Source organism: Vigna unguiculata, chromosome 7, assembly GCF_037176805.1.
Source record: "Vigna unguiculata cultivar grain cowpea cultivar isolate G323 ecotype 2 chromosome 7, ASM3717680v1, whole genome shotgun sequence".
Classification (NCBI taxonomy): Eukaryota; Viridiplantae; Streptophyta; class Magnoliopsida; order Fabales; family Fabaceae; genus Vigna; species Vigna unguiculata.
In genome coordinates this window covers 16,065,776-16,137,864 of record NC_140798.1, presented here as the reverse complement: position 1 = coordinate 16,137,864, position 72,089 = coordinate 16,065,776, and the positions used below count along the sequence as shown (strand labels likewise).

At 37.6% G+C, this 72,089-nt stretch overlaps 1 pseudogene; it reads left to right on the top strand.

Annotated features, from left to right (window-relative positions):
• Positions 1-50,306: 50,306 nt before the first annotated feature.
• Positions 50,307-50,991, top strand: LOC146884668 (18S ribosomal RNA; annotated as a pseudogene; the record flags this gene model as incomplete).
• Positions 50,992-72,089: the final 21,098 nt, after the last annotated feature.

Below are 72,089 nucleotides of genomic sequence, written 5' to 3'. Positions count from 1 at the left end.
GGGAACGTTCATCAAGATTGAGCGTTTTAAAATGAATCCATGCCCATCTCAAAAGAAGATGACAAGAGTTCGTGGGAGCAATATCACATAATACTTCTTTCACACATTGTCCTGTACTGAATTTGATCCTTTGCTTGATTTGGATGAAAGCTTGGGAGTAACTAGAGTTTCTCCACCAATCTTTGGCTTACAACATTGTTGTCGCTTTCGTAAACGAATGCAACTAAACATGGGTGGCCTTCGATTAAACACCTTGTTTCTCTACTATCCTTTCCATCATCTTTTTCTTTACTTCCTTTTCTTTTTCTTCAATTTCCCTTCCTTCTGCAGTTTATATTTGTTCTTTTTGTATTCTTTCTTTTTCTATTTTCTCCTTCAGCCTATGTTGATCCTTACTGGCTTGTCTTGGAGTCATAAATTTCAACTTCATTTCAAGTCCCTCATGCCTCAAATAAAAGGAACATTCATCAAGATTGAGCGTTTTAAAATAAAGCCATACCCATCTCAAAAGAACATGACAAGAGTTCATGGGAGCATTATCACATAATACTTCTTTCACACTTTGTCCTGTACTGAATTTGATCCTTGCTTGATTCGGATGAAAGCTTGGTGGTAACTAGAGTTTCTCCACCAATCTTTGGCTTACAACATTGTTGTCGCTTTCGTAAACGAATGCAACTAAACATGGATGGCCTTCGATTAAACACCTTGTTTCTCTACTATCCTTTCCATCATCTTTTTCTTTACTTCCTTTTCTTTTTCTTCAATTTCCCTTCCTTCTGCAGTTTATATTTGTTCTTTTTCTATTCTTTCTTTTTCTATTTTCTCCTTCAGCCTATGTTGATCCTTACAGGCTTGTCTTCGTGTCATAAATTTGAACTTCATTTCATGTCCCTCATGTCTCAAATAAAGGGAACGTTCATCAAGATTGAGCGTATTAATATGAATCCATGCCCATCTCCAAAGAAGATGACAAGAGTTCGTGGGAGCAATATCACATAATCGCTCTTTCACACATTGTCCTGTACTGAATTTGATCCTTGCTTGATTTGGATGAAAGCTTTGGAGTAACTAGAGTTTCTCCACCAATCTTTGGCTTACAACATTGTTGTCGCTTTCATAAACGAATGCAACTAAACATTGGTGGCTTTCGATTAAACACCTTGTTTCTCTACTATCCTTTCCATCATCTTTTTCTTTACTTCCTTTTATTTTTCTTCAATTTCCCTTCCTTCTGCAGTTTATATTTGTTCTTTTTCTATTCTTTCTTTTTCTATTTTCTCCTTCAGCCTATGTTGATCCTTACTGGCTTTTCTTGGTGTCATAAATTTCAACTTCATTTCATGTCCCTCATGCCTCAAATAAAGGGAACGTTCATCAAGATTGAGCGTATTAATATGAATCCATGCCCATCTCAAAAGAAGATGACAAGAGTTTGTGGGAGCAATATCACATAATAGCTCTTTCACACATTGTCCTGTACTGAATTTGATCCTTGTTTGATTTGGATGAAAGCTTGGGAGTAACTAGAGTTTCTCCACCAATCTTTGGCTTACAACATTGTTGTCGCTTTCGTAAACGAATGCAACTAAACATGGGTGGCCTTCGATTAAACACCTTGTTTCTGTACTACCTTTTCCATCATCTTTTTCTTTACTTCCTTTTCTTTTTCTACAATTTTCATTCCTTCTGCAGTTTGTATTTGTTCTTTTTCTATTCTTTCTTTTTCTATTTTCTCCTTCAGCCTATGTTGATCCTTACTGGCTTGTCTTGGTGTCATAAATTTCAACTTCATTTCATGTCCCTCATGCCTCAAATAAAGGGAACGTTCATCAAGATTGAGCATTTTAAAATGAATCCATGCCCATCTCAAAAGAAGATGACAAGAGTTCGTGGGAGCAATATCACATAATAGCTCTTTCACACATTGTCCTGTACTGAATTTGATCCTTGTTTGATTTGGATGAAAGCTTGGGAGTAACTAAACTTTTTCCACCAATCTTTGGCTTACAACATTGTTGTCGCTTTCGTAAACGAATGCAACTAAACATGGGTGGCCTTCGATTAAACACCTTGTTTCTGTACTACCTTTTCCATCATCTTTTTCTTTACTTCCTTTTCTTTTTCTACAATTTTCATTCCTTCTGCAGTTTATATTTGTTCTTTTTCTATTCTTTCTTTTTCTATTTTCTCCTTCAGCCTATGTTGATCCTTACTGGCTTGTCTTGGTGTCATAAATTTCAACTTCATTTCATGTCCCTCATGCCTCAAATAAAGGGAACGTTCATCAAGATTGAGCATTTTAAAATGAATCCATGCCCATCTCAAAAGAAGATGACAAGAGTTCGTGGGAGCAATATCACATAATAGCTCTTTCACACATTGTCCTTTACTGAATTTGATCCTTGCTTGATTTGGATGAAAGCTTGGGGGTAACTAGAGTTTCTCCACCAATCTTTGGCTTACAACATTGTTGTCGCTTTCGTAAACGAATGCAACTAAACATGGGTGGCCTTCGATTAAACACCTTGTTTCTCTACTATCCTTTCCATAATCTTTTTCTTTACTTCCTTTTCTTTTTCTTCAATTTCCCTTCCTTCTGCAGTTTATATTTGTTTTTTTTTGTGTTCTTCCTTTTTCTATGTTCTCCTTCAGCATATGTTGATCCTTACTGGCTTGTCTTGGTGTCAAAAATTTCAACTTCATTTCATGTCCCTCATGCCTCAAATAAAGGGAACGTTCAGCAAGATTGAGCGTTTTAAAATGAAGCCATGGACATCTCAAAAGAAGATGACAAGAGTTCGTGGGAGCAATATCACATAATAGCTCTTTCACACATTGTCCTGTACTGAATTTGATCCTTGCTTGATTTGGATGAAAGCATGGGGGTAACTAGAGTTTCTCCACCAATCTTTGGCTTACAACATTGTTGTGGCTTTTGTAAACGAATGCAACTAAACATGGGTGGCCTTCGATTAAACACCTTGTTTCTCTACTATCCTTTCCATCATCTTTTTCTTTACTTCCTTTTCTTTTTCTTCAATTTCCCTTCCTTCTGCAGTTTATATTTGTTTTTTTTGTGTTCTTTCTTTTTCTATTTTCTCCTTCAGCCTATGTTGATCCTTACTGGCTTGTCTTGGTGTCATAAATTTCAACTTCATTTGATGTCCCTCATCCCTCAAATAAAGGGAACGTTCATCAAGATTGAGCGTTTTAAATTGAAGCCATGGACATCTCAAAAGAAGATGACAAGAGTTTGTGGGAGCAATATCACATAATAGCTCTTTCACACATTGTCCTGTACTGAATTTGATCCTTGTTTGATTTGGATGAAAGCTTGGGAGTAACTAGAGTTTCTCCACCAATCTTTGGCTTACAACATTGTTGTCGCTTTCGTAAACGAATGCAACTAAACATGGGTGGCCTTCGATTAAACACCTTGTTTCTCTACTATCCTTTCCATCATCTTTTTCTTTACTTCCTTTTCTTTTTCTTCAATTTCCCTTCCTTCTGCAGTTTATATTTGTTCTTTTTGTATTCTTTCTTTTTCTATTTTCTCCTTCAGCCTATGTTGATCCTTACTGGCTTGTCTTGGAGTCATAAATTTCAACTTCATTTCAAGTCCCTCATGCCTCAAATAAAAGGAACATTCATCAAGATTGAGCGTTTTAAAATAAAACCATACCCATCTCAAAAGAACATGACAAGAGTTCATGGGAGCATTATCACATAATACTTCTTTCACACTTTGTCCTGTACTGAATTTGATCCTTGCTTGATTCAGATGAAAGCTTGGTGGTAACTAGAGTTTCTCCCCCAATCTTTGGCTTACAACATTGTTGTCGCTTTCGTAAACGAATGCAACTAAATATGGGTTGCCTTCGATTAAACACCTTCTTTCTCTACTACCTTTTCCATCATCTTTTTCTTTACTTCCTTTTCTTTGTCTTCAATTTCCCTTCCTTCTGCAGTTTATATTTGTTCTTTTTCTATTCTTTCTTTTTCTATTTTCTCCTTAAGCCTATGTTGATCCTTACTGGCTTGTCATGGTGTCATAAATTTCAACTTCATTTCATGTCCCTCATGCCTCAAATAAAGGGAACGTTCAGCAAGATTGAGCGTTTTAAAATGAAGCCATGGACATCTCAAAAGAAGATGACAAGAGTTCGTGGGAGCAATATCACATAATAGCTCTTTCACACATTGTCCTGTACTGAATTTGATCCTTGCTTGATTTGGATGAAAGCTTGGGAGTAACTAGAGTTTCTCCACCAATCTTTGGCTTACAACATTGTTGTCGCTTTCGTAAACGAATGCAACTAAATATGGGTTGCCTTCGATTAAACACCTTCTTTCTCTACTACCTTTTCCATCATCTTTTTCTTTACTTCCTTTTCTTTGTCTTCAATTTCCCTTCCTCCTGCAGTTTATATTTGTTCTTTTTCTATTCTTTCTTTTTCTATTTTCTGCTTAAGCCTATGTTGATCCTTACTGGCTTGTCATGGTGTCATAAATTTCAACTTCATTTCATGTCCCTCTTGCCTCAAATAAAGGGAACGTTCATCAAGATTGAGCGTTTTAAAATGAAGTCATGCCCATCTCAAAAGAACATGACAAGAGTTCATGGGAGCACTATCACTTAATACTTCTTTCACACATTGTCCTGTACTGAATTTGATCCTTGCTTAATTCGGATGAAAGCTTGGTGGTGACTAGAGTTTCTCCACCAGTCTTTGGCTTACAACATTGTTTTCGCTTTCGTAAACGAATGCAACTAAACATGGGTTGCCTTTGATTAAACACCTTCTTTCTCTACTACCTTTTCCATCATCTTTTTCTTTACTTCCTTTTCTTTTTCAACAATTTTTATTCCTTCTGCAGTTTATATTTGTTCTTTTTCTATTCTTTCTTTTTCTATTTCCTCCTTAAGCCTATGTTGATCCTTACTGTCTTTTCTTGGTGTCATAAATTTCAACTTCATTTCATGTCCCTCATGCCTCAAATAAAGGGAACGTTAAGCAAGATTGAGCGTTTTAAAATGAAGCCATGGACATCTCAAAAGAAGATGACAAGAGTTCGTGGGAGCGATATCACTTAATACTTCTTTCACACATTGTCCTGTACTGAATTTCATCCTTGCTTAATTCGGATGAAAGCTTGGTGGTGACTAGAGTTTCTCCACCAGTCTTTGGCTTACAACATTGTTTTCGCTTTCCTAAACGAATGCAACTAAACATGGGTGGCCTTCTATTAGACACCTTGTTTCTCTACTACCTTTTCCATCATCTTTTTCTTTACTTCCTTTTCTTTTTCTACAATTTTCATTCCTTCTGCAGTTTATATTTGTTCTTTTTCTATTCTTTCTTTTTCTATTTTCTCCTTCAGCCTATGTTGATCCTTACTGGCATTACTTAGAGTCATAAATTTCAACTTCATTTCATGTCCCTCATGCCTCAAATAAATGGAACGTTTATCAAGATTGAGCGTTTTAAAATGAATCCATGCCCATCTCAAAAGAAGATGACAAGAGTTCGTGGGAGCAATATCACATAATACCTCTTTCACACATTGTCCTGTACTGAATTTGATCCTTTGCTTGATTTGGATGAAAGCTTGAGGGTAACTAGAGTTTCTCCACCAATCTTTGGCTTACAACATTGTTGTCGCTTTCGTAAACGAATGCAACTAAACATGGGTGGCCTTCTATTAGACACCTTGTTTCTCTACTACCTTTTCCATCATCTTTTTCTTTACTTCCTTTTCTTTTTCTACAATTTTCATTCCTTCTGCAGTTTATATTTGTTCTTTTTCTATTCTTTCTTTTTCTATTTTCTCCTTCAGCCTATCTTGATCCTTACTGGCTTTTCTTGGTGTCATAAATTTCAACTTCATTTCATGTCCCTCATGCCTCAAATAAAGGGAACGTTCATCAAGATTGAGCGTTTTAATATGAATCCATGCCCATTTCAAAAGAAGATGACAAGAGTTCGTGGGAGCAATATCACATACTACCTCTTTCACACATTGTCCTTTACTGAATTTGATCCTTGCTTGATTTGGATGAAAGCTTGGGGGTAACTAGAGTTTCTCCAGCAATGTTTGGCTTACAACATTGTTGTCGCTTTCGTAAACGAATACAACTAAACATGGGTGGCCTTCGATTAAACACCTTGTTTCTCTACTATCCTTTCCATCATCTTTTTCATTACTTCCTTTTCTTTTTCTTCAATTTCCCTTCCTTCTGCAGTTTATATTTGTTCTTTTTCTATTCTTTCTTTTTCTATTTTCTCCTTCAGCCTATGTTGATCCTTACTGGCTTTTCTTGGTGTCATAAATTTCAACTTCATTTCATGTCCCTCATGCCTCAAATAAAGGGAACGTTCATCAAGATTGAGCGTTTTACTATGAATCCATGCCCATCTCAAAAGAAGAAGATAAGAGTTCGTGGGAGCAATATCACATAATACCTCTTTCACACATTGTCCTGTACTGAATTTGATCCTTGCTTGATTTGGATGAAAGCTTGGGGGTAACTAGAGTTTCTCCACCAATCTTTGGCTTACAACATTGTTGTCGCTTTTGTAAACGAATGCAACTAAACATGGGTGGCTTTCGATTAAACACCTTGTTTCTCTACTATCCTTTCCATCATTTTTTTCTTTACTTCCTTTTCTTTTTCTTCAATTTCCCTTCCTTCTACAGTTTATATTTGTTCTTTTTCTATTCTTTCTTTTTCTATTTTCTCCTTCAGCCTATGTTGATCCTTACTGGCTTGTCTTGGTGTCATAAATTTCAACTTCATTTCATGTCCCTCATGCCTCAAATAAAGGGAACGTTCATCAAGATTGAGCGTTTTAATATGAATCCATGCCCATCTCAAAAGAAGATGACAAGAGTTCGTGGGAGCAATATCACATAATACCTCTTTCACACATTGTCCTGTACTGAATTTGATCCTTGCTTGATTTGGATGAAAGCATGGGGGTAACTAGAGTTTCTCCACCAATCTTTGGCTTACAACATTGTTGTCGCTTTTGTAAACGAATGCAACTAAACATGGGTGGCCTTCGATTAAACACCTTGTTTCTCTACTATCCTTTCCATCATCTTTTTCTTTACTTCCTTTTCTTTTTCTTCAATTTCCCTTCCTTCTGCAGTTTATATTTGTTCTTTTTCTATTCTTTCTTTTTCTATTTTCTCCTTCAGCCTATGTTGATCCTTACTGGCTTGTTTTGGTGTCATAAATTTCAACTTCATTTCATGTCCCTCATGCCTCAAATAAAGGGAACGTTCATCAAGATTGAGCACTTTAAAATGAATCTATGCCCATGTCAAAAGAAGATGACAAGAGTTCGTGGGAGCAATATCGCATAATACCTCTTTCACACATTGTCCTGTACTGAATTTGATCCTTGCTTAATTCGGATGAAAGCTTGGTGGTGACTAGAGTTTCTCCACCAGTCTTTCGCTTACAACATTGTTTTCGCTTTCGTAAACGAATGCAACTAAACATGGGTGGCCATCTATTAGACACCTTGTTACTCTACTATCTTTTCCATCATCTTTTTCTTTACTTCCTTTTCTTTTTCTACAATTTTCATTCCTTCTGCAGTTTATATTTGTTCTTTTTCTATTCTTTCTTTTTCTATTTTCTCCTTCAGCCTATGTTGATCCTTACTGGCTTGTCATGGTGTCATAAATTTCAACTTCATTTCATGTCCCTCTTGCCTCAAATAAAGGGAACGTTCATCAAGATTGAGCGTTTTAAGATGAAGTCATGCCCATCTCAAAAGAACATGACAAGAGTTCATGGGAGCACTATCACTTAATACTTCTTTCACACATTGTCCTGTACTGAATTTGATCCTTGCTTAATTCGGATGAAAGCTTGGTGGTGACTAGAGTTTCTCCACCAGTCTTTGGCTTACAACATTGTTTTCGCTTTCGTAAACGAATGCAACTAAACATGGGTTGCCTTCGATTAAACACCTTCTTTCTCTACTACCTTTTCCATCATCTTTTTCTTTACTTCCTTTTCTTTTTCAACAATTTTTATTCCTTCTGCAGTTTATATTTGTTCTTTTTCTATTCTTTCTTTTTCTATTTCCTCCTTAAGCCTATGTTGATCCTTACTGTCTTTTCTTGGTGTCATAAATTTCAACTTCATTTCATGTCCCTCATGCCTCAAATAAAGGGAACGTTCAGCAAGATTGAGCGTTTTAAAATGAAGCCATGGACATCTCAAAAGAAGATGACAAGAGTTCGTGGGAGCGATATCACTTAATACTTCTTTCACACATTGTCCTGTACTGAATTTCATCCTTGCTTAATTCGGATGAAAGCTTGGTGGTGACTAGAGTTTCTCCACCAGTCTTTGGCTTACAACATTGTTTTCGCTTTCCTAAACGAATGCAACTAAACATGGGTGGCCTTCTATTAGACACCTTGTTTCTCTACTACCTTTTCCATCATCTTTTTCTTTACTTCCTTTTCTTTTTCTACAATTTTCATTCCTTCTGCAGTTTATATTTGTTCTTTTTCTATTCTTTCTTTTTCTATTTTCTCCTTCAGCCTATGTTGATCCTTACTGGCTTTACTTAGAGTCATAAATTTCAACTTCATTTCATGTCCCTCATGCCTCAAATAAATGGAACGTTTATCAAGATTGAGCGTTTTAAAATGAATCCATGCCCATCTCAAAAGAAGATGACAAGAGTTCGTGGGAGCAATATCACATAATACCTCTTTCACACATTGTCCTGTACTGAATTTGATCCTTTGCTTGATTTGGATGAAAGCTTGAGGGTAACTAGAGTTTCTCCACCAATCTTTGGCTTACAACATTGTTGTCGCTTTCGTAAACGAATGCAACTAAACATGGGTGGCCTTCTATTAGACACCTTGTTTCTGTACTACCTTTTCCATCATCTTTTTCTTTACTTCCTTTTCTTTTTCTACAATTTTCATTCCTTCTGCAGTTTATATTTGTTCTTTTTCTATTCTTTCTTTTTCTATTTTCTCCTTCAGCCTATCTTGATCCTTACTGGCTTTTCTTGGTGTCATAAATTTCAACTTCATTTCATGTCCCTCATGCCTCAAATAAAGGGAACGTTCATCAAGATTGAGCGTTTTAATATGAATCCATGCCCATTTCAAAAGAAGATGACAAGAGTTCGTGGGAGCAATATCACATACTACCTCTTTCACACATTGTCCTTTACTGAATTTGATCCTTGCTTGATTTGGATGAAAGCTTGGGGGTAACTAGAGTTTCTCCAGCAATGTTTGGCTTACAACATTGTTGTCGCTTTCGTAAACGAATGCAACTAAACATGGGTGGACTTCGATTAAACACCTTGTTTCTCTACTATCCTTTCCATCATCTTTTTCTTTACTTCCTTTTCTTTTTCTTCAATTTCCCTTCCTTCTGCAGTTTATATTTGTTCTTTTTCTATTCTTTCTTTTTCTATTTTCTCCTTCAGCCTATGTTGATCCTTACTGGCTTTACTTAGAGTCATAAATTTCAACTTCATTTCATGTCCCTCATGCCTCAAATAAATGGAACGTTTATCAAGATTGAGCGTTTTAAAATGAATCCATGCCCATCTCAAAAGAAGATGACAAGAGTTCGTGGGAGCAATATCACATAATACCTCTTTCACACATTGTCCTGTACTGAATTTGATCCTTTGCTTGATTTGGATGAAAGCTTGGTGGTGACTAGAGTTTCTCCACCAGTCTTTGGCTTACAACATTGTTTTCACTTTCCTAAACGAATGCAACTAAACATGGGTGGCCTTCTATTAGACACCTTGTTTCTCTACTACCTTTTCCATCATCTTTTTCTTTACTTCCTTTTCTTTTTCTACAATTTTCATTCCTTCTGCAGTTTATATTTGTTCTTTTTCTATTCTTTCTTTTTCTATTTTCTCCTTCAGCCTATGTTGATCCTTACTGGCTTTACTTAGAGTCATAAATTTCAACTTCATTTCATGTCCCTCATGCCTCAAATAAATGGAACGTTTATCAAGATTGAGCGTTTTAAAATGAATCCATGCCCATCTCAAAAGAAGATGACAAGAGTTCGTGGGAGCAATATCACATAATACCTCTTTCACACATTGTCCTGTACTGAATTTGATCCTTTGCTTGATTTGGATGAAAGCTTGAGGGTAACTAGAGTTTCTCCACCAATCTTTGGCTTACAACATTGTTGTCGCTTTCGTAAACGAATGCAACTAAACATGGGTGGCCTTCTATTAGACACCTTGTTTCTGTACTACCTTTTCCATCATCTTTTTCTTTACTTCCTTTTCTTTTTCTACAATTTTCATTCCTTCTGCAGTTTATATTTGTTCTTTTTCTATTCTTTCTTTTTCTATTTTCTCCTTCAGCCTATCTTGATCCTTACTGGCTTTTCTTGGTGTCATAAATTTCAACTTCATTTCATGTCCCTCATGCCTCAAATAAAGGGAACGTTCATCAAGATTGAGCGTTTTAATATGAATCCATGCCCATTTCAAAAGAAGATGACAAGAGTTCGTGGGAGCGATATCACTTAATACTTCTTTCACACATTGTCCTGTACTGAATTTCATCCTTGCTTAATTCGGATGAAAGCTTGGTGGTGACTAGAGTTTCTCCACCAGTCTTTGGCTTACAACATTGTTTTCGCTTTCCTAAACGAATGCAACTAAACATGGGTGGCCTTCTATTAGACACCTTGTTTCTCTACTACCTTTTCCATCATCTTTTTCTTTACTTCCTTTTCTTTTTCTACAATTTTCATTCCTTCTGCAGTTTATATTTGTTCTTTTTCTATTCTTTCTTTTTCTATTTTCTCCTTCAGCCTATGTTGATCCTTACTGGCTTTACTTAGAGTCATAAATTTCAACTTCATTTCATGTCCCTCATGCCTCAAATAAATGGAACGTTTATCAAGATTGAGCGTTTTAAAATGAATCCATGCCCATCTCAAAAGAAGATGACAAGAGTTCGTGGGAGCAATATCACATAATACCTCTTTCACACATTGTCCTGTACTGAATTTGATCCTTTGCTTGATTTGGATGAAAGCTTGAGGGTAACTAGAGTTTCTCCACCAATCTTTGGCTTACAACATTGTTGTCGCTTTCGTAAACGAATGCAACTAAACACGGGTGGCCTTCTATTAGACACCTTGTTTCTGTACTACCTTTTCCATCATCTTTTTCTTTACTTCCTTTTCTTTTTCTACAATTTTCATTCCTTCTGCAGTTTATATTTGTTCTTTTTCTATTCTTTCTTTTTCTATTTTCTCCTTCAGCCTATCTTGATCCTTACTGGCTTTTCTTGGTGTCATAAATTTCAACTTCATTTCATGTCCCTCATGCCTCAAATAAAGGGAACGTTCATCAAGATTGAGCGTTTTAATATGAATCCATGCCCATTTCAAAAGAAGATGACAAGAGTTCGTGGGAGCGATATCACTTAATACTTCTTTCACACATTGTCCTGTACTGAATTTCATCCTTGCTTAATTCGGATGAAAGCTTGGTGGTGACTAGAGTTTCTCCACCAGTCTTTGGCTTACAACATTGTTTTCGCTTTCCTAAACGAATGCAACTAAACATGGGTGGCCTTCTATTAGACACCTTGTTTCTCTACTACCTTTTCCATCATCTTTTTCTTTACTTCCTTTTCTTTTTCTACAATTTTCATTCCTTCTGCAGTTTATATTTGTTCTTTTTCTATTCTTTCTTTTTCTATTTTCTCCTTCAGCCTATGTTGATCCTTACTGGCTTTACTTAGAGTCATAAATTTCAACTTCATTTCATGTCCCTCATGCCTCAAATAAATGGAACGTTTATCAAGATTGAGCGTTTTAAAATGAATCCATGCCCATCTCAAAAGAAGATGACAAGAGTTCGTGGGAGCAATATCACATAATACCTCTTTCACACATTGTCCTGTACTGAATTTGATCCTTTGCTTGATTTGGATGAAAGCTTGAGGGTAACTAGAGTTTCTCCACCAATCTTTGGCTTACAACATTGTTGTCGCTTTCGTAAACGAATGCAACTAAACATGGGTGGCCTTCTATTAGACACCTTGTTTCTGTACTACCTTTTCCATCATCTTTTTCTTTACTTTCTTTTCTTTTTCTACAATTTTCATTCCTTCTGCAGTTTATATTTGTTCTTTTTCTATTCTTTCTTTTTCTATTTTCTCCTTCAGCCTATCTTGATCCTTACTGGCTTTTCTTGGTGTCATAAATTTCAACTTCATTTTATGTCCCTCATGCCTCAAATAAAGGGAACGTTCATCAAGATTGAGCGTTTTAATATGAATCCATGCCCATTTCAAAAGAAGATGACAAGAGTTCGTGGGAGCGATATCACTTAATACTTCTTTCACACATTGTCCTGTACTGAATTTGATCCTTGCTTGATTTGGATGAAAGCTTGGGGGTAAGTAGAGTTTCTCCACCAATCTTTGGCTTACAACATTGTTGTCGCTTTTGTAAACGAATGCAACTAAACATGGGTGGCTTTCGATTAAACACCTTGTTTCTCTACTATCCTTTCCATCATCTTTTTCTTTACTTCCTTTTCTTTTTCTTCAATTTCCCTTCCTGCTACAGTTTATATTTGTTCTTTTTCTATTCTTTCTTTTTCTATTTTCTCCTTCAGCCTATGTTGATCCTTACTGGCTTGTCTTGGTGTCATAAATTTCAACTTCATTTCATGTCCCTCATGCCTCAAATAAAGGGAACGTTCATCAAGATTGAGCGTTTTAATATGAATCCATGCCCATCTCAAAAGAAGATGACAAGAGTTCGTGGGAGCAATATCACATAATACTTCTTTCACACATTGTCCTGTACTGAATTTCATCCTTGCTTAATTCGGATGAAAGCTTGGTGGTGACTAGAGTTTCTCCACCAGTCTTTGGCTTACAACATTGTTTTCGCTTTCCTAAACGAATGCAACTAAACATGGGTGGCCTTCTATTAGACACCTTGTTTCTCTACTACCTTTTCCATCATCTTTTTCTTTACTTCCTTTTCTTTTTCTACAATTTTCATTCCTTCTGCAGTTTATATTTGTTCTTTTTCTATTCTTTCTTTTTCTATTTTCTCCTTCAGCCTATGTTGATCCTTACTGGCTTTACTTAGAGTCATAAATTTCAACTTCATTTCATGTCCCTCATGCCTCAAATAAATGGAACGTTTATCAAGATTGAGCGTTTTAAAATGAATCCATGCCCATCTCAAAAGAAGATGACAAGAGTTCGTGGGAGCAATATCACATAATACCTCTTTCACACATTGTCCTGTACTGAATTTGATCCTTTGCTTGATTTGGATGAAAGCTTGAGGGTAACTAGAGTTTCTCCACCAATCTTTGGCTTACAACATTGTTGTCGCTTTCGTAAACGAATGCAACTAAACATGGGTGGCCTTCTATTAGACACCTTGTTTCTGTACTGCCTTTTCCATCATCTTTTTCTTTACTTCCTTTTCTTTTTCTACAATTTTCATTCCTTCTGCAGTTTATATTTGTTCTTTTTCTATTCTTTCTTTTTCTATTTTCTCCTTCAGCCTATCTTGATCCTTACTGGCTTTTCTTGGTGTCATAAATTTCAACTTCATTTCATGTCCCTCATGCGTCAAATAAAGGGAACGTTCATCAAGATTGAGCGTTTTAATATGAATCCATGCCCATTTCAAAAGAAGATGACAAGAGTTCGTGGGAGCAATATCACATACTACCTCTTTCACACATTGTCCTTTACTGAATTTGATCCTTGCTTGATTTGGATGAAAGCTTGGGGGTAACTAGAGTTTCTCCAGCAATGTTTGGCTTACAACATTGTTGTCGCTTTCGTAAACGAATGCAACTAAACATGGGTGGCCTTCGATTAAACACCTTGTTTCTCTACTATCCTTTCCATCATCTTTTTCTTTACTTCCTTTTCTTTTTCTTCAATTTCCCTTCCTTCTGCAGTTTATATTTGTTCTTTTTCTATTCTTTCTTTTTCTATTTTCTCCTTCAGCCTATGTTGATCCTTACTGGCTTTTCTTGGTGTCATAAATTTCAACTTCATTTCATGTCCCTCATGCCTCAAATAAAGGGAACGTTCATCAAGATTGAGCGTTTTACTATGAATCCATGCCCATCTCAAAAGAAGAAGACAAGAGTTCGTGGGAGCAATATCAGATAATACCTCTTTCACACATTGTCCTGTACTGAATTTGATCCTTGCTTGATTTGGATGAAAGCTTGGGGGTAACTAGAGTTTCTCCAGCAATGTTTGGCTTACAACATTGTTGTCGCTTTCGTAAACGAATGCAACTAAACATGGGTGGCCTTCGATTAAACACCTTGTTTCTCTACTATCCTTTCCATCATCTTTTTCTTTACTTCCTTTTCTTTTTCTTCAATTTTCATTCCTTCAGCAGTTTATATTTGTTCTTTTTCTATTCTTTCTTTTTCTATTTTCTCCTTCAGCCTATGTTGATCCTTATTGGCTTTACTTAGAGTCATAAATTTCAACTTCATTTCATGTCCCTCATGCCTCAAATAAATGGAACGTTTATCAAGATTGAGCGTTTTAAAATGAATCCATGCCCATCTCAAAAGAAGATGACAAGAGTTCGTGGGAGCAATATCACATAATACCTCTTTCACACATTGTCCTGTACTGAATTTGATCCTTTGCTTGATTTGGATGAAAGCTTGAGGGTAACTAGAGTTTCTCCACCAATCTTTGGCTTACAACATTGTTGTCGCTTTCGTAAACGAATGCAACTAAACATGGGTGGCCTTCTATTAGACACCTTGTTTCTCTACTACCTTTTCCATCATCTTTTTCTTTACTTCCTTTCCTTTTTCTACAATTTTCATTCCTTCTGCAGTTTATATTTGTTCTTTTTCTATTCTTTCTTTTTCTATTTTCTCCTTCAGCCTATCTTGATCCTTACTGGCTCTTCTTGGTGTCATAAATTTCAACTTCATTTCATGTCCCTCATGCCTCAAATAAAGGGAACGTTCATCAAGATTGAGCGTTTTAATATGAATCCATGCCCATTTCAAAAGAAGATGACAAGAGTTCGTGGGAGCAATATCACATACTACCTCTTTCACACATTGTCCTTTACTGAATTTGATCCTCGCTTGATTTGGATGAAAGCTTGGGGGTAACTAGTGTTTCTCCAGCAATGTTTGGCTTACAACATTGTTGTCGCTTTCGTAAACGAATGCAACTAAACATGGGTGGCCTTCTATTAGACACCTTGTTTCTCTACTACCTTTTCCATCATCTTTTTCTTTACTTCCTTTTCTTTTTCTACAATTTCCCTTCCTTCTACAGTTTATATTTGTTCTTTTTCTATTCTTTCTTTTTCTATTTTCTCCTTCAGCCTATGTTGATCCTTACTGGCTTGTCTTGGTGTCATAAATTTCAACTTCATTTCATGTCCCTCATGCCTCAAATAAAGGGAACGTTCATCAAGATTGAGCGTTTTAATATGAATCCATGCCCATCTCAAAAGAAGATGACAAGAGTTCGTGGGAGCAATATCACATAATACCTCTTTCACACATTGTCCTGTACTGAATTTGATCCTTGCTTGATTTGGATGAAAGCATGGGGGTAACTAGAGTTTCTCCACCAATCTTTGGCTTACAACATTGTTGTCGCTTTTGTAAACGAATGCAACTAAACATGGGTGGCCTTCGATTAAACACCTTGTTTCTCTACTATCCTTTCCATCATCTTTTTCTTTACTTCCTTTTCTTTTTCTTCAATTTCCCTTCCTTCTGCAGTTTATATTTGTTCTTTTTCTATTCTTTCTTTTTCTATTTTCTCCTTCAGCCTATGTTGATCCTTACTGGCTTGTTTTGGTGTCATAAATTTCAACTTCATTTCATGTCCCTCATGCCTCAAATAAAGGGAACGTTCATCAAGATTGAGCGTTTTAATATGAATCCATGCCCATCTCAAAAGAAGATGACAAGATTTCGTGGGAGCAATATCACATAATACTTCTTTCACACATTGTCCTGTACTGAATTTGATCCTTTGCTTGATTTCGATGAAAGCTTGAGGGTAACTAGAGTTTCTCCACCAATCTTTGGCTTACAACATTGTTGTCGCTTTCGTGAACGAATGCAACTAAACATGGGTGGCCTTCGATTAAACTCCTTGTTTCTCTACTATCCTTTCCATCATCTTTTTCTTTACTTCCTTTTCTTTTTCTTCAATTTCCCTTCCTTCTGCAGTTTATATTTGTTCTTTTTTTATTCTTTCTTTTTCTATTTTCTCCTTCAGCCTATGTTGATCCTTACTGGCTTGTCTTGGTGTCATAAATTCCAACTTCATTTCATGTCCCTCATGCCTCAAATAAAGGGAACATTCATGAAGATTGAGCGTTTTAAAATGAAGCCATGGACATCTCAAAAGAAGATGACAAGAGTTCGTGGGAGCAATATCACATAATAGCTCTTTCACACATTGTCTTGTACTGAATTTGATCCTTGCTTGATTTGGATAAAAGCTTGGGAGTAACTAGAGTTTCTCCACCAATCTTTGGCTTACAACATTGTTGTCGCTTTCGTAAACGAATGCAACTAAACATGGGTGGCCTTCTATTAGACACCTTGTTTCTCTACTACCTTTTCCATCATCTTTTTCTTTACTTCCTTTTCTTTGTCTTCAATTTCCCTTCCTTCTACAGTTTATATTTGTTCTTTTTCTATTCTTTCTTTTTTCTATTTTCTCCTTAAGCCTATGTTGATCCTTACTGGCTTGTCTTGCTGTCATAAATTTCAACTTCATTTCATGTCCCTCATGCCTCAAATAAAGGGAACGTTCATGAAGATTGAGCGTTTTAAAATGAAGCCATGGACATCTCAAAAGAAGATGACAAGAGTTCGTGGGAGCAATATCACATAATAGCTCTTTCACACATTGTCTTGTACTGAATTTGATCCTTGCTTGATTTGGATGAAAGCTTGGGAGTAACTAGAGTTTCTCCACCAATCTTTGGCTTACAACATTGTTGTCGCTTTCGTAAACGAATGCAACTAAACATGGGTGGCTTTCGATTAAACACCTTGTTTCTCTACTATCCTTTCCATCATCTTTTTCTTTACTTCCTTTTCTTTGTCTTCAATTTCCCTTCCTTCTACAGTTTATATTTGTTCTTTTTCTATTCTTTCTTTTTCTATTTTCTCCTTCAGCCTATCTTGATCCTTACTGGCTTTTCTTGGTGTCATAAATTTCAACTTCATTTCATGTCCCTCATGCCTCTAATAAAGGGAACGTTCATCAAGATTGAGCGTTTTAATATGAATCCATGCCCATCTCAAAAGAAGATGACAAGAGTTCGTGGGAGCAATATCACATAATACCTCTTTCGCACATTGTCCTTTACTGAATTTGATCCTTGCTTAATTTGGATGAAAGCTTGGGGGTAACTAGAGTTTCTCCAGCAATCTTTGGCTTACAAAATTGTTGTCGCTTTCGTAAACGAATCCAACTAAACATGGGTGGCCTTCGATTAAACACCTTGTTTCTCTACTATCCTTTCCATCATCTTTTTCTTTACTTCCTTTTCTTTTTCTTCATTTTCCCTTCCTTCTGCAGTTTATATTTGTTCTTTTTCTATTCTTTCTTTTTCTATTTTCTCCTTCAGCCTATGTTGATCCTTACTGGCTTGTCTTGGTGTCATAAATTTCAACTTCATTTCATGTCCCTCATGCCTCAAATAAAGGGAACGTTCATCAAGATTGAGCGTTTTAATATGAATCCATGCCCATCTCAAAAGAAGATGACAAGAGTTCGTGGGAGCAATATCACATAATAGCTCTTTCACACATTGTCCTGTACTGAATTTGATCCTTGCTTGATTTGGATGAAAGCTTGGGGGTAACTAGAGTTTCTCCAGCAATCTTTGGCTTACAACATTGTTGTCGCTTTCGTAAACGAATGCAACTAAACATGGGTGGCCTTCGATTAAACACTTTGTTTCACTACTACCTTTTCCATCATCTTTTTCTTTACTTCCTTTTCTTTGTCTTCAATTTCCCTTCCTTCTACAGTTTATATTTGTTCTTTTTCTATTCTTTCTTTTTCTATTTTCTCCTTAAGCCTATGTTGATCCTTACTGGCTTGTCTTGCTGTCATAAATTTCAACTTCATTTCATGTCCCTCATGCCTCAAATAAAGGGAACGTTCATGAAGATTGAGCGTTATAAAATGAAGCCATGGACATCTCAAAAGAAGATGACAAGAGTTCGTGGGAGCAATATCACATAATAGCTCTTTCACACATTGTCTTGTACTGAATTTGATCCTTGCTTGATTTGGATGAAAGCTTGGGAGTAACTAGAGTTTCTCCACCAATCTTTGGCTTACAACATTGTTGTCGCTTTCGTAAACGAATGCAACTAAACATGGGTGGCTTTCGATTAAACACCTTGTTTCTCTACTATCCTTTCCATCATCTTTTTCTTTACTTCCTTTTCTTTTTCTTCAATTTCCCTTCCTTCTACAGTTTATATTTGTTCTTTTTCTATTCTTTCTTTTTCTATTTTCTCCTTGAGCCTATCTTGATCCTTACTGGCTTTACTTAGAGTCATAAATTTCAACTTCATTTCATGTCCCTCATGCCTCAAATAAAGGGAACGTTCATCAAGATTGAGCGTTTTAATATGAATCCATGCCCATCTCAAAAGAAGATGACAAGAGTTCGTGGGAGCAATATCACATAATACCTCTTTCGCACATTGTCCTGTACTGAATTTGATCCTTGCTTGATTTGGATGAAAGCTTGGGGGTAACTAGAGTTTCTCCAGCAATCTTTGGCTTACAAAATTGTTGTCGCTTTCGTAAACGAATCCAACTAAACATGGGTGGCCTTCGATTAAACACCTTGTTTCACTACTACCTTTTCCATCATCTTTTTCTTTACTTCCTGATATCGCTGTCGTTAGGCGATCAAATTACCATTACTTAGCAACTTCAGTATTGCCAGTTTGTAGTGAAGAAAATAGTTAGGGTTAAGATAACCCTGAGTCGTCTCACAACGAATACGGAATTGATCTCAAATATTTGATTCTCAAAAATGCAATTTAAAACTAGCAACTATAAAAATAGGGGGTTTTGATATGCAAAGAAAATGACACGGAAGATTGTAAACACAGTAATAGTAAATAGGTCAATTCCACTGCTTTTTCTAAATCAGATTCTTCATTGGTTATCTAGAGATTATTGTTAAATTAATTATTGTTGTTGATTTACAAATAAATCAATGTAAAGACTCAATTCATTTGTTGGCATCCTCACTTTTAATCAAAGTACAGTCTCAATTAAAAGTGAGAATTGTTAGATTATCCATAGTAAATTCAATCAAAGTACAGTCTCAATTAATTTTACTATGCCTAATCATGTCTATTCCTTTGTTCCTTTACCAAATAGAAAACTTAATTAATCAAAGTAAAGTCTTGACTAATTTTAGTTAAAGTAATTACCTCTAATCAAATTAAAGTCTCAATTATTGACAAAAACTTATTTAATCAAATGAAAGTTTCTAAACAAAATCAAAGTAAAGTCTCAATTTAATTTAAAAACCTTTTAACTCATATGATTAGCATGCATGTAGATTTAAAATCATTATTTTCTATTCGATTAAGAAGCAAAGGACATAGATAAACAAAAACCACAACAATAATCAAAATAACAAAACATATAAATTCATCTAACCTCAGAATCCATTTAAGAAATTACAGTGGAATCAACCCTTAAAGCTTAGCCCTCCATGGCTTTGATGGAATACATGATGATATGAAAGAAAGAAAATAAAAGAAGAGAATGAGAGATGTGGTGGAGACTGTATCTGCCAAAACCAAAGAGTTCTAAGTGTCTAAGCTGTCAGCTATAAAATTGTCAGTCGTCCGTCTGCTCCCTTAAGTCTCTTTATATAGGCTTCCACTGGACTTTGGGCTTTATCTGTCAGTTGCTAAAATCTTTTATTTTTATTTAATTAATTAGCAACTTAATTCCTGCCCAATTTACAATTCTGCCCCTCTCATTTAGCCATATTCGCAGTTTTGACCAGAGTTGACTGCTGACTTTGACCAGTTGACCAGAGTTGACTAGTTGACCAATTTGACTGCCCTATCAGATGCTGACACGTGGCAGTGCAGATTCTCTCTCCAGAAATTAGGGTTTCACTCTCACACTCTTCTCCCTCCCTCGTGACGGCGGCTGCTCCGTTTTCCGGCGAACTCTTCTTCTCCGATCTGGTGCAATGATGGTGTTTTGCGGTGGTGATTGAACAAGGAAGAAGAAAATGCGCGTTGTTCGCGCTGGCGGTGTGCTCGCGGAGGTTGTTGCTGTTTTGGAGATGGTTCGACGGTGCGTCTGCCATGGCTGGAATGGAGCTTGCGCGATGGTGGCAGCGGGACTCACGATGGCTAACAGATCTGGTGCGGAGGTCGTGGCTGAACGCTGCTGGTGCAGTGGTGACGGAACTGCGGCGAGAAGCTGCGCGCTGTTCTGGTTCGCGTGCGCTGCGGAAAAGATGGAGATGGTGGTGGCGCCGCGCGAGATGCAGAGATGATGGAGGCTGGTTGCGCGGAGCAGTAGCGGATCTGTTGCAGCGGCGTGGTGGTCGTGGTGGCCGGCGGCGAGATTGGTGGCTAGGGTGGCGGCTGCCATGGTGATGGAAGGAGAGGAGAAAATTAGGGTTAGGGTTTTGGGAGATGAAGATGATGACGTGGCAGAATCTGATTGGTTAATTTGGTGAGGTGGGGATTATGACACGTGGCGGCTTATGGTTGGCTAATCTTAAAAGGTGGGGATTGCCACATGGCATAATCTGGTTGAGTGGAGTTTAAGTGGTAGGAGGGGTGCAACTTAGTGAAAACTGGGGGTGCAGAACAGGTTTTTGTGGTCCACTTTAAAAGGAGTGTGCAAGTAAAAACTGGGGGTGCATTTAGCTCCTAATTTATTCTTTTTCAGAATTTCTTGATTTTGGACTTATTTTGTAACTTTGAATATTTTAAAATCACACTATTAATTGACCAAAAATAAATTCCAGCTGCATTAACAAACGTTAGAATATCCAATAATATTTTATGCAACTAAAATCAATTTTTACGCCACTTTTACCAAACTTACTCAATAAATCCAATAATCACAAATCCTAATTAAATCAATCTTTAAGCACAGAAAATTCAATTAAATCCCCAAATTTAAATATTAAATGAGGACAAAAATTTGAACTCATCACTTCCTTTTTTTTTGTCTTCAATTTCCCTTCCTTCTGCAGTTTATATTTGTTCTTTTTCTATTCTTTCTTTTTCTATTTTCTCCTTAAGCCTATGTTGATCCTCACTGGCTTGTCTTGGTGTCATAAATTTCAACTTCATTTCATGTCCCTGATGCCTCAAATAAAGGGAACGTTCATGAAGATTGAGCCTTTTAAAATGAAGCCATGGACATCTCAAAAGAAGATAACAAGAGTTCGTGGGAGCAATATCACATAATAGCTCTTTCACACATTGTCCTGTACTGAATTTGATCCTTGCTTGATTTGGATGAAAGCTTGGGAGTAACTAGAGTTTCTCCACCAATCTTTGGCTTACAACATTGTTGTCGCTTTCGTAAACGAATGCAACTAAACATGGGTGGCTTTCGATTAAACACCTTGTATCTGTACTATCATTTCCATCATCTTTTTCTTTACTTCCTTTTCTTTTTCTTCAATTTCCCCTCCTTCTGCAGTTTATATTTGTTCTTTTTCTATTCTTTCTTTTTCTATTTTCTCCTTCAGCCTATCTTGATCCTTACTGGCTTTTCTTGGTGTCATAAATTTCAACTTGATTTCATATCCCTCATGCCTCAAATAAAGGGAACGTTCATCAAGATTGAGCATTTTAATATGAATCCATGCCCATCTCAAAAGAAGAAGACAAGAGTTCGTGGGAGCAATATCACAAAATACCTCTTTCACACATTATCCTGTACTGAATTTGATCCTTGCTTGATTTGGATGAAAGCTTGGGGGTAACTAGAGTTTCTCCACCAATCTTTGGGTTACAACATTGTTGTCGCTTTCGTAAATGAATGCAACTAAACATGGGTGGCCTTCGATTAAACACCTTGTTTCTCTACTATCCTTTCCATCATCTTTTTCTTTACTTCCTTTTCTTTTTCTTCAATTTCCCTTCCTTCTGCAGTTTATATTTGTTCTTTTTTTATTCTTTCTTTTTCTATTTTCTCCTTAAGCCTATAATGATCCTTCTTGGCTTGTCTTGGTGTCATAAATTTCAACTTCATTTCATGTCCCTCATGCCTCAAACAAAGGGATCGTTCGTCAAGATTGAGTGTTTTAAATTGAAGCCATGCCCATCTCAACAGAAGATGACAAGAGTTCGTGGGAGCAATATCACATAATACTTCTTTCACACATTGTCATGTACTGAATTTGATCCTTGCTTGATTCGGATGAAAGGTTGTTGGTAACTTCAGTTTCGCCACCAATCTTTGGCTTACAACATTGTTGTCGCTTTCGTAAATGAATGCAACTAAACATGGGTGGCCTTCGATTAAACACCTTGTTTCTCTACTATCCTTTCCATCATCTTTTTCTTTACTTCCTTTTCTTTTTCTTCAATTTCCCTTCCTTCTGCAGTTTATATTTGTTCTTTTTTTATTCTTTCTTTTTCTATTTTCTCCTTCAGCCTATGTTGATCCTTACTGGCTTGTCTTGGTGTCATAAATTTCAACTTCATTTCATGTCCCTCATGCCTCAAATAAAGGGAACGTTCATCAAGATTGAGCGTTTTAAAATGAATCCATGCCCATCTCAAAAGAAGATGACAAGAGTTCGTGGGAGCAATATCACATAATACTTCTTTCACACATTGTCCTGTACTGAATTTGATCCTTTGCTTGATTTCGATGAAAGCTTGAGGGTAACTAGAGTTTCTCCACCAATCTTTGGCTTACAACATTGTTGTCGCTTTCGTAAACGAATGCAACTAAACATGGGTGGCCTTCGATTAAACACCTTGTTTCTCTACTATCCTTTCCATCATCTTTTTCTTTACTTCCTTTTCTTTTTCTTCAATTTCCCTTCCTTCTGTTGTTTATATTTGTTTTTTTTGTATTCTTTCTTTTTCTATTTTCTCCTTCAGCCTATGTTAACCTTACTAGCTTGTCTTGGTGTCATAAATTTCAACTTCATTTTATGTCCCTCATGGCTCAAATAAAGGGAACGTTCAACAAGATTGAGCGTTTTAAAATGAAGCCATGGACATCTCAAAAGAAGATGACAAGAGTTCGTGGGAGCAATATCACATAATAGCTTTTTCACATGTTGTCCTGTACTGAATTTGATCCTTGCTTGATTTGGATGAAAGCTTGGGGGTAACTAGAGTTTCTCCACCAATCTTTGGGTTACAACATTGTTGTCGCTTTCGTAAACGAATGCAACTAAACATGGGTGGCCTTCGATTAAACACCTTGTTTCTCTACTATCATTTCCATCATCTTTTTCTTTACTTCCTTTTTTTTTCTTCAATTTCCCTTCCTTCTGCAGTTTATATTTCTTTTTTTTGTATTCTTTCTTTTTGTATTTTCTCCTTCAGCCTATGTTGATCCTTACTGGCTTGTCTTGGTGTCATAAATTTCAACTTCGTTTCATGTCCCTCATGCCTCAAATAAAGGGAACGTTCATCAAGATTGAGCGTTTTAAAATGAGGCCAAGGACATCTCAAAAGAAGATGACAACAGTTCGTGGGAGCAATATCACATAATACCTCTTTCACACATTGTCCTATACAGAATTTGATCCTTTCTTGATTTGGATGAAAGCTTGGGAGTAACTAGAGTTTCTCCACCAATCTTTGGCTTACAACATTCTTGTCGCTTTCGTAAACGAATGCAACTAAACATGGGTGGCCTTCGATTAAACACCTTGTTTCTCTACTATCATTTCCATCATCTTTTTCTTTACTTCCTTTTTTTTTTCAACAATTTCCCTTCCTTCTGCAGTTTATATTTCTTTTTTTTGTATTCTTTCTTTTTCTATTTTCTCCTTCAGCCTATGTTGATCCTTACTGGCTTGTCTTGGTGTCATAAATTTCAACTTCATTTCATGTCCCTGATGCCTCAAATAAAGGGAACGTTCATGAAGATTGAGCCTTTTAAAATGAAGCCATGGACATCTCAAAAGAAGATGACAAGAGTTCGTGGGAGCAATATCACATAATACCTCTTTCACACATTGTCCTGTACAGAATTTGATCCTTTCTTGATTTGGATGAAAGCTTGGGAGTAACTAGAGTTTCTCCACCAATCTTTGGCTTACAACATTGTTGTCGCTTTTGTAAATGAATGCAACTAGACATGGGTGGCCTTCGATTAAACACCTTGTTTCTCTACTATCCTTTCCATCATCTTTTTCTTTACTTCCTTTTCTTTCTCTTCAATTTCCCTTCCTTCTGCAGTTTATATTTGTTCTTTTTCTATCCTTTCTTTTTCTATTTTCTCCTTCAGCCTATGTTGATCCTTACTGGCTTGTCTTGGTGTCATAAATTTCAACTTCATTTCATGTCCCTCATGCCTCAAATAAAGGGAACGTTCATCAAGATTGAGCGTTTTAAAATGAATCCATGCCCATCTCAGAAGAAGATGATAAGAGTTCGTGGGAGCAATATCACATAATAGCTCTTTCACACATTGTCCTGTACTGAATTTGATCCTTGCTTGATTTGGATGAAAGCTTGGGGTAACTAGAGTTTCTCCACCAATCTTTGGCTTACAACATTGTTGACGCTTTCGTAAACGAATGCAACTAAACATGGGTGGCCTTCGATTAAACACCTTGTTTCTCTACTATCCTTTCCATCATCTTTTTCTTTACTTCCTTTTCTTTTTCTTCAATTTCCCTTCCTTCTGCAGTTTATATTTGTTTTTTTTTGTATTCTTTCTTTTTCTATTTTCTCCTTCAGCCTATGTTGATCCTTACTGGCTTGTCTTGGTGTCATAAATTTCAACTTCATTTCATGTCCATCATGCCTCAAATAAAGGGAACGTTCATCAAGATTGAGCATTTTAAAATGAAGTCATGCCCATCTCAAAGGAAGATCACAACAGTTCGTGGGAACAATATCACTTAATACTTCTTTCACACATTGTCCTGTACTGAATTTGATCCTTGCTTAATTCGGATGAAAGCTTGGTGGTGACTAGAGTTTCTCCACCAATCTTTGGCTTACAACATTCTTTTCGCTTTCGTAAACGAATGCAACTAAACATGGGTGGCCTTCTATTAGACACCTTGTTTCTCTACTACCTTTTCCATCATCTTTTTCTTTACTTCCTTTTCTTTTTCTTCAATTTTTATACCTTCTGCAGTTTATATTTGTTCTTTTTCTATTCTTTCTTTTTCTATTTTCTCCTTCAGCCTATGTTGATCCTTACTGGCTTCTCTTGGTGTCATAAATTTGAACTTCATTTCATGTCCTTCATGCCTCAAATAAAAGGAACGTTCATCAAGATTGAGAGTTTTAAAATGAAGCCATGCCCATCTCAAAGGAAGATGACAAGAGTTCGTTGGAGCAATATCACATAATACTTCTTTCACACATTGTCCTGTACTGAATTTGATCCTTGCTTGATTCGGATGAAAGCTTGGTGGTAACTAGAGTTTCTCCACCAATCTTTGGCTTACAACATTGTTGTTCCTTTCGTAAACGAATGCAACTAAACATGGGTGGCGTTCGATTAAACACCTTGTTTTTCTACTTCCTTTTCCATCATCTTTTTCTTTACTTTCTTTTCTTTTTCTTCAATTTCCCTTCCTTCTGCAGTTTATATTTCTTCTTTTCCTATTCTTTCTTTTTCTATTTTCTCCTTTAGCCTATGTTGCACGGCGTAGCTAGGTTGCTTGGTGGGGAGTTTTGGGAAAAATTGAAATTCATGGTTTTTGAGATGTAAGAATTGGAATGGCCTCCAAATATCGCTAAATGAATACCATGGAAGTGTTGGTGCACAAAAGTGTAGTTGGGTAGGTCTTGCAAATGGCGTAGTTTGGCTGTGTGGCACGACATAGGTAGATTGCTTGTTGTGGTTTGGGAAAAAATGAAATTTGTGGTTTTTAAAATGTGAAGGTTGGAATGACCTACAAATGTCCCCAAAGGAGTGCGACAAAAGTCATGGTGCACAAAAGTTTTGAGTTGTGTGGGTTTTGCACATGGCCATGCTTGGCGGTGTGGCACGACATAGCTAGATTGCTTGGTGCGGTGTTTTGTGAAAAAATAAAATACATCGTTTTTGAGATGTGAAGGTTGGAATGGCCTACAAATGTCCCTAACGGAGTACCACAAAAGTCTTGGTGAACAAAAGTTTTGTGGTGGGTGGGTTTCGCAAATGGCCAAGTTTAGCGGTGTGTCACGACGTAGGTAGATGGCTTGGTGGGGAGTTTTGTGAAAAATTGAAATTCATAGTTTTTGAGATGTGAAGGTTGGAATGGCCTCCAAATGTCCCTAAATGAATACCATGAATGTCTTGGTGTAAAAAAGTTTTGAGTTGTGTGGGTTTTGCACATAGCCCTGTTTGGCGGTAGGGCACGACATAGCTAGATTGCTTGGTTTGGTGTTTTGTGAAAAAATGAAATTTCTGGTCTATGAGATGTCAAGGTTGGAATGGCCTCAAAATGATCCTAAATGAATACCATGAAAGTTTTGGTGCACGAAATGTTTGAGTTGGGTGGGTTTTGCACATGGCCAAATTTGTCGGTGTGTCACGACTTAGTCAGATGGCTTGGTGGGGAGTTTTGTGAAAAATTGAAATTCATGGTTTTTGAGATGTGAGGGTTAGAATGGCCTCCAAATGTCCCCAAATGAATACCATGAAAGTCTTGGTGCACAAAATTTTTGAGTTTGGTGGGTTTCGCACATGTCTCAAGTAAGGTTCATTCCTTTGATCCAGTGTCGATGTGAAATAAAATACCTCAGAAGAAGTTTTGAAATTGCTTGATTTTGCCCAGGAGTGCAAAAGGATAAGTGTGTGGGTATGATGAGTGCGTATTTTTGCCCTCATTCAGTATTTAATTCTGGGTATTTAATTGAATTTGTGTGCTTAAAGAGTGATTTAATTGATAATTCTGTTAATTAGACTGTTTGAGCATGTATGATAAAAATGTCTTAAAAGGTGATTTTTAGCTGCATAAATTATTTTTGTATATTTTAAACGTTTGTTGATGCAGCTGAAGTTAAGATTAAGCTCATTATAGGTGGGAAAATAGATTGATTGCAGTTACAAACCACCTTTAAAAGGCTGAAATTAGCAAGTTCTGGAAAATTCACTTTTGTACCCCATACATTACTTACACACTCCTACAAAAACCTGTTCTGCACCCCTAATATATCTATTTGCACCCCTCCTACCACTTAAACCCAACTCACTCAGATCATGCCATGTGGCAATCCTCCAAATATTAAATTAACCAATCAGATAAAGACATGTGTCATGATCTAGCAACTCAAAATTCAGCCAATAACATGTTGCCACATCATCACCTTCAACCTCCCAAACCCTAGCCTCCATCTCCATGCCGTCATCCATGTCACGGACCACCACCGTGAGCCACCACGCCAGAAAGCACGAACCATGACAGCACCACAGCAGCACTCAGCCGCCGTCCTCCCTCCACCCTCGCCGGCAGCTACCGCGAGTTCCTCCGACCACCGCGAGCACCTACAACGCACAGCAGCACCTGCAGTTACCAGCACCGTCAGCCACTGCGCAGCAGCAACGAGCGCGCAACCATGGCCACCGCGACACCATCGTCAATGCACCTGTGAGCCAGAACAGATCCACCGTGACAGTGAACCATCGCTGCAACGCGCAAGCAGCCACGCCGAAAAACGTTGCTGGAGCGAAGCCACCGGGAGCAACCACACTGTATCTGCAACGCACCAGATCTTCACGCAGCACCTTCATCTTCCCCGCACATGACGCCGGCCACCGCAGATCTGCAACTCGCCGGAAAACGCGAAATGATGCAACCAAGGCGATGGACCTGCAGCAACATAAACGTGAGAGCAGCAGCCATGGAAGCTCATAATTCGTGCTGTGGCAGAAACCCTAGAGGAAGAGAGAGAGAGTTTCATTTGGGAGAGAGAAGACTCTGCCACGTGTCATCCTATCATTACACAGTCAAATGGTCAAATCTGGTCAAACATTCAAAAGTTTGTCAAACAGTCAACTCTGGTCAAAGACTGGTCAAAGGAGAGGGATTTATTTGCAAATATTGATATTTTTGGATGTCTTTGCAAAATTAGACTACAGGATTGAAATGGGTTATTTAGAAAATTAATACAAATATTATTTGGTGATAATTTATCAGATATCTTTAAATAATTAATTTATTTAATTATATCATAAATTATTAACCAACTATATTTGTCAAATAGTTTATATCTCTCCAGATATCTTTGAATATTTATCTTTATCTTTATTTTAAAAGATATTTGAGAGGTTTTAGCAACAGAAAAGCCCAGTGCAATTCCTATATAAAGAGACCCAGAAAAGGACAAGCTCGGGACTTCGGAGTTTAGGAACCCTCATGGGGGCCTAATTTCGTTTCCTTTCTCTCTCTATTCTTCTTTTATTTCTATTTTGTATTTCATGGAGTGCTAAACTTCTTGGGTTGATTCCATTGTAATTTCATTATGGATTCTGAGGTTAGAATGAATTAATTTCTTTGTTCTTTTTATTATTGTTGAGGTTTTAATTCATCTATGTTTTTTATCTTTGAATCATGTAAAAAGTAATGATTTTAAATCTATATGCATGTTGATCATATGAGTTCAAGGGTTTTTAAATTTAATTGAGACTTTACTTTGATTTTATTTAGAAACTTTCATATGATTAAATGAGTTTTTACCAATAATTGAGACTTTACTTTGGTTAAAGGTATTTACTCTAACTACAATTAATTGAGACTTTACTTTGATTAGTTAAGCTTTTTATTTGGTGAGAAGATAAAAGAATAGACATGATTAGGCATAGTAAAATTTGATTGAGACTGTACTTTGGTTGAATTTACTGTGGATAATCTAAAAGTTCTCACTTTTGATTGAGACTGTACTTTGGTTAAAAGTGAGAACGCCAACAAATTAATTGAGACTTTACATTGATTAATTTGTAAATCTATAACAATAATTAATTGAGCAATAATCTTTAGATAACCGATGATGAATTTATTTTGAAAAAGCAATGGAATCAATCTATTTTCTTTACTATTGTTCTTATTTCTTTTTATCTTTTAAATTTTATTTCTATCTGTGTTTATCTTAATCCCCATATTTTTATTATTTTATTTGACTAACTCTTTTGTATAGAATTTATAAGAACTAATTTGTTAAAAATCAATTCCGTGTTCGTTGGGAGACGACTTTGGGTTACTTTACCCTTTCTATTTTGTTGACTACTTTCTTAATAATACTGAAGTTGTTATAGATAAGTAGTATTAATTTGATCGCGTCAACGACAGCGTTATCAGGTGGCTTTTACAAATGGCCAACTTTGGCGGTGTGTCACGGCTTAACTAGATGGCTTGGTGGGGAGTTTTGTGAAAAATTGAAATTCATGGTTTTTGAGATGTGAGGGTATGAATTGCCTCCAAATGTCCCCAAATGAATACCATGAAAGTCTTGGTGCACAAAAGTTTTCAGTTTGGTGGGTTTTGCACATGGCCAAGTTTGGCAATGTGTCACAGCTTAGCTAGATGGCTGGTAGGGAGTTTTATGAAAAATTGAAGTTCGTGGTTTTTGAGATGTGGAGGTTGGAAAGGCCTACAAATGTCCCCATATGAATACCATAAATGTATTGGTGCACAAAAGTTTAGAGTTCAGTGGACTTTTCAGATGGCCATGGTTGGCGGTGTGGCACGACATAGTTGGATGGCTTGGTGGGGAGTTTTGTGAAAAAATGACATTCGTGATTTTCCTGATGTTAAGGTTTGAATGGCCTCCAAAAGCCCCCAAATGAATACCATAAAAGTCTTGGTCCACGAAAGTTTTGAGTTATGTGAGTTTTGCACATGGCCAAGTGTGGCGGTGTGTCATGGCTTAGCTAGATGGCTTTGTGGGGAGTTTTGTGAAAAATTAAAATTCATGGTTTTTGAGATGTGAATGTTGGAATGGCCTCCAAATGTCCCCAAATGAATACCGTTAAAGTCTTGGTGCAAAAGTTTTCAGTTGTGTCAGTTTTGCACATGGCCAAGTTTGGCGGTGTTGAACGGTGTAGCTGGATTGCTTGGTGGGGTGTTTTGTGAAAAAAATAAAATTTGTGGTTTTTGAGATGTGAAGGTTGGAATGGCCTACAAATTTACCCAAAGGAGTGCCACAAAAGTTTTGAGTTGTGTGGGTTTTTCACATGGCCAAGTGTGGCAGTGTGTCACGGCTTACCTAGATGGCTTGGTGGGAAGTTTTGTATAAAATTGAAATTCATGCTTTTTGAGATGTGAGGGTTGGAATGGCGTCCAAATGTCCCCAAATAAATAACTTGAAAGTCTTGGTGCACAAAAGTTTTGAGTTGTGTGTGTTTTGCACATGGCCAACTTTGGTGGTGTGGCATGACATAACTAGATTGCTTGGTGGGGTGTTTTTGTGAAAATAATGAAATTTGTGGGTTTTGAGATGTGAAGGTTGGAATGGCCTCCAAATGCCCCCAAATGAATACCATAAAAGTCTTGGTGCACGAAATTTTTGAGTTGGGTGGGTTTTGCACATGGCCAAGTTTGGCGGTGTGTCACAGGTTAGCTAGATGGCTTGGTGGCGAGTTTTGGGAAAATTTGAAATTCATGATTTTTGAGATGTGAGGGTTGGAATTGCCTCCAAATGTCCACAAATGAATATCATGAAAGTCTTGGTGCACAAAACTTTTTATTTGTGTGGGTTTTGCACACAGTCAAGTTTGGCGGTATTACACGGCATAGCTAGATTGCTTGGTGGGGAGTTTTGGGAAAAATTAAAATTCATGGTTTTTGAGATGCGAGGGTTGGAAAGGCCTCCAAATGTCGCTAAATGAATACGATGAAAGTCTTAGTGCACAAAAGTTGAGTTGGGTTGGTCTTGCAAATGGCCAAGTTTGGCGGTGTGGCACGACATAGCTAGATTGCTTGGTAAGGTGTTTTGCGAAAAAATGAAATTTGTGGTTTTTAATATGTGAAGGATGGAATGTCCTAAAAATGTCCCCAAAGGAGTTCCATAAAAGTCTTGCTGCACAAAAGTTTTGAGTTGGGTGGGTTTTGAACTCGGCCAACTTTGGCGGTGTGTCACGGCTTAGCAACATGGCTTCGTGGGGAGTTCTGTAAAAAAATTGAAATTCATGATTTTTGAGATGTGAGGGTTGGAATGGCCTCCAAATGTCCCCAATTGAATACCATGAAAGTCTTGATGCACGAATGTTTTGAGTTGGGCGGGTTTTGCACATGGCCAAGTTTGGCGGTGTGCACGAGTTAGCTAGATGGCTGGGTGGGGAGTTTTGTGAAAATTTGAAATTCACGGTTTTTGATATGTGGGGTTTGGAATGGCCTCCAAATGTCCCCAAATCAATAACATGAGTGTCATGGTGCACAAAAGTTTTGAGCTGTGTGAGTTTTGCACATAGCCAAGTTTTGCGGTGTGGCACGACCTAGCGAGATTGCTTGGTGGGGTGTTTTGTGAAAAAATGAAATTTGTGAGTTCTGAGATGTAAATGTTCGAGTAGCCTCCAAATACCCCCAAATGAATACCATGAAAGTCTTGGTGCACGAACGTTTTGAGTTGGGTGGGTTTTGCACATTGCCAAGTTTGGGGATGTGTCACCGGTTAGCTAGATGGCTTGGTGGGGAGTGTTGTGAAAAATTGAAATTCATGTTTTAGAGAGGTGGGGGTTCGAATGGCCTCCAAATGTGCCCAAATGTATACCGTGATTGTCTTGGTGCACAAAAGTTTTGTGTTGTGTGGGTTTTTCTCATGGCCCTGTTTGGCAGTAGGGCACGACATGACTAGATTGCTTGCTGGGGTGTTTTGTGAAAAAATGAAATTCGTGGTTTTTGAGATGTGAAGGTTGGAATTGCCTTCAAAAGCCCCCAAATGAATACCATGAAAGTCTTGGTGCACGACATATTTGAGTTTGGTGGGTTTTGCACATGGCCAACTTTGCCGGTGTGTCAAAGCTTAGCTAGATGGCTTGGTGGGGAGTTTTTAGAAAAAAATGAAATTCATGGTTTTTGACATGTGAGGATTGGAAAGGCCTCCATATGTCCCCAAATGAATACCATGAAAGTCTTGGTTAACAAAATTTTTGAGTTGGGTGGGTCTTGCAAATGGCCAAGTTTGGCGATGTGGCACGACACAACTAAATTGCTTGGTGGGGTGTTTTGTGTAAAAATGAAATTTGTGGTTTTTGAGATGTGAAGGTTGGAATGCCGTACAAATGTCCCCAAAGAAGTGCCATAAAAGTCATGGTGCACAAAAGTTTTGAGTTGGGTGGGTTTTGAACTTGGTCAAGTTTAGCGGTGTGGCACGACTTAGCTACATGTTGGAGAGGAGTTATGTAAAAACCTTGAAATTCATGGTTTTTGAGATGTGAGGGTTGGAATGGCCTCCAAATGTCCCCAAATGAATACCATGAAAGTCTTGGTGCACTAATGTTTTAAGTTATATGGGTTTTGCACATGACCAAGTTTGGTGGTGTGTCACGGCTTAGCTAGATGACTTCGTGGGGTGTTTTGTGAAAAATTGAAATTCATGGTTTTTTAGATGTGAGGGTTGGAATGGCCTCTAAGTGTCCTTAAATGAATACCTTGAAATTCTTGGTACACAAAAGTTTAGAGTTGTGTGGGTTTCGCACATGGCCAAGTTTGGTGGTGTGGCACGGCATAGCTAGACTGCTTGGTAAGGTGTTTTGTGAAAAAATGCAATTTGTGGTTTTCGAGATGTGGGGGTTGGAATGGCCTACAAATGTCCCCAAAGGAGTGCAATAAAAGTCTTGGTGCAAAAAAGTTTTGAGTTGGATGAGTTTTGAACTTCGCCAAGTTTGGCGGTGTGGCATGGATTAGCTAGATGGCTTGGTGGGAAGTTTTATGAAAAATTGAAATTCATTGTTTTTGAGATGTGAGCGTTGGAATGGATTCTGGATGACCCCAAATGAATAGCATGAAAGTCTTGGTGCACGAAAGTTAAGTTGGGTGGGTTTTGCACACGGCCAAGTTTGGCGATGTGGAACGGCTTAGCTAGATGTCTTGGTGGGGAGTTTTGTGAAAAAATGAAATGAATGGTTTTTGAGATGTGAAGGTTGGAATGGCCTACAAATGTCCACAAATGAATACCATAAAATTCTTGGTGCACAAAAGTTGTGAGTTGGGTTGGTTTTGCACATGGTCAAGTTCGTCGATGTGGCACGACAAAGTTAGATACTTTGGTGGGGAGTTTTGTGAAAAAATGAAATTCATGGTTTATGAGATGTGAAGGTTGGAATGGCCTCCAAATATCCCCAGATGAATACCATAAAATTCATGGTGCACGAAAGTTTGGAGTTCGGTGGATTCTGCACACGGCCAAGTTTGGCGGTGTGGCACGGCATAGCTAGATTGATTAGGGGGGTGTTTTGTGAAAAATTGAAAATTCATTGTTTTTGGGATGTGAAGGTTTGAATGGCCTCCGAATATCCCCAAATGAATACCATGAAAGTCTTGGTGCACAAAAGTTTTGAGTTGTGTGGGTTTTGCACATGGCCAAGTTTGGCGGTGTGGCACTGCAAAGCTAGATTGCTTGGTGGGGTGTTTTGTGAAAAAATTGATATTCGTGGTTTTTAGGATGTGAAGGTTGGAATGGCCTCCAGATGCCCCCAAATGAATACCATGAAAGTGTGGGGGCACAAATGTTTTGAGTTGGGTGGGTTATACATATAGCCGTGTTTGGTGGCGTGTCATGGCTTAGCTAGATGGCTTGTTGGGGAGTTTTGTGAAAAATTGAAATTCATGGTTTTTGAGATCTGAGGGTTGGAATGGCCTCCAAGTGTCCCTAAATGAATACCTTGAAAGTCTTAGTGCACAAAGGTTTTGAGTTGTGTGGGTTTTGCACATGGCCAAGTTGGTTGCTGTGTCACGGCTTAGCTAGATTGCTTGGTGGGGAGTTTTATGAGAAAATGAAATTCGTGGTTTTTGAGATGTGAAGGTTGGACTGGCCTCCAATTGTCCCCAAATGAATACCATAAAATTCTTGGTGCACGAAAGTTTTGAGTTCGGAAGGTGTTGCACACGACCAAGTTTGGTGGTGTGGCACGGCTTAACTAGATGTCTTGGTGGGGAGTTTTGTGAAAAAATGAAATTCATGGTTTTTGAGAAGTGATGGTTAGAATTGCCTACAAATGTCCCCAAACGAATACCATAAAATTCTTGGTGCACGAAAGTTTTGAGTTGAGTGGGTTTTGCACATGGCCAATTTGGTCGGTGTGGCAAGGCTTAGCTAGATGTCTTGGTGGGGAGTTTTGTGAAAAAATGAAATTCATGGTTTTTGAGATGTGAAGGTTGGAATGACCTACAAATGTCCCCAAATGAACACCATAAAATTCTTGGTGCACAAAAGTTTTGAGTTCGGTGGGTTATGCACACGGCCAAGTTTGGCGGTGTGGCACGGCATAGCTTGATGGCTTATTGGGGAGTTTTGGGAAAAAATGAAATTTGTGGTTTTTGAGATATGAAGGTTTGAAGGGCCTACAAATGTCCCCAAATTAGTACTGTAAAAGTGTTGGTGCACAAAAGTCTTGAATTGAATGGATTTTGCACTTAGCCAAGTTTGTCGGTGGATCGCGACTAGATAGCTTGGTGCCAAAATTGGTGAAATTTTTTACCACGGGCAAACTGAATGAAATTTGGTGGGGAGGTTCCTTATATTGTTAAGTAGTGGACTGGAAAAAATAAGGTCAAAATTCGGCCTCTACATGTGCTTTTCCATTTATCTAGATTTTACACAGATCCGGTAAGTAAAAATAAATAAAAAAAAAATAGTTTTCCTTCGTGGTACGTGCGTTAACATGTTTCTCAGGGCACGATTAGCCTTTTCATAGTTGTTGAGCTTTTTTAAACCAAAACATGGTCGTCATTAATCGTTGGTCAGCTTGGCAGCTTGATGAAGGATTATCTTGTTTCCTTTTAGAGTTATGAATATGGTGAAGTTATTTAAGAAAGCGTTTTGAAAATTCCCACTGGACATTAAGATAGCAAGCTATCTAGATGTGAAGGTTCATTTCTCAAGCTCATGAAAGGAAGAAGAGAGTTGGATTCAAGCTTAAACTCACACAACATTAACAACACTTAAAGAACCAAAATGAAAGAAGAAACATTAAAAATGGAGAGCATAGAAGATGAAGCATGGAAGAAGCACGCCACTCATAGGGGGGGATCTAAGCCAACCAAGCCCTAGAGATGAGTGATGGTGCCGCCACTTGCAAGCAAGATAAGGCAAAGGTGAGTTCACTTCTAGGAAGGAGAGCTCACGAAAATTTAAAGGTTGAAACACAATAGTTTAGAAACAAAATGATCAACCCTTTTACAAGACAAGGAGCACCCTTTAAATAGGAGTTCATAGGGGTCCTTTAGCAAATACAAAAACATGAAAAAATATTAACTAGCAAACCCTAAACCTAATGTGAGAGTGAGTCTTGGCCAAGTGAAGGAAGATGATTGGTGGAGGCATTCCCATGAGGATTCTAGGCCAAAAGAGGAAGGAGACCAAGTGACCTTCTAAGGCATAAACCACAAAGGCAAAAGGAGACAAGGTACATGTCTACTTTTGCTTTTGCTTTATGCTTTTTGCTTTCCTCTCTCTTCCACTTCATCCAAGTGCTCCAATCACCAAGTGCCACCTAGCCATGCTCTACTTTCTCTTAATTACCTAAAAAACAAGACAAACAAGGATTAACATGTTGGTTTAAGTTAATCTAATCTTGGTCAAAGGTCAACTTTGGATCAAAGTCAACAAGTCAACCAAAATAAATCAATTAGAAACCAACTTAGGGAATTCAAACTAAAGTAATGCAAAACAAAGATAAAGGTGGATGGATAGAAGACTCCCCTCTAGACATGCTTCTAGTGATCCTTCTTGAGGGAGCTTCTAAGGAGGTGGTCATGCCTTCATCATCCACCCCTTCTTGGAGAGAATTCGTCCACGAATTCTTAAACCCTACATCAAAAGGAGAAAGGTCACAAACATTGAATGAGTTACTCATGTTGTAGCTTGGGGGTAAGTCTAACTCATAAGCATTATTGTTAATTCTCCTAATGACTTGAAAGGGGCCATCCCCTCTAGGGAGGAGCTTAGACTTCCTTTGAGTAGGGAATCTCTCCTTTCTCAAGTGAAGCCAAACCCAATCTCCCTCTTGGAAGATGACTTCCTTTCTTCCCTTATTACCATCCTCTTGTTGTTTCTTAACTCTTCTCTCAATGGTTTCCTTGACTTGTGAATGCAAGTCTTGGATGTACTTGGCTTTGGCCTCACCATCTTGGCAAGTCCATGCCTCATGAGTGGGAAGGGGAAGGAGGTCTAAGGGAGTTAGGGGATTGAACCCATACACAACCTCAAAAGGGGAATGAGAAGTGGTGGAATGCACAACCCTATTGTAGGCAAACTCTATGTGGGGAAGAAGTTCCTCCCACTCTCTAATGTTTTGCACTATCATACATCTTAGCATTTGCCCTAGGGTTCTATTAACCACCTCGGTTTGGCCATCACTTTAGGGATGGCAAGTGGTGGAGAAAAGAAGCTTGGTGCCAAGTTTACCCCACAAGGTTCTCCAAAAATGGCTTAGGAACTTGGAGTCCCTATCACTTACAATGGACCTAGGTAGGCCATGTAGTCTTACCACTTCCTTGAAAAAAAGATTTGCAATATAAGTTGCATCATCAATCTTATGGCAAGGAATGAAATGGGCCATCTTAGAGAACCTATCCACCACTACAAAAGTGGAATCCCTACCTTTTTTGGTCCTTGGGAGGCCTAAGACAAAATCCATAGATATGTCAACCCAAGGCTTGGAAGGGATAGGTAAGGGAGTGTAAAGACCATGGTGTTGGACTCTAGACTTGGCTTTCATGCATGCTATGCAACTTTTGCAATGCCTATCTACATGCTTCCTCATGTGAGGCCAATAGAAGTGTTCTTTCAAGACTTCCAAACTCTTGTTTGGCCCAAAATGCCCCATTAATCCTCCCTTATGTGCCTCTCTAATGAGTGAGGCTCTTAAGGAACCTTGGGGAATGCAAAGTCTCTTACCTTTGAAAAGATATTGATTGAGAAGGTAAAAGTCTTTGTAAGCCCCTTGGTGGCACTCACTATGAATGCAGGAGAAATCAACATCCCTTGGATACAATTCCTTAATATGATCAAAACTAAGAAATTTAGTTTCAAGAATTGAAAGGAGGGAATGCCTTCTTGAAAGTGCATCCGCCACAATGTTAGCCTTTCCTTGCTTATGTTTGATCACATATGGGAATTGCTCTAAGAACTCTACCCACCTAGCATGTCTCTTGTTTAACTTGCCTTGGCTTTTCAAAAATTTGAGTGACTCATGGTCACTATGTATCACAAACTCCATTGAAAGAAGATAGTGTTGCCAAGTTTGCAAAGTTCTCACAAGAGCATAAAGCTCTTTGTCATAGGTGGAGTAATTGATGTGACTCCCCTTGAGTTTCTCACTAAAATAGGCTATGGGGTGCCCTTCTTGGAGAAGCACGGCCCCAATGCCTACATTGGATGCATCACACTCAATTTCAAAAGTTTTGGAGAAGTTAGGGAGGGCTAAGAGTGGTGCACTGATCAATTTTTGTTTTAAAGTTTCAAAAGCCTTTTCTTGATCTTTGCCCCATTTATAGACCACACCTTTCTTGACCAATTCATTGAGAGGGGCAGCTATGGTGCTAAAGTTTGGCACAAACCTCCTATAAAAACTAGCCAACCCATGGAAAGACCTAAGCTCACTTACATTCTTTGGGGGAGGCCAATCCTTGATGGCCATCACTTTTTCTTGGTCTACATGGACCCCATGTTGATTTATTTTGAAACCTAGGAAGATCACATGATCCATCCCAAACACACATTTATCCATGTTAGCATACAAGGATGCCTTCCTTAAGGTCTCTAACACACTCCTTAAATGATGCAAGTGGTCATCTTGAGACATACTATAAATGAGAATGTCATCAAAGTACACCACAACAAACTTCCCTAAGAACTCTCTAAGAACATGGTGCATGAGTCTCATGAATGTACTAGGTGCATTGGTCAAGCCAAAAGGCATGACTAACCACTTATATAATCCAAACTTAGTCTTGAAAGAGGTTTTCCGTTCATCACCTTCTTTGATTCTAATTTGATTGTACCCACTCTTCAAGTCTATTTTGGAAAATATGGTTGCACCATGTAACTCATCAATCAAATCATCTAATCTAGGAATAGGATGCCTATACTTGATGGTTATGTTGTTGATAGCCCTACAATCTATGCACATTCTCCATGTTCCATCCTTTTTGGGGACAAGAATCACTGGCATTGCACAAGGACTCATGCTATGTTGCACCCACCCCTTTTCTAACAACTCATTCACTTGTTTTTGAATTTCCTTAGCCTCCTCGGGACTAGTCCTATAGGCTGGCCTATTAGGCAAAGATGAGCCTTGTATGAAATCAATTTGGTGTTCTATACCTCTTAGGGGTGGGAGACCCTTTGGAGGTTCTTGAAAAACATCTTTGAACTCATCTAAGACTAATGACAAGTCTAAGGGACATCTAGAGTGAGGGTTTTGGAAGGAGGGGGAAGATTCACTAGGATAAGCTAGGAAGATGGGTTTTTGGGCAAGCATTACCTTCTTCACCCCTTTGAGGGTGATCATGCTCTTCTTGGACTCATTGTCATGCCCTTGCGCCTTCTTTTGTGCCTTCTCTTCTTTTCTTTTCTTTATCATTTGCAATTGGTCCTCATTGACTTCTCTTGGTGAAAGAGGTAGTAATGTGATTTTTTTGCCTAGGAAGCTAAATGTAAATTTGTTGGCATGGCCATCATGAAAAGCTTTCATATCAAATTGCCATGGCCTTCCTAATAAAATCTGGGTTGCTTCCATGGGCACTAAGTCACATAATACCTCATCTTTGTAGTTTCCAATGGAGAAGTTAATAAGGAATTGTTTGTCCACTTTAATCTCACCTTCCTCACTAAGCCAAGAAAGCTTATAGGGCTTGGCATGAGGGATGGTTTTCAAGCCAAGCTTCTCCACAACCCTTGTACTAGCCACATTAACACAACTTCCACTATCAATTATGAGGGAACAAGTTTTGTTGTTGATTTGGCACCTTGAGTGAAAAATATTTTCTCTTTGGTTTTCAAATTCTTTAGGCACTTGGCCTAGCATGTGCCTAACCACCAACAAACCTCCTTCATTAGGTTTGATTTCATCCTCACTTGAAGATTGGGAAGAAGTGTGGGAGGAAGAACTTTTAGGGGAGAGGGGAGAAGAATGTCCACTTTCAACCTCTCCTTTAGGGTTCAAGATCATGTTCCTCTTTGTTGGGAATTTTGAAGCAATGTGACCATAGCCCAAACACTTAAAACATTTTATGGAACTAGTTCTTGAACTTTGAGAAGAGTTTGCACTTTCATGGGAGGTTCTAGACGAATTAGTCCTAGGTGGGTGGTCTTTGGAAGGTGGTTTCTCATCCTTTCTTTCTTTTCCTTTCCAAGTTCTAGAGTAGTATTCATTGTATGAAGTATTCCTCTTGGCCTCTTGTTTCTTTTTCAATTGACTTTCAACTTTTAAGGCCAAGTGTAAAATTTTGTCAAGAGTGGAATACTCATATAACTCAACTACATCTTGAACTTCTCTTCTAAGACCACTCACAAATCTAGCTACCTTTTCTTCTTCACTTTCAAATTGGAGTCCTACTTTGAGAAGCATGGACTCCATCATTTTAAAATATTCATTCACACACATAGACCCTTGTTGAAGCCTTTGGAGCTTCAAAAGAGTCTCCCTCCTATAGTAGGAAGGAACAAATCTAGCGCGCATCAAAGTTTTAATGTCCATCCAAGAGGCCGCAGGTGGCTCTTGGTTAATATTGTCCATACACAATTGATGCCACCATGTCATGGCATAATCTTCAAATTCTAAAACTACTAAATCTACTTGTTCTTGATCACTAACTAAATGAATATTGAAGATTTTGTCCACTTTTTGCTCCCACTCTATGTAGAGGTTTGGATCATTCTCCCCCTTGAACTTTGGAATCTTGATTGGTGGAGGTTGTCTTTGTGGGAGTTGATTGCGCCTTCCACCACCATCATAGCCGTGTCTTCTTCTTCTTCCACCATGGCTAGAGTCCTCGGAAGAGGACCTCCTTCTTCTCCTCTCATCTTCCCTAAGCTCAAGTCTTTGGATGTGCTCTTGTAGGAAGATCTCACTTTGCCTCCTATCCGCCCTCAATTGGTCAAAAGTTTCTCTCCTACTCACTTCCATCTTACATAAGATGTTGGCAAGGGTCATTTGTTCACTTTCTTGGGCCATAGGAGTCACCATGGGAGGGGAATAAGGTGAGACCGACTCCTCCTCTTCTTCTACCTCCAAGATTGGATCCATATTCATGTTCCTACACCAAATACTCACCAAAAACCGAGACAAGGAAGAGGTTTGCTAACAAAAAATTCCAAACCCAAGACCAAGTGTGGTCTTCTCAAGCACCCAAGTGTTTTTGATCACACTCCCAAAGCACACAAGCAAGGCTAGCACTCAAAAACCTTCCAAACAAGTGAAAACACCTTTAAAGAGATGAAAACCTTTTCAAAGCTCAAACAAGTGGCTCGGCCACAACACTCTAGGAAGACAAGGAAAAGAAAACCACTAAGACAAAACAAGGATTACCTAAAGACAAGCAAGCAAAGCTAAAAAAAAACAAGAAAGTTTAACTTCTAAGGAAACTTGTTTTTAAAGACAAAACTTGAACAAGACTAAAACAATGAAAAACACTTTTAAGGACTCTATGGAAAGCATTTGAACAAGCCAAGATTATACCTCAAATTATGCATACACCATGAAAGATCATAACCAAGTCAAAGCATGGAACTAATTTGCCAATATCACCTAAAATCCAAGTATAAATTTTGGTAGCATAACACCTAGTAAAAATGGCCAAATGGATTCACCAAGCATTGTAAAAGCTCTCGGCCAAACTATTTTTGGTCTTGAAAACACTTTTTCTTTTCAAAACTAGGTACTTAAAATGATGAGAAGGATGTTTTAGGGTGTCTTGAACACTTAGTTCCTTAAAATTAGGTCAAAATCAATTTCAAGGAGCATACAACAACACAAGGCATAGATCTCAAGCAATAGTTCAAAAACTTAGAAACAAAAACAAGAAAACTCAAAGAAGCATATGACAAGAGACTCAAGCAAAAGTTAGACACATTTAAAGACTCAACATGACATACACAAAGACACAAACATGTAGCTATCATGCATTTAAACTCATGGATTTGAGGCTCAAAGACTAAGCATCCAAAGACATGTTATCCAACCACATTTAGGAGCTTAAAGAGGTGCAAAAACCGTAGCCAAACTGCCACAACAAAACCTGAAAACGCTGATTCATGTATTCTTGGCAGATCTGACCTTTGCTCAATAATTTGATCATAACTTTCTCCACAGAACTCCAAATGCGTTGTTTCTTTTTTTTCTGGAAACTAGACTCAAAGAGCTTTCTTTTGACACCAAAAACGTAATTTTTGGACCGCTGAGCTGGTGCAGTTTAATGTTTTAAAATAGTCAAGTTTTCTGCCAGCACTGTTTTTGTGTGTCATGGAAGGGGATTTGAACCATACCAAGATAACTACAACAAGACAAGGTTAGCACATGAAAAACACCACATTCAAGATAACCTAGACTCTAGATACCAAATGATGAAGGATTATCTTGTTTCCTTTTAAAGTTATGAATATGGTGAAGTTATTTAAGAAAGCTTTTTGAAAATTCCCACTGGACATTAAGATAGCAAGCTATCTAGATGTGAAGGTTCATTTCTCAAGCTCATGAAAGGAAGAAGAGAGTTGGATTCAAGCTTAAACTCACACAACATTAACAACACTTAAAGAACCAAAATGAAAGAAGAAACATTAAAAATGGAAAGCATAGAAGATGAAGCATGGAAGAAGCACGCCACTCATAGGGGGGGATCTAAGCCAACCAAGCCCTAGAGATAAGTGATGGTGCCGCCACTTGCAAGCAAGATAAGGCAAAGGTGAGTTCACTTCTAGGAAGGAGAGCTCACGAAAATTTAAAGGTTGAAACACAATAGTTTAGAAACAAAATGATCAACCCTTTTACAAGACAAGGAGCACCCTTTAAATAGGAGTTCATAGGGGTCCTTTAGCAAATACAAAAACATGAAAAAAGATTAACTAGCAAACCCTAAACCTAATGTGAGAGTGAGTCTTGGCCAAGTGAAGGAAGATGATTGGTGGAGGCATTCCCATGAGGATTCTAGGCCAAAAGAGGAAGGAGACCAAGTGACCTTCTAAGGCATAAACCACAAAGGCAAAAGGAGACAAGGTACATGTCTACTTTTGCTTTTGCTTTATGCTTTTTGCTTTCCTCTCTCTTCCACTTCATCCAAGTGCTCCAATCACCAAGTGCCACCTAGCCATGCTCTACTTTCTCTTAATTACCTATAAAACAAGACAAACAAGGATTAGCATGTTGGTTTAAGTTAATCTAATCTTGGTCAAAGGTCAACTTTGGATCAAAGTCAACAAGTCAACCAAAATAAATCAATTAGAAACCAACTTAGAGAATTCAAACTAAAGTAATTCAAAACAAAGATAAAGGTGATGGAATAGAAGACTCCCCTCTAGACATGCTTCTAGTGATCCTTCTTGAGGGAGCTTCTAAGGAGGTGGTCACGCCTTCATCACAGCTAGCCCCTCGGATATTGTGGAAAATTATTTTCATGCCTAGCGATGCCTGACTTTGCGTCACTTGATGTTTCCATTTGCTTGCTTGCCGATGCTAGGTGGGGGTTGGACTGTCTTATGGTGTGGTGTCTTGTGAACGTGAGGGTGTGTGAGTTGTAATCAAGATGTACCTGCTGGCTGGCTCCATGCCTAGCGTATCAAACGGTCAAGCATGCATCTCTTCCATTTTCACCCGTTGCCTAGGGTGATATTGGTTGATTAGTCCCTGTGTTGCCTACCCAATAAATGGTACTTTTGTGGCTACTTCGAATTCTATCTTTCCATCACGAAGAGGTGTTGGAGGATCCTAATGTCACGCACGTGTTCCATCTAATCAAACATCTCAGTGATGCACGTCTTGGGGCTAATTATTTTGGATGCGGTGCATTATATGAACTAGGGTTTGGTTTACTGACCTAGTCAACATAATTCGATTGTTTCCCTTGATTGAGACATTATCCTTGAACTTGTTGTGAAAAATATTGTTCTTCCACAACCCGTCATCTTGAGTGTGGTGAAAGGTAAATAAGACATGCTTTGGCATGTCATCCACGTACACGATTCTGGGAAGTGTAAGAAAGTGATGTTCACAACCCGTGGGAAATGGAATGTGGCAAATCATGGCGAGCTCTTCGTGGATCTACGAAGAAGACGACCTTTTGGCCTGTTGGAAACGAGGGAGGCGACGTTAAACTACGAAGAGGATGGAATTTTGGGTTGTTGGAAATGAGGGACTCTTGGGTTGTTGGAAACGAGGGCGGCGATGCAGAACTCTGAATACGACCAACTCTTGGGTTGTTGGAAACGAGGGACGCGACGTTGAACTGCGAAGAAGGTGGACTTTTGGGTTGTTGGAAACCAGGGAGGCAATGATGTTGAACTGCCAAAAAGGTGACCTTTTAACTGTTGGAAAAACGAGGGACACTAAGCTGAACTGTGAAGAAGGCAACTTGGGGGGATGATGTTGGAAACGAGGGAGACCTAGCTAAACTGCGAAGAAAGCAACTTGGGGGGATGACGTTGGAAAAGAGTGAACTTAGCCGAATTGCGCAGAAAGTAACTTGGGGGGATGACGTTGGAAAGAGTGAAGCTTACCCAAACTCCGAAAAAGGCAACTTGGTGGGATGATGTTGGAAACGAGGGAGACTTAGCTGAATTGCGAAGAAGGCAACTTGGGGTGATGACGTTGGAGAATAGTGAACTTAGCCGAACAACGAGGAAGCCAACTTGGGGGGATGACGTTGTAAAAGAGTGAAGCTTAGCCGAACTGTGAAGAAGGCACCTTAGGGCGATGAAGTTGGAAAAGAGCGAAGGTTAACCGAACTGTGAAAAATGCAACTTGGTGGGATGACGTTGGAAAAGAGGGATCTTTTGCATGTCACATTTGATATATTGTTTTTCCTTCGTGGGTGGTGTGGAAGTTGGGTCTGATCACCTGTGTCAAATGCGAGGTTGGAAAGAAGGGGATGCCAAGTTTGGCGGTGTGGCACAACTTAGCTAGATTGCTTGGTGGAGAGTTTAGTGAAAAAATGAAATTTGTGGTTTTTGGGATGTGAAGGTTGGAATGGCCTCCAAATGCCCCCAAATGAATACCATGAAAGTCTTGGTGCACAAAAGTTTTAAATTTGGTAGGTTTTGCACTTGGCCAAGTTTTGCAATGTGGCACGGCTTAGCTAAATGGCTTGGTGGGGTGCTTTGTCAAAATTTTAAATTTGTATTTTTTTAGATGTGGAGGTTGGAATGGCCTCCAAAGGCCCCCAAATGAATACCATTAAAGTCTTGATGCACAAAATTTTTTAGTTTGGTGGGTTTTGCACATGGTCAAGTTTGGCGATGTGGCACGACTTAGCTATATGGCTTGGTGGGGTGTTTTTGTGAAAATTTTAAATTCTTTATTTTTTAGATGTGAAGGTTGGAATGGCCTCCAAACGCCCCCAAATGAATACCATGAAAGTCGTGTGCACAAAAAGTTTATAGTTTGATGGGTTTTTCTCATGGCCAAGTTTGGCGGTGTGGTACGACTTGGTTTGATGGCTTGGTGGGGGTATTTTGTGAAAAAATGAAATCCGTGGTTTTTGAGATGTGAAGGTTGGAATGACCTCCAAATGCCCCCAAATGAATACCATGAAAGTCTTAGTGCACAAAATTTTTGAGTTCGGTGGGTTTTGCACATGGCCAAGTTTGGCGGTGTGGCACGGGTTAGCTAGATGGCTTAGTGGGAGTTTTGCGAAAAAAATGAAATTCCTGGTTTTTGACATGTGAAGGTTGTAAAGGCCTACAAATGTCCCCAAATGAGTACTGTAAAAGTGTACCGCGACAAGATAGCTTGGTGTCAAAATTGGTCAAATTTAAGACCATGGCCAAACTGAATGAAATTTGGTGGGGAGGTTCCTTACATTGTTAAGTAGTGGACTGGAAAATATGAAGTCTAAATTCGGACTCTACATGTTCTTTTCCATTTTTCCTGATTTTACACATACTCGATAAGTAAAAAAAATAAAAAGAAATAGCTTCCCTCCGAGAAAAAATATGAAATTTGGTGAACAAGGAGATACTATTTTTCTAAGAATTACTGAAAAAAATCACATCAAAATTCGAAGTGTAGCTTAAGATATGGACTTATGTCTGCTCAATAAAAGTGTATCTATAAGGCATATTGAGCTCTTATAGGGGGAGTGCTTCTTGAGCCGGCTAGCTCCACTCTGGTTGGTTTTAAAGGGAGCTGGATGAGGCCTCCCCCCTCACATGGTACGTGCGTTAACATGTTTCTCATGGCACGATTAGCCTCTTCATAGTTGTTGAGCTTTTTTAAACCAACACACGATCGTCACTGATCGTTGGTCAACTTGGCAACTAGTCCCTCAAATATTATGGAAAATTATTTTCATGCCTAGCGATGCCTGACTTTGCGTCACTTGATGTTTCCATTTGCTTGCTTTCCCATGGTAGGTGGGGGGTGGACCGTCTTGTGGTGTGGTGTCCTGCGAATGTGAGGGTGTGAGTTGTGATCGAGATGTACCTGTTGGCTGGCTCCATGCCTTGCGTATCGAACGGTCAAGCATGCATCTCTTCCATTTTCACCCGTTGCCTTGGGTTATATTGGTTGATTAGTCCATGTGTTGCCTACCCACTAAACGGTACTTTGTGGCTGCTTCGAATTCTATCTTTCCACCACGAAGAGGTGTTGAAGGATCTTAATGTCACGCACGTGTTCCATCTAATGAAATATCTCAGTGATGCACGTGTTAGGGCTAGTTCTTTTGGATGCGGTGCATTATGTGAACTCGGGTTTAGTTTAGTGACCCAATCAACATAATTCGGTTGTGTCCCTTGATTGAGATGTTGTCCTTGAACTTATTGTGAACAATATCGTTCTTCCACAACCCGTCGTCTTTAGTGCGGTGGAAGGCAAATAAGACATGCTTTGGCATGTCATGCATGTACCTGATTTCGAGAAGTGTGAGAAAGTGTTGTTCACAACCCGTGGGAAATGGAATGTGGCCAATCGTGACGAGCTCTTCGTGGATCTGCGAAGAAGACGACCTTTTGGCCTGTTGGAAACGAAGGAGGCGACGTTGAACTGCGAAGAGGATGGACTTTTGGGTTGTTGGAAATGAGGGAGGCGATGTAGAACTCCAAATACGATCGACTCTTGGGTTGTTGGAAACGATGGAGGCGACGTTGAACTGTGCAAAGAAGACGAACTCTTGGGTTGTTGGAAACGAGGGAGGCGATGATGTCGAACTGCGAAGAAGGCGACCTCTTGGTTGTTGGACACGAGGGAGACTGAGCTGAACTGCGAAAAAGGCAACTTGGGGGGATGACGTTGGAAAAGACTGAACTTAGCCGTACTGCAAAGATGTCAACTTGGGGAAGAAGTTGGAAAAGAGGGAGGCTTAGTGATGAGTTCAAATTTTTGCCCTCATTTAATATTTGAATTTAGGGATTTAATTGAATTTTCTGTGCTTAAAGATTGATTTAATTAGGATTTGTGATTATTGGATTTATTGAGTAAGTTTGGTAAAAGAGGCGGAAAAATTGATTTAGTTGCATAAAATATTATTGGATATTCTAACGTTTGTTAATGCAGTTGAAATTTATTTTTGGTCATTAATAGTGTGGATTTGAAATATTCAAAGTTACAAAATAAGTCAAAAATCAGGAAATTCTGGAAAAGAATAAATCAGGAGCTAAACGCACCCCTAGATTTTATTTGCACACTCCTTCTAAAGTGGACCACCAAAAACCCGATCTGCACCCCCAATTTTCACTAAGTTGCACCCCTCCCACCACCACAGTTCCACCATCTTCCAACCTTGGGCCACCATGGAAGCTTGTTTCGCGCACCACCATCACCATTTTCCATCTCCGCATACCACCTGAACCAAGCACGAGCCACCATCAACACCACCGCATCTCTTCGTTCACGCTGCAAACACCACCACCGCATCTGAACCTCGCCGCCATGAGCCACCACGCCAATCACCAGAACAACGTCTTTGCACCTATCCGCACATGCAGCCTCCAAACTGAAACGCAAACCATTATTTCTCGCAGTAGCGTCATGAAAACACCATTGTAGTAGCGAGACTCGTCCACTGCAACAGTAATGAGCGCGCAACCATGGCCACCGCAGACCCGAACAAGCGCCACCATGGAACCTTCTCCGTGAAACGAGAAGAAGACGGAACAGCACCAGGTTCTGCACTACACCTCGCCAGAAAACGGCAACAACCGCGCCGTCACGCACAGCCAAGGGAGGGAGAAGAGTGTGAGAGTGAAACCCTAATTCTGGAGAGAGAAAGCACTCTGCCACATGTCATGCTGCTATTCGACAATCAAACAAGTCAACTGGTCAACACTGGTCAACACTGGTCAACTGGTCAAAGTCAGCAGTCAACTCTGGTCAAAACAGCAAAAATAGTTAAATAAGAGGGGCAGAATTGGAAATTGGACAGGAATTAAGTTGCTAATTAATTAAATAAAAATAAAAGATTTTAGCAACTGACAGATAAAGCCCAAAGTCTAGTTGAAGCCTATATAAAGAGACTTAAGGGAGCAGAAACGACGTACATGAGACACTTAGAACTCTCTAGTTTTGGCAGACGCCGTCATCCATCACATCTCTCATTCTCTCTTTTCTTTTTATATTTCTTTCCTTCATATTATCATTTATTCCATCAAAGCCATGGAGGCTAAGCTTTTAGGGTTGATTCCACTGTAATTCCTTAATTGGATTTTGAGCTTAGATGAATTTATGTGTTTGTTATTTTGATTATTGTTGTGGTTTTTGTTTATCTATGTCCTTTGCTTCTTAATCGAATAGAAAATAATGATTTTAAATCTATATGCATGCTAATCATATGAGTCAAAAGGTTTTTAAATTAAATTGAGACTTTACTTTGATTTTATTTAGAAACTTTCATTTGATTAAATAAGTTTTTGCCAATAATTGAGACTTTACTTTGATTAGAGGTAATTAGTTTAACTAAAATTAGTCAAGACTTTACTTTGATTAATTAAGTTTTCTATTTGGTGAAGAAATGAAGGAATAGACATGATTAGGCATAGTAAAATTAATTGAGACTGTACTTTGATTGAATTTACTATGGACAATCTAACAATTCTCACTTTTAATTAAGACTTTACTTTGATTAAAAGTGAGAATGCCAACAAATGAATTGAGTCTTTACATTGATTGATTTGGAAATCAACAACAATAATTAATTTAACAATAATCTCTAGATAACCAATGAAGAATCTTATTTAGGAAAAGCAGTGGAATTTACCTATTTACTATTACTGTGTTTACAATCTTCCGTGTCATTTTCTTTGCATATCAAAACCCCCTATTCTTATAGTTGCTAGTTTTAATTGCATTTTTAAGAATCAAATATTTGAGATCAATTTCGTACTCGTTGTAAGACGACTCAGGGTCATCTTAACCCTAACTATTTTGTTCACTACTAATTTGGCAATACCGAAGTTGCTAAAGTTAAGTTGTGGTAATTTGATCGCCCAACGACAGCGATATCAAATCCAATAGTGCAACTATTAATGACCAAAAATAAATTCCACACTAATAATGACCAAAAATAATGTAACTTTGAATATTTCAAATCCACACTATTAATGACCAAAAATAAATTTCAGCTGCATTAACAAACGTTAGAATATCCAATAATATTTTATGTAACTAAAATCAATTTTTACGCCACTTTTACCAAACTTACTCAATAGATACAATAATCACAAATCCTAATTAAATCAATCTTTAAGCACATAAAATTCAATTAAATCCCCAAATTTAAATATTAAATGAGGGCACAAATTTGAACTCATCACTTAGCCAAACTGCGAAGAAGGCAACTTAGAGGAAAGTTGGAAACAAGGGAGACTTAGCCGAATGCGAAGAAGGCAGGCTTTTGGGAATTCAAAACGCATGAAGCGAATACTAAACTCCAAATACGACCGACTTTTAGGTTGTTGGCTTCCTGGGAAGCGATGTGAAACTCCAAATACGACCGACTCTTGGGTTGTTGGAAACTAGGGAGGCGACGTAGAACTCCAAATATGACGGACTTTTGGGTTATTGGAAACGAGGGAGGCGATGCAGAACTCCAAATACGATCGACTCTTGGGTTGTTCAAAACGAGGGAGGCGACGTTGAACTACGAAGAAGACAGACTCTTTGGTTGTTGGAAACAAGGAGGCAATGATGTCGAACTGCAAAGAAGGTGACCTTTTGGTTGTTGGAAACGAGTGAGACTGAGCTGAACTACGAAGAAGGGAACTTGGGGGGATGATGTTGGAAACGAGCGAGACTTAGCTGAACTACGAAGAAGGCAACTTGGGGGATGACGTTGGAAAAGAGTGAACTTAGCCGAACTACAAAGAAGGCAACTTGGGGGGATGACGTTGGAAAAGAGTGAAGCTTACCCAAACTGGGAAGAATGCAACTCTAGGGGATGAAGTTGGAAAAGAGAGAAGCTTAGCCGAACTATGAAGAAGGCAACTTGGGGGGATGACATTAGAAAATAGGGATATTCTGCAAGTCACGTTTGATATATTGCTTTTCCCCTGTGGATGGTGTGGAAGTGGGGTCTGATCACTTGTGTCAAGTGCGTGGTCGGAAAGAAGGGGAGGCCATTGAATTTGTATGACGAATGACACCTTTCCCTTCATGCTTTTTGGAATTGTGCAACATTTGTTATTCACAACTTGTGGTGTGGTTTGTGCTTGATTGTCAGCTATGAATGCTACCTGGTTAATCCTACCAGTAGTCATATGCTTGTCTCAAAGATTAAGCCATGCATGTGTAAGTATGAACTAATTCAGATTGTGAAACTACAAATGGCTCATTAAATCATTTATAGTTTGTTTGATGGTATCTACTACTCGGATAACCATAGTAATTCTAGAGCTAATACGTGCAACAAACCCTGACTTTTGGAAGGGATGCATTTATTGGATAAAAGGTCGACGTAGGCTCTGCCTGTTGCTTTGATGACTCATGATAACTCATTGGATCGCACGACCTTTGTGTCGACGACACATCATTCAAATTTCTGCCCTATCAACTTTCGATGGTAGGATAGTGGCCTACCATGGTGGTGATGGGTGACAGAGAATTAGGGTTCGATTCCGAAGAGGGATCCTGAGAAACGGCTACCACATCCAAGGAAGGTAGTAGGTGCACAAATTACCCAATCTTGACACGGGGAGGTAGTGACAATAAATAACAATATCGGGCTCATTGAGTCTGGTAATTGGAATGAGTACAATCTAAATCCCTTAACGAGGATCCATTGGAGGGCAAGTCTGGTGCCAGCAGCCGTGGTAATTCCCGCTCCAATAGTGTATATTTAAGTTGTTGGAGTTACAAAGCTCGTAGTTTGATGGCTTCTTCTTGTCTCCATTTAAGCTTGCATGAAGAATGGAGGCTCCATGGATGGTGTTGGATGCGGAAGCATGAAGGAAAAAAGCTTAAGGTGTTTGGTTTGGTGTAGGTGAAAAGATTCTTAAGAGAGGTGAGGCCAACTCCTAAGGAATAAGACTAGAGTAAAGTAGAGAAGAGTTTACTCTAAGGTGACCTCAAAAGAGATTTGTGCACAAATTTGGGTAGCAATTCATTACTAAATTTCAAGCTGAAAAATACATCTCCTAAGCCTTCTATTTATAGGCTAAAATGAGACCAAGGAGTCTTTAAAAAGTGGAGGGAAAAAGGAGTCTAGAAAGTTGAATTTTGGAGCCAAAAAGGAGCATGTGGGAGGTGTGACTTCCCACCTAAGCAAGTCACACTTGTCTTGCCGTGGGAAGCTAACTCTCATCCTTGGAGAGCAAGTTTGAGAAGCTTCTAGGCTTTTCTAGAGTAGAGACACTACTCTTGGCCCATTTGGCCCAATTTCCCTTTTTGGTCCAAAATTACTTCTAAAGCCCAATACATGGCCTAAAGAAAACCCTATTCTACTGGGCCCAAAATAAAATCCTAATCTAGTATTTACAAGCAAAGAGTTTTAGGCTAGGTCTTCACATCTTCATTGGCCTATATGAAGTTCATCTTCAGCCTTGCATGCGCATTTAAGGCCCATTCCTTTTGTATTCTCTTAGCCATGGCTCTTGTTGTAGGTCCCTTGCCTCGAGGAATCTCATCATCCCCTCCCTCTTGAGAAGGACTTGTCCTCAAATTTGTAGTCTCTGCCTCATCATCTGTACCACTTGCAAAAGGTATTAAGTTTAAAGGGACCATCGCCTCTAGGGCTAAGTTTAGACTTCCTTTGCTTAGGAAATCTATCTTTTCTAAGGTGTAGCCACACCCAATCCACTTCTTCAAAAATCATTTCCCTCTTCCCTTTATTGTTGTACTTAGCATACCTCTCTATTTGCTGTTGAATTTGACTTTTAATCTTTTCATGCATTTTCTTTACAAAATCATATTTTGCCACCCCTTCTTTATGAATAAAATCAAAAGATGTAGGAAGTGGTAGCAAGTCTATGAGAGTGAGAGGATTAAAGCCATAAATAGCTTCAAATGGAGAGATTTTAGTAGTCCTATGAACTACTATATTGTAGGCAAACTCAATATGGGAAAGGCATTCATTCCAAGATTTGTGGTTCCCTTTCAAAATTGCCCTTAACATAGTAGACAAAGACCTATTAACAACTTCAGTTTGCCCATCAGTTTGTGGGTGACATGAAGTAGAGAAATTAAGCTTAGTTCCTAGCCTTGACCAAAGTGTTTTCCAAAAGTGGCTAAGGAACTTGTCCATACACTCAACATAAGTAGAGGAAAACTCATAATCTTTCACATACATTTTTGGAATGTGATCAAATCCAAGAATTTGGACTCCCAATTTTGAAAACAAGGTGTGCCTTCTAGACAAGGCATCAGCCACCACATTACTTTTGTTGTTCTTGTACTTTATCACATAAGGAAATTGTTCTAAGAATTCCATCCACTTAGCATGCCTTTTATTCAACTTGTGTTGGCCTTTCAAGTATTTTAGCGACTCATGGTCACTATGAATGACAAACTCTTTTGACAAAAGGTAGTGTTCCCAAGTTTGAAGGGCCCTAATTAAGGCATACAATTCCTTATCATAGATGGGATAGTTGAGCGAGGCACCATTAAGTTTTTCACTGAAATAAGCAATGGTGTGTCCTCCTTGCAACAACACGACACCTATTCCTACACAAGATGTATCACATTCTAGTTCAAAAGTTTTTGAAAAGTTTGGTAAAGCTAGAATGGGCGCATTGGTGAGTTTTTTTTTTTAGTTGCTGAAAAGCAGACTCTTGTTTTTCACCCCAATTAAAAGACACATCTTTCTTGACAAGCTCATTGAGGGGTGAATCCGAAGTAGAGAAATTAGGAACGAATCTTCTATAAAAGCTTGCCAAACCATGGAAGCTCCTAACTTCTCCAACACTTGTAGGAGTAGGCCATTCTTGGATGGCCTTTATTTTTGTAGGAGTAGCTCAAATATTTGATTCTTAAAAATGCAATTAAAACTAGTAACTATAAAAATAGGGGTTTTAATATGCAAAAAAAATGACACGGAAGATTGTGAACACAGTAATAATAAATAGGTCAATTCCACTGCTTTTCCTAAATAAGATTCTTCATTGGTTATCTAGAGATTATTGTTGTTGATTTACAAATCAATCAATGTAAAGACTTAATTCATTTGTTGGCATTCTCACTTTTAATCAAAGTAAAGTCTCAATTAAAAGTGAGAATTGTTAGATTGTCCATAGTAAATTCAATCAAAGTACAGTCTCAATTAATTTTACTATGCCTAATCATGTCTATTCCTTTGTTTCTTCACCAAATAGAAAACTTAATTAATTAAAGTAAAGTCTTGACTAATTTTAGTTAAAGTAATTACCTCTAATCAAAGTAAAGTCTCAATTATTGGCAAAAACTTATTTAATCAAATGAAAGTTTCTAAATAAAATCAAAGTAAAGTCTCAATTTAATTTAAAAACCCTTTTGACTCATATGATTAGCATGCATATGGATTTAAAATCATTATTTTCTATTCGATTAAGAAGCAAAGGACATAGATAAACAAAAACCACAACAATAATCAAAATAACAAACACATAAATTCATCTAACCTCAGAATCTAGTTAAGAAATTACAGTGGAATCAACCCTAAAAGCTTAGCCCTCCATGGCTTTGATGGAATACATGATGATATGAAGGAAAGAAAATAAAAGAGAGAATGAGAAATGTGGTGGACACGGTGTCTGCCAAAACCAGAGAGTTCTAAGTGTCTAAGTTGTGTAAGTTGTCTAAGTTGTCCATTGTCTCTGTTCCCTTAAGTCTCCTTTTATAGGCTTCAACTGGACTTTGGGCTTTATCTGTCAGTTGCTAAAATCATTTATTTTTATTTAATTAATTAGCAACTTAATTCCTGTCCAGTTTCCAATTATGCCCTTCTTCTTCAATCATTTTTACAAAATTGACCAGAATTTGACCAGAGTTTGACCAGTTGACCAGAGTTTGATCCGTTGACTGCCTATCAGATGCTGACAGGTGGCGCAGAGTCTCTTTCTCTCTCCAGACTAGGGTTTGCTGTGTTTTAGGGTTTCATGGACTCCTTTGGCTGCGCGGCCGTGACTGGTTTTCTTCTCCGACGAAGGCGCGGTGGTAATATTCGCTGGCGTGGTGGCTCGCGTTGCTGCAGCAGGTGGATTCTGGTTGCTCTCCGTGCTAATGATGATGCGATGCAGGTTTGCGTTGGTGGAAGGTGCAACAAATTATGGTTCGCGTTCTCCTCTCTGCCATGGATGTGTGTTGTAGGAACGTGGCTGAGTGATGTTCAACGTCAGGCGCGAGAATGGAGAATGGTATGGAGGCGCGTTGCAGTGATGATGGACGTTGCTGTGTGCTCGCGAGAAGATGGTGTTGCGGCGGCTGCTGCTGCGCGGAACCTCGAAGGTTCAAACTGCTGCAGTGAAGGATGATGGTGGCCGATGGGATTCGCGAATCTGGTGCCTGCTGGAGCTACGGTGGCTGCGGAACGCGGACGGAGATGGTGGAGGTTGCAGGTGCGGTGGAGATTGACAATGGAAGTCGCAGCGCGCGACGGATCTGTTGGTGTTGTGCGATCGTACAGAAACTGTAATGGAGGTTGCAGGCTGCGGCTTCCATGGTGGCTTGAAGTGGTGCGCAGGTTCGCGTTTTCCTGCGTGAAGGTAGAAGATGCGCGGTGGCTGCGTTCTGGTGGACAGTGTGCGAAAATGACAGCGGCTGCCATGGAGGTTCATGGTGGCGGCCATGGTGATGGTAGGAGAGGAGGAAAATTAGGGTTAGGGTTTCATGAGTGAGATGGAGGAGTTGATGACGTGGCAAGATCTGACTGGTCAATTTGGTGAGTTGAGGATTATGACACGTGGCTTGTTCTGGTTGGCCAATTTTAAAAGGTGCGGATTGCCACATGCCATGATCTAGTTGAGTGGAGTTTAAGTGGTAGGAGGGGTGCAACTTAGTGAAAACTAGGGGTGCAGAACAGGATTTTTGGTGGTCCACTTTAGAAGGAGTGTGCAAATAAAATCTTGGGGTGCATTTAGCTCCTGATTTATTCTTTTCCAGAATTTCCTGATTTTTGACTTATTTTGTAACTTTGAATATTTCAAATCCACACTATTAATGACCAAAAATAAATTCCAGCTGCATTAACAAACGTTAGAATATCCAATAATATTTTATGCAACTAAAATCAATTTTTATGCCACTTTTACCAAACTTACTCAATAAATCCAATAATCACAAATCCTAATTTAATCAATCTTTAAGCACAAAAAATTGAATTAAATCCCCAAATTTAAATATTAAATGAGGGCAAAAATTTGAACTCATCACCTATATTTGATGGTGATGTTATTTATAGCCCTACAATCACAACATAGTTTCCACTTTCCATCCTTTTTAGGCACTAACAAAACAGGCACAACATAAGGACTAAGGCTCTTTTGAACCCAACCCTTCTCCAACAATTCTTGCACTTGAGACTCTATCTCCTTTGGTTCTTGAGGATTTGTCCTATAGGTTGGTCTATTTTGAAGACTTACCCCAAGCACTAAATCTATTTGATGCTCAATTCCTCTAAAAGGAGGAAGCCCAATTGGCCCTTCCTTAGGGAATATATCCTCAAACTCTTTCAAAATATTTTCAATTTTAGGAGGTAGACTCTTAAGTTCAAGAAATTTGGCAGTGCATTCCTTTACACAACAAGAGGGATGAAGGGTTTTCATCATTGAGAACTTGGTTCAAAGATTTTATAGTCAAAATGTTCTCATGTTGACTGAGCTTGGGAGAAGGAACACCAATCTCTCCCATCTCAGATTCATCTTTAGTTACTTTTTTGGGAGAGAGGGAGGACTTTTTTTTTATCCTCTTTTCTCTCTTTTCCAACTTTTTTCTCATTTGGATTTGATCCTTTGTCTCACAGCATCCAACAAAGGGATGTTTATCTCCACTTTCTTGAAAGTATTCAAGATTTCTTTGTCTAACTCCTCCATCTTTTTAGGTTTTGGTTTCAAACGGTTTGGATAGGGAGGAGGAGGAGAATAAGGAGAAGAATTTTCAGAGGAAGTATTAGGGGATACCAACCTGGAGTTATCACTAAGTGCAGGCATTTCAGATGTTGCTTGTGGTACTTCATCTGATCTTCCACTTTCATTATCAGGTACAACTTCATTGTCCTTATCTTCATCTTCTTGTGCATCCCCAAGGCCTTGTATTTGCTTACCCGATCTTAAAGTAATAGCACTTACATTTTGCGGGTTAATTACAGTTTGTGTAGGCAAATTGGTTGAGCCTTGTTGAGACTTCATCGTATTTAACTCATTTGCCATTTGTCCAATCTGGTTCTGCAAATTTTGATTGGTTGCTTCCATCGTCTATTTCAACTCATTGATTTGTCCCTTCATCATGTCAGCCATCACTTTCATCATTGCTTCCATGTTTGAATCACCAGAGGTTGTAGCTGGTTGTGGCTGTTGCCTCTGTTGAGGTGGAACATAGACTTGTTGGTGTTGAGGCTGTTGATTTCCCCATTTTTGGCTGGGATATTCCTTCTAATCTGGGTTGTACTTGTTGGAGGACAAATCATGGTTGTATTGCTGCCGAGGTGGTCTATTATTGCCATAAATGTTTACAGCATATGCTTGAGGTTGTTCACCGTCTAGCGCCCCTGTCTCTTTTAACATAGAACAAGCCTCTGTAGGATGATTAGTAGAAGCACAAATTCCACATAAAGTAGAAGGGATAGGCTTTTTCTATAAGTCTGTCAAGGTCCTTACCATGGCCGCTAAGTCATCCAACTTCCCTTCTATTTTCTTATGATTTGCAACATATGACGCTTCTACTCCATGGGTTCCCTTCAATAGAGTTATAGAATTACTCCTGGTGGAAAATTATTGATGGTTCGACGCCATATTTTCAATCAATTGTCTTGCATTTGTTGGCGTTTTGTCCACCAATGGTCCTCCACTTGCAGCATCTATCATTTGTCTATCCATGATACTCAATCCCTCAAAAAAGTATTGAATGAGGAGATGCTCGTTTATTTGGTGATGAGGACAGGAAGCAGATAACTTTTTGAATCTTTCCCAATACTCGTGAAAATTTTCTCTTTCTTGTTACCTTAGCCCATAAATATCTTTGCGAATAGCAACAACTCTAGATGCTGGAAAAAACTTTTCCAGAAATAATCTTTTCAAAGTCTCCCAAGTATTGATAGATCCTAGTGGAAGGCAGTATAACCAATTCTTAGCGGCATCTTGCAATGAGAATGGAAAAGCTTTAAACTTGATATGTTCCTTTGTCACTGTTGTAGATCTCATGGATGAACAAACAACATGAAATTCCTTCAAAAGATGGTACGGGTCTTCTCCTGCTAATCCATAGAATTTAGGTAGAAGATGGATTAATCCAGACTTACGCTCACATTCTTCATCTGGATATTGGATGCACATGTTTTGTGTAATTGCTGCATCCGATGAAGCCAACTCTCTTATTGTTCTTTCTTTCATTCTATCTTCTTGAATTTCTGGTTCAGGTGATGGATCAGAAGATATGTTAATCACCGGAGGTGATTCTAGTGGTACACTTTCAGTGGTAGGTTCAAATGATGACGGTGCTCCTTCAGTAGAACACTTGAGTTCAAGTCTCCTGCGTGATTTACGCAAGTTCCTTTCAAGTTCTGAATCAAGTTGATAAAATTGACTCGGATTGGCCCGAGTCATGCACTATGCAGTCCACCTGAAAGTGTTTCCCTGTGTGTTTTTTTTTTCTTCCTATTCTTGTTTTGGAGAAAGATTTCAAGAAAGAAATAAGTTAAGATGTTGTTAGGTCTACTCCCAGGAAAGAGAGGTGCGTCACAGTGGACAACTTAAATACCAAGTCTTTCCTAGACAGAGTTTTCCAAACTAGTCTCAAAAAATTTCTTAAAAGAAATTCTTAATAAAAAAAAATAGAACTTTGCTTGGAATATATTAAAAGAAAACTCAAGACTACAAAATAACAAACTCTATTAAATGTATATGCGTAAAACAAATAAAAATAATAAATAAATAAATAAATAAATAAATAAAATAAAATAAAATAAATAAGAAAAAAAACAAAATCAAAATATAAGAAATACTAACTGTATTCCCTGGCAACGGCGCCAAATTTGATATCGCTGTCGTTAGGCGATCAAATTACCACTACTTAACTTTAGCAACTTCAGTACTGCCAAATTAGTAGTGAACAAAATAGTTAGGGTTAAGATAACCCTGAGTCGTCTCACAAGGAATACGAAATTGATCTCAAATATTAGATTCTTAAAAATGCAATTAGCAACTACAAAAATAGGGGTTTTGATATGCAAAGAAAATGACACGGAAGATTGTGAACACAGTAATAATAAATAGGTCAATTCCACTGTTTTTCCTAAATAAGATTCTTCATTGGTTAGCTAGAGATTATTGTTAAATTAATTATTGTTGTTGATTTACAAATCAATCAATGTAAAGACTCAATTCATTTGTTGGCATTCTCACTTTTAATCAAAGTACAGTCTCAATTAAAAGTGAGAATTGTTAGATTGTCCATAGTAAATTCAATCAAAGTATAGTCTCAATTAATTTTACTATGCTTAATCATGTCTATTCCATTGTTTCTTCACCAAATAGAAAACTTAATTAATCAAAGTAAAGTCTTGACTAATTTTAGTTAAAGTAATTACCTCTAATCAAAGTAAAGTCTCAATTATTGGCAAAAACTTATTTAATCAAATGAAAGTTTCTAAATAAAATCAAAGTAAAGTCTCAATTTAATTTAAAAACCCTTTCGACTCATATGATTAGCATGCATATGGACTTAAAATCATTATTTTCTATTCGATTAAGAAGCAAAGGACATAGATAAACAAAAACCACAACAATAATCAAAATAACAAACACATAAATTCATCTAACCTTAGAATCTAGTTAAGAAATTACAGTGGAATCAACCCTAAAAGCTTAGCCCTTCATGGCTTTAATGGAATACATGATGATATGAAGGAAAGAAAATAAAAGAGAGAATGAGAAATGTGGTGGAGACGGTGTCTGCCAAAACCAGAGAGTTCTAAGTGTTTAAGTTGTGTAAGTTGTCTAAGTTGTCCATTGTCTCTATTCCCTTAAGTCTCCTTTTATAGGCTTCAACTGGACTTTGGGCTTTATCTGTCAGTTGCTAAAATCATTTATTTTTATTTAATTAATTAGCAACTTAATTCCTGTCCAGTTTCCAATTATGCCCTTCTTCTTCAATCATTTTTACAAAATTGACCAGAATTTGACCAGAGTTTGACCAGTTGACCAGAGTTTGATCCGTTGACTGCCTATCAGATGCTGACAGGTGGCGCAAAGTCTCTTTCTCTCTCCAGACTAGGGTTTGTTGTGTTTTAGGGTTTCATGGACTCTTTTGGCTGCGCGGCCGTGACTGGTTTTCTTCTCCGACGAAGGCGCGGTGGTAATATTCGCTGGCGTGGTGGCTCGCGTTGCTGCAGCAGGTGGATTCTGGTTGCTCTTCGTGCTAAGGATGATGCGATGCAGGTTTGCGTTGGTGGAAGGCGCAACAAATTCTGGTTCGCGTTCTCCTCTCTACCATGGATGTGTGTTGTAGGAACGTGGCTGAGTGATGTTCAACGTCAGGCGCGAGAATGGAGAATGGTATGGAGGCGCGTTGCAGTGATGATGGGCGTTGCTGTGTGCTCGCGAGAAGATGGTCTTGGCGCGGCTGCTGCTGCTGCGCGAAACCTCGAAGGTTCAAACTGCTGCAGTGAAGGATGATGGTGGCCGATGGAATTCGCGAATCTGGTGCCTGCTGGAGCTGCGGTGGCTACGGAACATGGACGGAGATGGTGGAGGTTGCAGGTGCGGTGGAGATTGACAATGGAAGTGGCGGCGCGCGACGGATCTGTTGGTGTGGCGCGATGGCGCAGAAGCTGTAATGGAGGTTGCAGGCTGCGGCTTCCATGGTGGCTTGAAGTGGTGCGCAGGTTCGCGTTTTCCAGCGTGAAGGTAGAAGATGCGCGGTGGCTGCGTTCTGGTGGACGGTGTGCGAAAACGGCGGCGGCTGCCGTGGAGGTTCATGGTGGCGGCTATGGTGATGGTAGGATAGGAGGAAAATTAGGGTTAGGGTTTCATAAGTGAGATGGAGGATATGATGACGTGGCAAGATCTGACTGGTCAATTTGGTGAGTGAAGAATTATGACACGTGGCTTGTTCTGGTTGGCCAATTTTAAAAGGTGCAGATTGCCACATGGCATGATCTAGTTGAGTGGAGTTTAAGTGGTAGGAGGGGTGCAACTTAGTGAAAACTGGGGGTGCAGAACAGGGTTTTTGGTGGTCCAATTTAGAAGGAGTGTGCAAATAAAATCTGGGGGTGCATTTAGCTCCTGATTTATTCTTTTCCAGAATTTCCTGATTTTGGACTTATTTTGTAACTTTGAATATTTCAAATCCACACTATTAATGACCAAAAATAAATTCCAGCTGCATTAACAAACGTTAGAATATCCAATAATATTTTATGCATCTAAAATCAATTTTTATGCCACTTTTACCAAACTTACTCAATAAATCCAATAATCACAAATCCTAATTAAATCAATCTTTAAGTACAAAAAATTCAATTAAATCCCCAAATTTAAATATTAAATGAGGGCAAAAATTTGAACTCATCACCTATATTTGATGGTGATGTTATTTATAGCCCTACAATCACAGCACATTCTCCACTTTCCATCCTTTTTAGGCACTAACAAAACAGGCACAACATAAGGACTAAGGCTCTTTTGAACCCAACCCTTCTCCAACAATTCTTGCACTTGAGACTCTATCTCCTTTGGTTCTTGAGGATTTGTCTTATAGGTTGGTCTATTTCGAAGACTTGCCCCAAGCACTAAATTTATTTGATGCTCAATTCCTCTAAAAGGAGGAAGCCCAATTGGCCCTTACTTAGGGAATATATCCTCAAACTCTTTCAAAATATTTTCAATTTTAGGACGTAGACTCTTAAGTTCAAGAAATTTGGCAGTGCATTCCTTTACACAACAAGAGGGATGAAGGTTGTTCATCATTGAGAACTTGGTTCAAAGATTTTATTGTCAAAATGTTCTCATGTTGAATGAGCTTGGGAGAAGGAACACCAATCTCTCCCGCCTCAGATTCATCTTTAGTTACTTTTTTGGGAGAGAGGGAGGACTTTTTTTTATCCTCTTTTCTCTCCTTTTTCAACTTCTTTCTCATTTGGATTTGATCCTTTACCACTTGGGATGATGATAAAGGATGCAAGACAAATTTTCTATCCTTGTGAGTGAAGGTGATTTCATTGGTAAGACCATTGTGCATGGTTTTCTTGTCAAATGGCCAAGGTCTTCCCAATAAAACAAGGCAAACTTCCATAGGTACTACTACATCACACACATTATCTTCATATTTCCCTATGGATAAGTTGACCTTCACTTGATGTTGGACTGTCAAATCCCCACTTTCATTAAGCCAATGCAGTTTGTAAGGTTTTGGATGGGGAATGATAGTCAAAGCCAACTTATCAACCAAACTTGTACTACAACAGTTGCAACATGAACCACTATCAACAATGAGAGAACAAGTGTTTTCTAAAATTTTACGTCTTGTATGAAAGATGTTCTCTCTTTGTGTTGGCTCTTTTGGAATGGGTTGGTTGCTAAGAAGTCTTCTAATCATTATAAGGTCTCCTTCACAAGGATAGGCAATTTCCTTAGACTCATCATTAGACTCCTTACTAGAAGTCTCACTCTCACTTTCTTGCTCATCTTGGCTACTATAGTGGTCAACACCCCTTAAGATCATGGTCTTTTTGGTGGGGCATTGAGATGCAACATGACCTCTACCAAGACACTTGAAACATTTGATTTCACTAGTGCGTGTAACACCCCAATTTTGGGATGTCACGGAACGTTAGAAAATTTTTGCGTTTAGCGGAAAAGGATTAAACATTGAAAATGTACTTAATAAAAACTTTTAATTTAATTTAAATTACATAATTTCAAAAGTCACTTTGTCAAAAACTTCCAATAACATTTGCGAATAAAAGAAAATTACATAATTTTAGAATCTGATTTAAAACAATTAAATATATTATAAATCTCCTGAGTTCATCCCAGCCTCTCGTCAATCTACTCCAAGCCAAGATTATCTGCAATATCATCTGCTCCCGTATAACACACACGTTATACGATCATCGCACATACAACAAACCCACAAACAAATAGGGGTAAGCTAACAAAAAACAATGATATTCATAAAAGACATTCGTAAATAAAACATGTCCAATAATACTCAATGTCGCATTCAATTAACACGGAAACTTTATGATCACAATCCAACCTTGGTTTGAACACACAAACCCCAAATCCAAACAATCATACTAAACCAAACATAGCATCACATTCATCTAAAATCTTCATTAAATTCCATCAAGAGCTTTCAAGCAAGGCAAACACTCCCAACATTCTACACATGAGAATTTATATATTGCCAAAAAAATACACATCAATACATCGTGCATGGGAATTAAAGTTTCATAACATACATCCATCAACTTATCAAATAATACATTCAAGAAATGAACTCTACAAGTGGTTTCCAAACATAAAGAAGCAATAAACAACTAAAGCACCAAGCCACCATTTTAATTCTCTAACATGCAACTAGAATAGTACATATAACCAAGAAAAAGAAATAACATTGACATTGCAACTATGGTTATATAACTCGCATTCAACAAAATAACCATCACATTATATAAGTCAAAAAGTAAAGCCAGCAACACACTCATCTCATCAATGGTCACCAACACACTAAAATATAAGACAATTAATAAAACCCAATAAAAAGCATTAAACCAAAAATATGAGAATTTAAAGAGAACAAAAAGTTGTCATACATGATTTTGAAGATACAATATGAATTTATAAAAGCCACAAGTGGATCCCACATATCTAAGAAATTAATTAATATTATTAAGTCAATGTGGGTCATGGTTGGAAAATCAAAGTTGCAACAAATAGAACACTAATATATGCACTTAGCTTTTACGTAAAGTCTACAAACATCAAGAATAGAAACAAAAGACATGCATATGTGGGTCCCCCTGATTTTATTCCAAGCACATGTGGTGAGAGAGAAATAAGCATGTGGTATGAAATGTTAATGAAACTAAAAGTTGTACACCAAAATAGAACCATGCATTTACGTATTGGTTTAATTAATCGTATAGTACTCAGTTTGGGGCTAGTGTGTCAAATAGGTACCCGGTTTTAAAAAAGTGTCAATTGCATCCCGACTTTTGACAATTGCTTCAATTAGGTCCCTTTCAGACAGAGTTGACTAACGCCGTTAGTCAACGTGCCACGTGTCAATCTGTGGTTTTTTTTATTTTTTTTTTATTTTTAATTTTTAAATTTAAAAAAAAAATTTTAAAAATTTAAAAATGCCATGTGTCAAGTCCTTGTGTGTGACACGTGGCATTATAATGCCATGTGTCAGTGTCACTATTAGATGTCATAGTGTTGATTTCGATTTAGTCCCCATATATGTCTTTTTGTTTCAATTTAGTACCTAAGTATGTGTATCTGATTCAATTTTGTCCAATTTTTTTTTTTAATAATTAAAATATTTTTGTAATCCATTTTTTATAAGATTAAAAATAATTAAGTATAAATATTTTTACAAAATTAAGTACTAATATTTATAATGTTTCTCTCAATTTTAGACCAAATTTATTATTTGTATAAATGTTATACTAATATTTTTTATTAAAAACGACTTTTTAACATATTACTTTATTAATTACTTTTTTATTAAGTACTCATGTTTTGTTAATTTTTTTTTTCAAAATAGAACAATATTGTCTTTTACTAATTTTAAATCAAAATTTCTATTGATATGAATGTTATACTATTTTTTTTTATTAAAAATGACTTAATAAAATGACTTTTACCACTAAATTTGAATATATATATCAAATACTTAATTTTTTTAAAACTTTTATACTTAATTACTTTTAATTTTATAAAAAAATATTTTAATTATTAAAAAATATTAGGTCGAAATTGAATCAAATACACATAAGTAGGTACTAAATTGAAACGAAAAAACATAAATGGGGACTAAATCGAAATCAACACAATGACATCTAATAGTGACACCGACACGTGGCATTGCAATGCCACGTGGCACTGACAATGTCACGTGTCACACACAAGGACTTGACACGTGGCATTTTTATTTTTTTTTTAAAAATAAAATTAAAAAAATTAAAAAATTAAAAAGAAAATTAAAAATTTAAAAAAAAAATCAAAAAAACCACAGATTGACACGTGGCATGTTGACTAACGGCGTTAGTCAACTCTGTCTGAAAGGGACCTAATTGAAGCAATTTTCAAAAGTTGGGATGCAATTGACACTTTTTTAAAATCAGGTACCTATTTGACACATTAGCTCCAAACTGGGTACTATACGATTAATTAAACCTTACGTATTCAACCAAAACCTCACAAAAAAATAAAAGTAAGTTTATAAGTGGTCCCATAATAAAGAATGCCATGCGAAAAAGAAAATGGAACACCTATCTTTTAGGTAAAGTTGAACAAAAATCCAAGAAGAGAGAAATAAATAAGAGTGTGGACCCCATGCGAAAATTGTCACCTAATGTATTACATGAGAAGAGACGAGAAAAGGGAAAAAAAAAGAATAACCCTTGAACCCACATTTAGTGTGGTGGTCTGCACCCACATTTACATGTAAGAGAAAATCAAAAGAACAAAAAGTAACCCATGAACCCATGCATTCCCACGTGAAAGAGAGTAGAAAGAAAGAAGGAAAAAGAAAAGCTAACCTCGTGCCCAAAAACTACTGCAGCCGTGATCAAGGATATGTTTGCATGCATTTTTCATAGATAAAGAAAACCAAAGAACATAAAAACACCTATGCCCATACATCCCAAAAACTGACAACGAAACTTGCCTCCCAAAAACTAGCAACGAAACATGCCTCCGGAAAACATATAGAAATGCATGCCCTACACTTCCCAAATCACTTCAACGCTGCACTCCATGTACACTCCAAACATAAACCCCATGCATGTGAGTAATAGTGTGGTTGAACCCACAAAAAGAAACCCCATTTGACACACCCACATGAAAGGCTTAAAAAACTTGAAACCAAAAAGCTATGCCACAGCAAATGTGATTGTACCGAAACATTTAGAAATAAATGGAAGGGATACAAATATATATTTATAGCAAACTAACCCATGCATTATGAAAGAAAGAAACACCTGCTGCAAAGAAAAGAGATAGGAAAACAACCTCAAGTTCCATCAAAGCTACGGTGCCCTAACAGTAACTAGGTGATTTCTCATCCTTCTGTGACCAAGGAATAACAACACGTCCTTACCATGCTTGTCTCAACAGTTTTTAAGAAGAACCCACCATCACTCGTGCTCATGGGTTTACATGTTCATAGCCCAAAGATCGCATACAATTTATCAAAAAGAAAGACAAGAAACATTCTACCGTCATGCACTTACATCACCAGATATCAAACAGAAACCATGGAGTCCGTGGCATGAATCATGCGAAAAACAAATGCATTAAGAGCTCATTAACAACACCCCAAAGGAAAAACATCCCATGAAATCGTGAAACCTGAACATCCATGCATAGCCACAGAACAATATTTCGCGACCTTACCTGCACCAACTTGGATCAGCCACTGATCCGTGCATCACTCAACGTATGCTAAGAAAATGATGGTTCTCAATCTCGGAACAGGATTAATGTTCAACAACAACACAACAACATGAACAATACTCAAACACTTATGCACACCATTCAAGGTTTCATTCATCAAGCAAGCAACAAGAAAACAATAGAAGAAGGTATAGTTGGCTTCCCCTACACATGCATGCTTTTCCCGTTTCATCCACCACACAAACTACAAGAAACAAGAGAAGAAATCAAGGTTGGCTTCCCCTACCTGAACTTGGTTCTTCAGTACATGTTTCTCCCGCAACCTCTTCTTTTCTCCCTCTCAAAACCCTAAAGTGTTTTATTTCTTTTTCTAAAAATCTTATCTTTTAGTTTATAATTAACATCTCTAATCTTTTCTATTAATATTTTAAAAATAAAACCAAAAACCGTTTTTATTCTTCTAAAATACATGGCAGCAAAGTAATTTAGAAATTTTCTATTAATATTTTAAAAATAAAACCAAAAACCGTTTTTATTCCTCTAAAATACATGGCAGCAAAGTAATTTAGAAATTTTCGTGGGTCCCACCATTAAAAGAAGAAAGAGAAAAAACCATCCATGAACAGACGAGGATTCAAACTCAAGCACTAGGACACGTTAACACTTACACCAACCACCAAGCTGCACACGTTCTTGTGATATAACATGCACCGCAGGTTGATAAACGTATATATCCAATTAAGTATAAAGTTAAAAAAAAAAAAACAATAACTTATATCACATAAATAATTATTATAAATACAACAATAACTTAAATCACTCAAATAATAATTATTTCATATTTCATAATTTAATAACCTAATTAAATTAAATAAATCAACAATATTAATCAAGCCATTAATTTTGTCCATGTGTTTTCCTTTTATTCTAATTTTTTTCCGCGTCTTACAGTGCGAGTATGTGAAGATGTGCCTTCCCTTGGTTCTCCTTTTCCTTGAAACTTTTGGAGGGTTCCTCTTTGACTTGGTTACCCTCTCTCTTGAATTCTTTCTTAGTATAAGAGTTAGAGTAGTCATTTCGAAAAATTTTCCTTAGAATTTGTTGCTCTACCTTTATGCAAAGTTGAACCAAGTAATTTAAGTCTTGGTAGGGCAACAATTCTATTCTATCTCTTATCTCAAGACTTAAGCCACTAAGAAACCTTGCAATAATCCCAACCCTCAACATATATAACTCCATCTTTTGTCTATATTCTTCCATTTTCATTTTATTTTGATGGAGTCTTTGGAGCTTATCCATGAGCTCTCTATGATAGTAGGAGGGAATATGTCTTTTCCTAAGGGCTCCTTTGAAGTATTCTAATACTTGGCCTCGGGACTTTGATTGATTCTCATATCTCTTTCAAGGGCAGTCCACCAATACATAGCATTGCCCTGGAAGCTAAAGGTAGCTAAGGATACTTTCTTCTCCTCACTTATTTGATGGCAAGCAAAGAGTTGCTCAACCTTCATTTCCCAATCAAGATAAGCTTCAACATCATTTTTCCCATAAAAGTGAGGGAGGTCTATTCTAATGGCTCTTGGTTCCCTAGGCTCTTTTCTTTCTCTTCTTAAAGGAGAAGGAGGTTGATAGAAGTTGTCAACTAGTCTACTATCTTCTTCTTCATAGTGTGCGACTAGTTGATAACGCTGTCGTTGACGCGATCAAATTAATACTACTTATATATAACAACTTCAGTATTGTTAAGATAGTAGTCAACAGAATAGAAAGGGTAAAGTAACCCAAAGTCGTCTCCCAACGAACACGGAATTGATTTTTAACAAATTAGTTCTTATAAAACTATACAAGAGTTAGTCAAATAAAATTATAAAAATATAGGGGATTAAGATAAACAAAGATAGAAATAAAATTTAAAAGATAAAAAAGAAATAAAAATAATAGTAAATAAAATAGATTGATTCCATTGCTTTTTCAAAATAGATTCATCATCGGTTATCTAAAGATTATTGCTCAATTAATTATTGTTATAGATTTACAAATTAATCAATGTAAAGTCTCAATTAATATGTTGGCGTTCTCACTTTTAACCAAAGTACAGTCTCAATTAAAAGTGAGAACTTTTAGATTATCCACAGTAAATTCAACCAAAGTACAGTCTCAATCAAATTTACTATGCCTAATCATGTCTATTCTTTTATCTTCTCACCAAATAAAAAGCTTAACTAATCAAAGTAAAGTCTCAATTAATTGTAGTTAGAGTAAATACCTTTAACCAAAGTAAAGTCTCAATTATTGGTAAAAACTCATTTAATCATATTAAAGTTTCTAAATAAAATCAAAGTAAAGTCTCAATTCAATTTAAAAACCCTTGGACTCATATGACCAACATGCATATAGATTTAAAATCATTACTTCTTACGTGATTTAAAGATAAAAGACATAGATGAAGGAAAACCTCAACAATAATAAAAAGAACAAAGAAATTAATTGATCTAACCTCAGAATCCAATTAAGAAATTACAATGGAATCAACTCGAGAAGTTTAACAATTCATGGAATACAGAATAAAAATGGAAGAATGGAGAGAGAGAAAGGAAACGAAATTAGGCCCCCCTAAGGGTTCCAAAACTCCGAAGTCCCGAGCTTGTCTTTTTTCTGCTTCTCCCTTGGTCTCTTTATATAGGAATTGGACTGGGCTTTTCTGTTGCTAAAATCTCTCAAATATCTTTTAAAATAAAGATAAAGATAAATATTTAAAAATATTTGGAGAGATATAGACTATTTGACAAATATAATTGGTTGATAATATCAATATCTAATATAATTAAATTAATTAATTAATTAAAGATATATGATAAATTATCACCAATTAGTATTTGTATTAATTTTCCAAATCAACCCTTTGCAATCTCCTTAAATTATCTTCTAAATAATCCAATATCTTCAAGATATATTTGTTTGTTGTGGAACTAAAAAGGTTGAAGAAGATCTTGTCATATTTAAAAAGATTTGGTAGTTATTATCTTTTAATATTTTATGATATAATTAAATAAGATAATTATTTAAAAATATCAAATAAAATATCTAAAGATATATTTTCCCAAATTATCTTCTATCATAAAGATAAAGAAAACCGCAAGGTCCAATTTTTTTGTTCCTCTCTTCTTGGTTTAGCCAAACTTCTTCACTTTTTCAAGTTTTTCTTATCGTCTTCATGCAATGCTTGGCCTGAATTTTTGTGCTTTTGATAATTTCTTATTCTTTGATTTATCTTTAAGGTGTCATGAAGCTTTAATCAATTTATTTCCACACCTCTAAATGAGCTTAAAACTTAACTTCAGCTGCATCAACAAACGTTAAAATATCTAAAAATAATTTATGCAGCTAAAAATCACTTTTTAAGACATTTTTATCACACAAGCTCAAACAACCTAATTATCAGAATTATCAATTAAATCACTCTTTAAGCACACAAATTCAATTAAATACCCAAAATTAAACATTAAATGAGGGCAAAAATACGCACTCATCACTAGTGTTGGAGTGTGGGAGTACAAGTGTTGACTCCTATTACTCATCCTCTCGTGCAACCTTTCCATATTTCTTGTTCCCCTCCTCTCTTCATCTAAAAGTTGATGAAACCTATCTCTTTCTTGTTTTTCTCTTTCCATTGCAATTATTTCATCTTCCTTCCAACGTAGTAGTGCTCTCAAATCAAAGGCAATTTGTTTCAAACTTATTTCTTCTTCATTTGAAACACCCATACATTGAGAAGGAGGTTGAGACATTTTTTTTAAGATTTTAGAAGACTTTGGTCTTTAAAAGAAAATTTCAAAGAAGAAGTAGATAGCAAAAACTTTTAGTTCTCCTCCAGGAAAGAGAGGTGAATCACTTGGATTGCTTACAGACCAAGTCTTTCCTAGCCAAGGGAACTTGAAACTTTTGTACAAAACTTCTTAAATGAAATTAATTCAAAGACTAAGTTGACACACACTAAACTATCAAATAAGAAAATTAAAAACAAGAAAGATTAGAAGCTATATGCGGCCTAAGATTTGGTAGAAGTAGAAGGCACTTGGAACCTTTAAACTTCACCACTAAAAGTGCTTCACTAATGTATAGAAAAGGTTCTAGTTAGGATATGGGATTGAGTACCTAAGACTCACGCAAGACACATAACTAGGCCATGAAACACAAGAAGGAAAGCATTACAATTTTACAACTCAATTAGAATACAATCAAAGTGGACAAAATGTAAAAGGTCTTCTTGGCTTTGTCTTCTTTGCTTGGTCCTCAAGGGTGTTTCACTCTTGCACTTTCTCTTGATCTCACCAAAGAGGATCCTCTTTCGGGACTAGGTACTCCACCTCTTAGGATGCTACCTGAGGAAAATTAGATCACCTCAAAAAAAGAAGTATGCACCAAATATAGAAACCAAACCCAAAAGAGGTCAAGAAATAAAGCAAGAAAAGCACCAAATTATAATTGCTAAACCAAAAGTGAATAATGCCATGACAAAGTCAAAGGATTACCAAAGAAATGACAAACTAGAAGTAAGGTAAAGAAACAAGATAAGCACTCAAATGAATTACCTAATGAATGGCACTAGAATGGATGAAAAATAACCAAAATAAGCTAGAAAACTGCACTGAAATTTGATTTTTCACTCACTACTAGTCCAAAAACGTGAATTCAAGCCTCTGCTTCAGCTATTTTTCATTTTTTCATTTCTTAACATTTTTCAATGATTTTTTTTCTTTTTCGTCTATGTCTTAGCTAAAAGAGGGAATAATTAGATTTGGATTTGCATCGGCCAATGTTTTATGATAAATCAAATACAAATAGTGTGCAGTTAGACAGAAACTGGAACAATAGTAAAATGCAACAAAATAATGCTCTCAAACTCAAGTGATGGTAGTGATTCTAGTGTACTTCTTTTGCCACTTTCTTTTGATCTTTTCTTTTGATTCTTTTTGGCACTTGCTTCTATTCTTTTTGTGCTCTTTTTCTTTCTTTTTATAACTCTTACAACAGCTAGTTTCCACCACAAATCAGAATCACCACCACACTATGCTTGATCATTTGCATTTTAATGGAAACAAAAAACACAAAGGAGAAGGAAACTTAAAGGAATCAAAAGAAGATCATGAAAATCAATGAAACACAATGGAAATTGACTCTAAGACATTGCTAAGATCTTAATAGCAATCTGAACTCAAAAATAGAAATTAAAAAGCACCAAAGCATAATTAATTGAAAGGAAATTTAGTGACTTATGGTGATTTTAAGTAAGCACAAGGAAAATTCCCACTGGACATTAAGATAACTAAGGTTATCTAGATGTGAAAGTTCATTTCCAAGGCTCAAAGAAAGAAGAAAATGTTAATTTTTAAGGATTAAAAACTGCACTTAAATCTAAAACAGAATTCAGCAGCACATCACCAACAAATTCAAAGCAAATTAAAAGCTAAACAAGGAATTAATGACATATATGGACTAAACATGACTCTAAACAAAACATAGATGTGAAAGTTCATTTCCAAGGCTCAAAGAGAGAAGAAAATGTTAATTTTTAAGGATTAAAAACTCCACTCAAATCTAAAACAGAATTTAGCAGCACATCACCAACAAATTCAAAGCAAATTAAAAGCTAAACAAGGAATTAATGACATATATGGACTAAACATGACTTTAAACAAAACATATGGATCTTAAAATCAAAATAAACTCAAGAACAAAAGAATGAACTGAACAAAAACAACAAATACTCAATTAAAATGAAAATTAAACGATAGAAACCAAATAGAACACCTAAAGCACACAAGGATGGTTCAAGATGAAGCAAATGAAGATGAACCAAAGTAAAAAGACATGAATACTCAAAATAAAAGGAACAAAAACAGCAAGACAAGTAGAAGAAGTGATGAACAACACAAAATTGAAAGATAAATGGAGAAGAAGCACTTAACTCACTAAAACCGAGAGCAACCAAGGCTCATGATACCAAATGATGACTTCTTCTTGTCTCCATTGAAGCTTGCTTGAAGAATGGAGGCTTCATGGATGGTGTTGGATGCGGAAGCATGAATGAAAGAAGCTTAAGGTGTTGGGTTTGGTGTAGGTGAAAGGATGCTTAAGAGAGGTGAGACCAAATCCTAAGGAAGAAGACTAGGGCCATGGGAAACTAACTATCATCCTTGGACAACAAGTTTGAGAAGCTTCTAGGATTTTCTAGAATAGACACATTACTCTTAGCCCATTTGACGT